Genomic DNA, 72,089 nt, shown 5'->3' with positions numbered 1-72,089 from the left:
TGCCAACCCAGAAATGAGAGCTAAATTCTAAGAGGAGAGATCCTCTAATTGGAACTCTGACTTTTCCAGCACTTCAACCTACCATTCTCTGGGTTTCCAAAGAGTGAAGGAAGCCATGTTGGTCTCTTCCTCCTCAATCTGAATAAACCAAAAAAGATAATCAGGGACCAACTAGAAAAAATAGAGAGCTAATGTTTGGGATGAAGCCAACCTGGAATTATAAAAACCATATATATCTACAATCCCTTGTCCCAAAATCCAAACAGCTCCAAAAGCCAAGTTTTTGGCTTATTTGTTTCTTTTTGCATACTTGCAGCAAATCCACTTGGCAGCAAAGCCTGACAGCAAAAACTGGCATAGAACTATTTGTAGTTTTAATTTATCCCACTCCAGATACATACTAATGAATCTGATGCAGAAATACTATTGTTTGACTATGAAGTGATGAATCAGATCTCAATAGGGTGTTGCATAATATACATTGTATTGTGTATCTCATTATCTTTATAAAAGCTGAAAAATTCTTAATACCCAAACACTTCTTGTTTCTAAGATTTCAGGTAAGGATAGTGAACCTGTAATTTTTCACTTATTTTTACTTAATCTTTGCAAAAACCCAGGACAGGCAGTACTATCTCCATTAACATATGAGTAAACTGAGGCTTACAGAAATTAAATTACCTAAGCCCACACAGGAAATTAGTATCAAAAATGGAATTAGAACCCAGGCATAGTACACATCCATCATTTTCCCTGCTGGCCTTCCATGCCCCTGTCTTTTTGTAACAGCACCTCCGTTTTGCTTTAGAAAACTACCCTCATCTCCCCTACTGCTTGCAGACTTGGTGGGCCTCACTTTCCCCTAGGCAAGGGAAGGGCACATGCTCTAAGCTAAGTCAACCAGACTTTCACTCTCCCTTGAAACTGGGTCCAGAGAGGAGTTATTCAAGGACCAAAAAGAGTTAGAGCTGAATGGTGCCAGCAGTGGTTCCTGAAGAAGTTCTAAGTGTTGATTGCTGCCTGGACTTTCTGAGGCCTGACTCTATAGCTTGCACTTAGAGTCTAGGACTTAGCCCATATCCTTCCAATAAACTCCTTTCTTGTATACATTGGACAGAGGTGGTTTCTTTTGCTTTCAGACAAAGAATCCTGATGAGATACCATATTATACACACAGCATGTATGCATTAGACTAAATAGACAGACAGATAGATAGATAGATATTAAATATATATACATACATAGTGCTTAAAAACCGAAAAAACTTTATATTTCAGAGTTTCTGTGAACATTAAAGATAAATAATGCAAAGTACCTAGCACCCAGTAGTTCATATTCCCAAGGGATACTCTTCTACCTCCCTGTCTTCCTCTCTATATACCATCTTCCCACCATACTTCCATACATCATTTTTTTTCTTTTTTTTCCAATTGCACTTTTACATACAAGTTGACCTTCCACTTAGCTTACTCTCATATCTATATGTATTTATGCATGAGCACTTCTTAGCCCTAGGAATAATATTAAGGCTTAAAGACGAATCCATGGCTGGCCATGGATTTGAACAACTAAGCTGACATGTACATTGGCTTTTGGGAACTATGTTCTTGGGATCTCCAAAGTTTTTGCTCACACCTAAGGTTGAGCTTACACTCTCCGCCTACAAAAACCAGTCAAAACATAAACAGCGCTTGGAGTATTTGTAATGTTTTTGAAAACATTTTCAGAGTATATAGAATCATAAATACATAAAGTAGAAAAGTAATTGTAGAGAATTTGGAAAATATAAAACAGTTCAGTAAAGAAAATTATCATAATCTCACTCCAGAGATAACTACTCTTAACATTTTGGTATATTTCTTTTTTTTTTTTTTTTTTTTTTGAGACCGAGTCTTGCTCTGTTGCCCAGGCTGAAGTGCAGTGGTGCAATCTTGGCTCACTGCAACCTCCGCCTCCCAGGTTCAAGCCATTCTCCTGCCCCAGCCTCCCAGGTAGCTAGGACTACAGGCATGCTCCACCACGCCCAGCTAATTTTTTTGTATTTTTAGTAACGATGGGGTTTCACCATGCTGGCAAGGCTGGTCTTGAACTTCTGACCTCAAGTGATCTGCCTGCCTCGGCCTCTCAAAGTGCTGGGATTACAGACGTGAGCCGCCGGTTTATTTCTTTATTCTTTATTGTCTCTATCATATTTCATCATATGGATATATGAAATAATATTGATAATAACTAATATATAAAGTACTTATTATATATTAGTTATATAATATATTAAGTACTAACATATAAAGTATCTATTAATTAAGAGATTATATGCAAAGCATTTTGGAAGCATTATATTATTTAATCTTTATAACAACCTTATCAGGTGATGTATTAGCTATCTGTCGGTGCACAGAAGATTACTCCAAAATTTAGTGGCTTAAAAAAATAAACATTTATGATTTTGCATAGTTTCTTCAGATCAGGGATTTAAGAGTGGCTTAGCTGAACTGTTCTCATTCAGGGTTTCTCATGAGGTTGCAGTTAAGATGCTGGCCCATTATCCAGCATGTTTTATCTGAAGGCTTGACTGAGGCTGGAGGATCCACTTCCAAGACAGCTCACTCTTACAGCAGGAAGCCTCAGTTCCTTACCACATGGACTTTTCCATAGGGCTACTTGGGTGCCCTCCCAACACTGCAGCTGGATTTCCCCAGAATGAATAATTTAAAAGAGCAAAATGGAAGCCACAATGTCTAACTCAGAAGTCAGATTCCATCATTTTCATAATATTCTACTGGTTACACAGGTCAACTTCTCCAATATGAGAGAGAGCTACACAAGGACATGAACACCAGGAAGTGCATATCCATGGGGGTCATCTATGAAGGCTAGCTACCACAACTGGGTGATACAGTTTGTTTACATTTCGCAGATAAAACTTTGAGCAGTTGGCCCAAAGTTGTACAGTTGGTGAATTGCAGAAGAGGATTTGAAGCCAGGCTGATCAACTCCAGAGCTCATACTTTTAACTATGACATAATACCACCTCCTCAATTTACCTGACCATCCTACTAATGTTGGATATTTCAGTATTACTATAAATAACACCACAGTGAATACTTTCTACATAAATCTATCTCCATGCCCCATTACTGCCTTAGGAAAAATGTCTAGAGACAGAATTCCTAGATCAAAAGATAAAACTTTCTTTTTAAATTTTTTGTAGAGATGGGGTCTATGTTGCTCAGGCTGGTCTTGAACTCCTAGCCTCAAGTAATCCTCCCACCTCAGCCTTCCAATCTTTGGGATTACAGGTGTGAGCCACCGCACCTAGGATCAAAAAACAGGAAGTTTTTTAATGCTCTTGACACATCCTGCAAAAAATAATAATAATTTCCAGAAAGGAAACACCAGCTCACAACCTCAGTGAAAGTTCATGTGGATACCTGTTTCACTGCATCTTTGAAATGACTGAATACCAGGCTGGGCGCAGTGGCTCACGCCTGTAATCCCAGCACTTTGGGAGGCCGGGGTGGGCGGATCACGAGGTCAGCAGATCGAGACCATCCTGGCTAATATGGTGAAACCCCGTCTCTCCTAAAAATACAAAAAATTAGCCAGGCGTGGTGGCAGCTGCCTGTAGTCCCAGCTACTCGGGAGGCTGAGGCAGGAGAATGGCGTGAACCCGGGAGGCGGAACTTGCAGTGAGCCGAGATTGTGCCACCGCACTCCAGCCTGGGTAACAGAGCAAGACTCCGTCTCAAAAAAAAAAGACTGAATACTATCATTGTTTAAATCTCTGTTGATTTTATAGGCTAAAAATACTTGTTTTGATGTGTATTTCTTGGAACATTGCTTTATTTGCTTATTATTATTATTTATTTGCATCATTTAGAGTTGTTGATTATAAGCAATAGAATCTAGTTGATTAATTTTAATTGAAAAGGAAAGTATTTAAAGAATACCAGGTAGCTCTTGGAATTAAAGGGAAGGTTGGAAAACCTGAGGCCAGGGCTATAGGCAACAGGAGGGATGAATGATGGTCTTGCAAGCCACTATCACTGGGATAAATCGATTTAACCTTCTATCCATCATTGTGTCAAAGAGCCCTAGCTTGGGTCACATGACTAACCTTGGTTGGGCAGGACAGGGCAAGGTGCCTTGATTCAACCAAGACAGCACTTAGTAGAGGAGAAGTAAATAAATTGCTATTAGCAAAAGAAAAGAGTACTGGATCCTAGAAAGCTAAAGAACAATAAATGTCTACTACAAGGTTTAATTTTGATGGCTCCCAAACCCATGTTCTTTTCATCAAGTTAAAAGTTCTCTATTCCTGTTAGTTGGTCAAGTAAAAGACTTTTACTTTGGGCCAGGTGCAGTAGCTCACACTGGTAATTCCAGCACTTTGGGAGGCCAAGACAGGCAGATCACCAGAGGAAAGGAGTTCGAGACCAGCCTGGCCAACCTGGTGAAACCCCCGTCTATACTGAAAATACAAAAATTAGTTGGACGTGGTGGCACACACCTGTAGACCCAGCTACTTGAGAGGCTGAAGCAGGAGAATTGCTTGAACCCAACAGACGGAGGTTGCAGTGAGCCGAGATCACGCCACCACACTCCAGCCTGGGCGACAGAGTGAGACTCTGTCTCAGAAAAAGAAAAAAAAAAAAAAAAGACTTTTACTTTGTTTTTACCTAAGAATTTCAGCATCATTAGAGTCTTCGCCATGGATAAGCTGAGGAAAAGTCTTCTTCATTTGGGTGAAAAGTCTGGAAATGCAGAAACGTGGAGATAAGACCCCTTCAACTTTGCCAAGTAAAATAACCAAGAACAAATGGATCAAGGAGAGCCCTTTATTAGGGGTTGGCAAACTTTTTCTATAAAGAGCCAGATAGTAAATATTTTAGGCTATTCAGGGAGACAGTCTCTGCCTCAACTACTCAACTTTGCTGCTGTAGCACAAAAGTAGCCACAGACAATAAGGAAACAGATAGGCATGGCCATGTTCCAGGAAAACTTAACTTACAAAATCAGGTGGCCGGCAGGATTTGACTTGGAGGTCAGAGTTTGCTGACCCCTGCTTTCAACCAAACAATAGCAAAACATAATACTTCTGTTTATGGCTATTTCAATCCTGGCTCCAAAATGATAAAATTTTTCCTGTGATTTTGAAGAATTTGCCCTCAGTTCCCAACATTTAGGACAGTGTTCACTTGATTTAGCGCCTGCGTTTTAACCATAAATGATGTCAGGTGATTTTGGCTTGGAGAAAATGTAATGACAACGATGAACTATTTATTTTGATAGGAACTCAATATCCACATCAACGTCAAATTTACTATCCAATTAGATGGAGAAAAGTAAATGTGCTTATTCCTTCAAGAACAGTCAGCATGCATTTGCTTAGCACCTATTATGTGCCAGGGACTGAGGCTTGATACACAAAATACACAGGCCCAGGCCTCAAAGAGTCTAAGCCTGGTGGAGAAACTTAGAATCTAGAAAAACATTCATAGTTGAGTGCTATTCTAGTGGGTGATAGGTGGGTGTTACAGAGAACCAGAATAGGTTTGAATGGCAGTAACTCTCAAAATGGAACAGGCTGCCTCACGGAAAGGTCAGAAGAGCTCCAGCAAAGGATGGAAAACCAATGCCCAAAGGTAGTTCCTAATTAGAGTAAGAGCTCAGACTAGATGATCTGTAAGATTCTGTAATCATCAGACATCTCTTGGAGTGCCTTCAGGATTTATAAAAACTCCCCCTTCAATACGAGTGCCCTCCTCAATATGCCAGCAGGAGCCCCCAGTGGCTAAATCTGTACCATGTTTCTATTCAGATGGACCGACCGGACATGGACTGATGGATCCAGGGGTCAACAGCTGACCCAACCAGAGTACAGCAGAAAGTCTTCAAAGATGGCCACCATCAATTCCTTTGCTCCTTCTATGCATATGTTACTTCTCATGTCAAAAGGTAAAGACTATTTTGCCTATGCTTGATATTAGTTGATCTTTTTCTGGACCCAATGGAATATGGCAGAAGTGATGATGTCTGACTTCTGACTTCAGGAGAAGTCTGGCAGCTTCCGTCTTAGTCTCTCAGAACATTAACTCTTGGAACCCAGCTGCTGTACTGTGAGGAAGCCCAAGCATCCCCAAAGAGAGGCACTGAAGTCTCTCCACTGATGAGCCAGTTGAGACCCCAGCTGACCACCAGCACCAACCTGCTGGTCATGTGACTATGCTATCCAGGAAGTGAATCCTTCAGCTCTAGTTCAGCAGCTCCAGTTCAGAAGCCCCAGCTGATGCTGCATGGAGCAGAGATGAGCTACCCAGCCAAGTCCTGCCCACATTTCTGGCCCATCAGTCATGAAATCAAATACAATTTTTTTAAGCCACCAAGTTCTGGGGTAATTTGTTATTCAGCAAGAGATAACAGGAAAATGAAGCCAATCAGACTTTCTCTCTTAAGAATTTGAAATCCGGGGTTAAGTGCAGAGGCTCAGGCCTGTAATCCCAGGACTTTGGGAAACTGAGGCAGGAAGATTGCTTGAGGCTAGGAGTTCAAGACCAGCCTGAGCAACATGGCAAAACCCCATCTCCATAAAAAATATTTTAAAATTAGCCAGGTATGGTGGCCCACACCTGTAGTCCTAGCTACATGGGAGGCTGAGATCAGAGAATCCCTTGGGCCTGGGAGGTCAAGGCTGCAGTAAACCATGATCACACCACCTACACTCTAGCCTAGGTGACATAGAGAGACTCTGTCTCAGAAAAAAAAAAAAAAAAGAAGAAGAATTTGAAATCTTGGTTAGAGACAAATATTGGACATTTTGGGATCTGAGTCTCATTAAAAGCAACCTTTGTTGTGTATTAGAATCACATAAACTATATAAAATGTAAATAAATGTCTAGATCACCTCCCTACCCGCCCAAATCTCTGATTCAGTAGGATTGAGGTGGAACTCAGGAATATTTTATGCAAGGATTTTAAACACGCATTCCATATGATTCTGATACCATGTAATAAAACTATAATGCAGATGCTCAACTTAAAGAACAAACACACATGCACATTTAGACTTTCCCTCACCCTGTTCACTTGAGGCCGTGACAATCCAGCCTTGGCTATTTGTAGCCTCAAATCTGGTTGAACCTCAGGGTTAAGAAAAGCCCCTGTCAATAAGAAAGCTCAGCAGAAGAGATGGTGGTGCCTGGATCTTCATTAACCATATAGTTAAATCTAAACTGAACTGGAAGACTTAATCATCTTCCTAATTTTAGAATCCTAAAATATCTAGCAGTGCATGATTAAAGGTCTCTGTTTCAAATACAATGTGAAATGTGTTATAAGCCTTGTTATATTTTTCCTCCAAAAGGAAAATCTCATCTGACACCTTGGGGATTTTTCTGGATTATATCACAGACAACAGAATTATTTCAGTAAGACAGGCCCCATGACTCTGCCATTATCTGCAGACAGAATTTCAAAGGGCAGGTCAGCATGCGTGAACTCTAGCTATGGCCAGTCGCCTTGAGGGAAGAGTTTCTTTGAGGCCCTCAGATAGGAAACCTGATTTCCAGGCACTGGACTCCCACCATCCTGCTTTAGATAGATGTGAATCCTGTCTAGGTCTGTGTGTTCTTTCATGCTTAAAGGTTTATTTGGGAACAAGACAAAGAAAAAAAAAGTTTCTGGGAGTTTATTGGTGGACTATTCACCTCTTCCCACAGCCAGTGCAAATAGGCAAATACTATTTAAGTGGCCATTTGCTAGGTCTTCCAGTGACAGGCCTGTAGTTTTCAAATGCAGAGTCAACGCTAGCAAACTTTAAAGGTGCTGAATTGAAATTGACTCCAACCTTCTCCCAACTCTAATTTTAGTTCCACTTCTCTCCTCCTTTTAGTCTCTAGCATCATGTTGCCCTTCTTTCCCTTTATTGTTCCCGAAACTAAGGCTCCCCATCTACAGGGGGCTTATTCAGGAAGAAACTTAGGCTCTGGAGTGTTTGCTCCTCTTTCTTCAACCTTTCTTTCACCAACCCGCCCCTTGCATCAAAACATACCGTGCTTCTTCCTATTCCCTCTGACCCTTTCCAAGCCTCACCAACCTCATAACTCATTCTTTCCATAGAGTTAATAGGTGGTAATTTTATTATTATCCTTCAGGCTCTATTTTTATAATTTAATGGGGACCTCATAGAAGTAATCTCTCAGGGTAACTAGTGGAAGCTTCATTCACCTGGCAGTGACATGGAAGGGTTAAAGCAATACATGTGCTCTCTTTCTACCAAGCAGGCTTAGAGACCCAGAGCAGCTGCAGGTACTACCAACCTTGGTTACCTGAGAACGCAGATACTGAGGAAAGAATAATTAATTCTTAATGTAGGTGTAATTAATATGTCTGGAGTTTGGAATAAAAGTAGCTTTTCTGTAACTCAGTGTATATTTATTCTTTAAATCTGGAAAATAGAACCACCCCAAAAATTAAACCGAAAAAAATGGAAACCTGAAACTCATCCTCCCAAGACATTACTGGCACATTTGGAACAGTGGTTTACATTCAAGGAACATCATAGCCTTTGGCCCTGGCTTGTGGTGGAGGAGAAGGAAGCACTAAATCAGTCCCTGTGACTAAAGCCACTTTCCAAATCACCTACCTTCACAGCTGAGACTGGAAGAATTCTGGACTGGAAATCAGAAGACCCAACTTTTAACCCAGGTCCTACTGCTAACTGTGGGGTCTTGACCGTAACAGGAAAAGGAAGAGAACAAACCTTGAAAAATTCTCTTCACCCTAAAATATCTAGGATTCCAAGACTAAAGGCCTCTTTAGTCTTGTGCTTAAGATACAAACACATTCCCTGAATGCAGTGACTCATTAGTCAACTATTACCCATTATCCCTTGGGTCAAAGCTTAACCCGCACACCTTCCCACAGATCCTAAAGGATGCCACAAAAGACCAGTCATTTAAACAGGGTGATGAAGAAGGAAGGATTTCGAAGATGAGGTCTCTCTCAAGAGAGGCAAGGAATCTGGCCGAAGACCACTCTGGCCCATGGGGAGCATCAGGCTCCGAACCCCGAGTTTGGAGCCACCAAAAGGAAAGTGGGGAATGAATGAGGCATTAAAAAAACTCATTTTTCCCACCTTATGCTTTTTCCTTGGCTGGGCCTAAATACAAATTGCAAAAAGTCTATCCTAACGAGAGCTTTTAAGACCTTTGTGGATGCTTATTAAATGGCAAATAAATAGAGTAATAATGATCCTAAGGACTTCTAATTTCATCACTGCCCTGACACTTGTCAAAATAGCCATTCCCTTTACTGTTCCAGAAATGAGACTCACTTTGTGAAGCCAAAAGGGATCAAGGGGGAGAGAAATGAAGAAAATAACTAACCAGTGCCTTTATTCAGCATGCACTCTGCACTCAGCACTCAGCACTGTGCTGATGCAGGACATAGGTTCTCTTGTTGTGGTCTCATTTGCAAAGATAGTAGTACCATTCCCATTCTACAGATGGGAAACACTGAGGCTCAGAAAAGCTTCTCTTGCCCAACATCACCCAGCCAGTGATGGGCACAGCCAGGATTTAAATCCACATCAGTGTAACACAAAACCCGTACTCCTTCCACAATGATCACCAAAAGTGAGTTTTAGCCAATGAGTTTTAGCTTTCCACTTCAGTGATAAGCAAAGTAATAGTGATGATGAGCATTTGATGAGTGCTTATTATTTGCCAATCACTCTGCTAAATGTCATCATTTATCACGACATTTAATCCTCACTCTAACCCTACAAAACAGCTAATACTGTCCTCTTTTCACTGCTGAGGAACCTGAGATTAAGCAATTTACCCAGGCACACATGGTTTGATAGCAAAGACTCAGCCAGACAATCTGACACCAAACACCATAATCGTAACTGCTGCACACAGCAAACTTATTTTAGTTCAATCCCCCATAAATAAAAACTTGTTATTGCTCAGAGTATTAAGAGGGATGAGGATAAAGGAGATTTTAACGATGATACAGGCTGCTGACAGACCCAGAAATCGCTCTATGACAGCAGCTTGGAGTGACTAAGAGGTGGATGTTTTCAGAGTGTCAGGCCTGCCCTCAAAGCCATTCAGGCTCAAAACAAAACTTTCTCTGAGTCCTGATGTTTTTAAAAAACACAAGTCCATTTCAATCGTACAGGGACACCGTACCCCATCCTGCAAAAACAACACCCTGGCCCTCTCCCCTCAGGGCCTGGAAAATGTTTCTGGCGTCTTTGCAGAAATGGGAAACTGGAGCAGGGAGGAGGTAAGGAAGAAAGAAAAGAAGGGGAAAAGCCCAGTGTCTATGTATGTGAAACGCAGCAGAGGGCTGAGCTAATGAAAGAACATATTTCCAAAATTGGAACCAAAATGTATTTCACAAACTCTCTTGGCCTTGCAGAGGATTAGCTGCTAACGGACATGACCGCGGGTACCACTCTCTGTTTACAAGCTTCCTGTCTGCCCTGCATGTAGACGTGACTTTCTGTGTCCTCCATGAAGGGCTGATTATCCAGTTACCTGGGCTGCGTAAACCCAAACAATTCCCAGAATCTCTTGGATAAGACTCCAGGAGCAAAGTCCAGAGGGGCACTGGCTGTGGATGTATTTTCACCATCAGCTCACAAATGTGTGTCTTCAAGTGTGTCCCCACCACAAACAACAGGCCTGAACACTTCCAAAATGCCAGTGTCGTGAAAGACAAACAAAGGCTGAGGAGCTGTTCCAGATTAAAGGAGATTAAAGGGACATGAGGAACAAATACAGTGCATGATCCTTGATTGCATTTGGAAGAGGGGAGTGGAAGTTTCTGTAAAGGATATGATTGGGGCAACTGGCAAAATTCAAACATGGAGTGTCTGTTAGATCACAGTGTTATGCCAAAGTTAAATCTGAACATGATGCTTGTACTGATTCAGTATACAAATGGACAATGGCCAGACCATATGTAAAAATAGAACTTTGACCCACAACCTGCAGCAGCCTGTCCAGGAAACCAACCCCTTATCTACAATAACCAGCCCAGAAAACCAGCCTGCTGTAATTCAGACTTGCAGGAAGCCAGGTTTCTATCTCTAGTGACAATCCAGGAAGCTAAACAATAACTTCTGTAACAATCTACTCAAAATGGCCAGGACTCAGTTAGGAATGGACAACTTCCCTGATTTTTGTTCCCACTTCCAATTTAGGACCAACCAGAGAAATCCAGAAAGATACCCCCCTAACCAATCATAGAGGACACCCTGCTTCTAGTTCGCTGCCTTCAGCTTCCCCAGGCCAACCCTTTTTTCCACCTGAAACCTTCCTGTTTTCCTCTTTATGAGCATTCCCACTCCTCTGCCTGCTTTTGAGTCTCTGCCAAAAGACACATGATGGTGCTGACTCCCATGCCATAGCAAGCTCTGAATAAATAGCCTTTGCTTTTCTCATTTGATTGGTCTTCATTGATTTCCACAGCACCGTGGTTATATGAGACAAAGCACTTGTTCATAGGAAACACACACTGAAGTGTTTAGGGGTAAAGAGTGCACCTCTAATCCTCAAATGGTTCAGAAATGTATATACACACACACATTCAGAGAGGGAGGGAGCAAGGAAGCAAATGTGGTAGCCAGCTAACAAACAATTAGTGAACCTGTGTGAATGGTATGGGAGTTCTTTATACCAGCAGTCCCCAGGGACCAGTTTCATGGAAGACAATTTTTCCAAGGACCAGGGGCAGGGGATAGTTTCAGGATGATTCAAGCCCATTACATTTATTGTGCACTTTATTTCTATTATTATTACATTGTAATATAGAATGAAGTAATTGTACAATTCACCATAATGTAGAATCAGTGGGAGCCCTGCGCTTGTTTTCCTGCAATTACATGGTCCTATCTAGGGGTGATGGGAGACAGCGACAGATCATCAGGCATTAGGTTCTCATAAGAAGCATGTAACCTAGATCCCTAAGTTCACAATAGGGTGTGAGCTCCTATGAGAATCTAATGCCACCACTGATCTAACAGGAGGCAGAGCTCAGGAGGTAATGCGAGTCACAGGGAGCGGCTGTACAGAAGCAGCTTCACTCATTCGCCTGCCCCCCACCTCCTGCTGTGCCGCCCAGTTCCCAACAGGTCACAAACTGGTAGCAGTCCATGGCCCCGGGGTTGGGGACTGCTGCTTTATATTATTCTTGCAATTCTTTTGTTAAGTTTGAAATTATTTTAATATAAAAAGTTTTTTTTAAGTGTCCCCAGCTGATGGCTCACATCCTGACCAAACATTTCACACCTGCTCGCCTAAGATGCTAGACAATGGATTTGAGTCTTGTCCATGCTGCTTTATTTGTTTCCTTTTGCAGAACCATGAATGCAGAAGCCCAGACTCTCTCAGCTTATCCCCTGAAAAATGATCATGTCCTCCCCACCCCAGCACTCTCCTAACCCTTGTTGGCAGTTCTCTTGTTTGGATCACTGACAAGCACAGAGACAGCATGGAGAATCAGGGTGATCTTGAAGTCCCTTCTCCTTTCTTTCTGGGCCAAGAAGAACAAAGAATCGGGGGGCTGCTGTCATTATCAGCTCTCACGTGTACCCTGCGCCACGTGATGCCAATGGCTCATGAACTGGGATTGCAAGGATGTTTGGAGATTGGCCACCTTCTTAAGGCTAAGCTGAGTTCTTAGAACTGGCTGGACTTAACCATTACATTCCAAAGCTGTTGTACATGACGATTCCCCAACCTGGGCTTCTGATTCCTCTTTCTTCCTAGCAACATGTTGAGGTGCCCTCTTAATTTTTAAGCCTCTCTTATTGCTTAACATAGAGTTTCTTAACTGTGGCTGCACATTGGAATCATCTAGAAGCTTTAAAACAATACTGTGTGCCTTGCCCCAGCCACTCTTATTCAACCATTCCAAGGTACAGACTGGGACTGGATTTTGTTTTTTGTTTTTTGTTTTGCTTTTTTTTTTGGTTTTGGTTTTGGTTTTGGTTTGAAGCTCCTCAGAAGATTCTTATGTGGAATTAGATTCTAATGTGTGCAACCAAGATTGAGAACTACTGCCCTAACATGTTGTTTGCAGGAAATGCACTCTACAATGTTTAGAGATAGAACGCCAGGATGTCTGCATGTAACCCTCAAATGGTTCAGAAAAAATATATACATATTTGGAGACGGGGAGGGAGGAAGTGATAAAGCGTATATCTATGAAGCTCTTCCCTTCCAGATTTTCCATCTTTCTGATAACTTTAGAGAGATTCCTGATCATTTCCTCCAGGTTTGACCTCCCTGAAGCCCCCACTTAGGGGCAATTTCCCTGAAGTGGTTAGGATTCACTCAGCCTTTACAAAAGGGATTTATTTGAAAGTCTTTCTCAACAACAAATTAAGGAAAGATGAGCCAAGTGAAAGCTTGCTCTGGTCTATCACAATCAAAGGTAATCATCGCAACAAGCAAACTCACCCTGTCTATATTTACAAGGTAAAAACCCCAGAAGCACTACAGCACACGTCCCCTTGTGACCCTATAAGTCGTTACAAAGCAAAAAACAACACATCATTCAGATGCAGTTATAAGATACTGAAAATACATGAGGCAAAGAGATGATGAAATTGCACCAGATTTACAGCAACAGGTGGCGGCTTCTCCTCTTAGGCATATACGTGGTCATCTGGCCTCTCAGTCACACGAAAGAGAGAACAAGGAGACCCAGCACCAGGAAGTCTGTTGAAAGATCTGTGGCCAGGATTCAAAACAGGGGGGCCATGAGACACTGGAAAAGCATGCATCTGCCCAGTTTTCAGTCCAAGTATTCATTAGAATCACATGGGGGCTTCTGAAAATGTCTATCTCCAATCTCCAGCCTCATTCAATTAAACCAGTATCTTTAGGTAGGGCCCAGGCACTGGTATGTTTTAAAGGTCCCCAGATGGCCTGAACGTGCTTCCCGCTTGACTTTGAATATCACCTCCACATGGAATTCTCTTATCTCGCCAGCCAGGCAGTACTCTTTTCCTCATGCCTTCTGATCCAAGTTCTGTAGCCACATCACTTTTCTTCCCCTACCCCCATCCCCTTCACTCTGCCTTCTTCTTGTCTCACCCTTTCCCTGTTACACACACATACACACACACTCATACACACATACTCACACAACCACACACACAGGCCAACAGAGCAAAAATCCCAGCAAGCCCATTTGAGTCATTACAGTTTCATGCATACGAGCCATTTTCTCAATTGAACTATGAGTTTCAGGGAGCAGGTATCTCCCCTTATCCTGCGGGGCCCCGGCAGCATCTAGCAAAGTCTCTAGCTCAGGTAGGCAGATGGCTTGAGCCCGAGAAGCCAAGGCTGCAATGAGCCATGATCATACTACTGCACTCCAGCCTGAATGACAGAGAGAGATCCTGTCTCAAAAAAAAAAAAAAAAAAAAAAAGCAAAGCACCAATTGGCTAAAGGGTTGGTTGATCTATGCAGCCAAAACTATCCAAAACTAGACTCACTCAGCCCAAAAATTGGTATCCTAGGATAGAGTCAGACAGCCACTGAATATTAAGTACCATGGACTGGATTTGAATTCTGGCTCCAACACTTATGAGTTATGAGAGTTTAAGTAAATGACTCAAGGCATTTTCTCTAAGCCTCAGTTTCTATACTAACCAAATGCGAATAATATTGATATCCAACTTATAAGGCTGTTAGATAATATTAATACATGCAAAGCACTTTGCAACTTCAAAGTGTCTGACAGATAATAAACATTCAATACATGGCAGCAATTTTCAGCAGCCACATCTGTGGACCGAAGTCCACAGAAATGACTCCCAAAGTCCGACTCAATCATGTGTAACATCTTTTCTAAACAGTGACAGTGGTTCACAAAAACAGTCTCCAGATGGTACACGGCCCACTGCACTGTGGTTTGCTGCCAATATTCCAGTGTCCTGTCTGGGTGACCCTGCAGCTCAATTCTGACTATTCTCACTTTCAAGAAGCCACCCATGAAGTGTCAACCCATGACTCATCTGTTTCATTCTTCCCTTACATCAAGACATGGAGCAGGTAGGAAGACTACTGAGTTCAATTCTAGAAATCAGACCAAGTCTCCAGATTCTTAGGGATGCCTATCAGTCACAAAGAAGGTCTTATGCATGAATGAATCGCCTGTAGGACTTGCCACAAAGGCAGGGTGTGGGTTCAACTCCCAGAGACTCTATTTCCATGGATCTGGACTCGATCCTTGATTCCTCCTAACAAACGGACCAGGTGATTCTGAGGCAGGCAGTGGTGGTGCCATTCCTAAATAAACACTGATTTTTTTTTTTTTTTTTTTTGAGACTGAGTCTTGCTCTGTCGCCCAGGCTGGAATGCAGTGGTGCAATCCCAGCTCACTGCAACCTCCACCTCCCAGGTTCAAGCGATTCTCCTGCCTCAACCTCCTGAGTAGCTAGGATCACAGGCATGTACCACCACGCCCAGCTAATTTTTTGTATTTTTAGTAGAGACACAGTTTCACCATGTTGGCCAGGCTGGTCTCGAACTCCTGACTTCAAGTGATCCGCCCACATCAGCCTCCCAAAGTGCTGGGATTACAGGCATGAGCCACCACATGTGGCCAGAAATGTTGATCTTGCAGGGATGACAAACACAGAGAACTCTAAGAAGCAGCATGAGGTATGAAAAGAATGTGGCAGCTGGCATCAGGCATATTAGCTTCAGTTTGGGTTCGTTACTACATCTCAGTTAGCATAAGTTTCATCATTTGTAAAATAAGAGCAATGAAACACATCTCATGAGATTATGATGAGGATTAAATGCAAAAAAAAATCTGTAAAGCACTCAATACAGTGCATAGCCCATTGACCCTCAGTACAAGTTTGTTCATTATGGACTGAAGGACACACCACAAAAACGACATGGCTTTCTTGCCTGGGACACCAAGAGACAGTGGTGTCCTTGACCAAGATGGCAGAAATCACTGGAATGAATAGGCTGGGAGCAGATGTAGGGGTTCCAACCTTCACTGACTTGCTACAGACCACACAGCCCTTCTTCTACCAAGAAAGAGAAGCCCAAGGTCACTTCTTTGTCTAAATGGGTGTTTTCCCTCCCAGGCCCAGGGACTTCCTTTCTTTCATGCTGCTGCCCCATGGCTAGCCTTCCAGGCTTTCCTTCTTCTGAGAATGACTTTGTGTCCCAACACTTTGTTGCCCCCAAAGACAAGCCTACAGGCCCCACTAAGCAAATGACAATAACATAGAGAACACAGAATGCCACAGAGTTCTTAGGCTCCTGACACTGGCTCCTCCCTGGGAAGGTCTCTGGAAGCCTCTTCAAGATCTTCAGTTCTGCTTTCATTCCTGAGGGTGATACTCACAGAACCACCCCACTTCTCAAGATCGTTCCTTAGATGAGACACAGCATCATCTTCCTCTATGGAAGCCCCTCTTCTCAGCCCAAGAGTCCTGGGGTCAGATCACTGTTGTCTACTAATATCTCTCAGGTGCCAAGCTGTCTTATATTTGAGGAGCCCAGGCCAAAGCCAAACTCATCTCTTTGGGCCCTGGGCTCTGGGGACTTTCCTTCACATGAGAGGGTGATGAGCAGTGAATCAACAATATTTACCAAGTATCCAGATGTAAGAGTCACTCATATTTTCCCAGCCGTACTTGCCATGGGGGTACAACAGGGTCCCAAGGACAGCACCAACACAGAATTTGAGAGGCAACTTGTGACCCCTGTTGGGGCTCAGAACATAATATCCCAAAATATGGTGCCTTGTAACCCTCAAAGCACTGAGTACTTTGAACTAAAGGAGATTGGAAGGGCCTCAGCAGAAAGGTCTTTCTGACCGTCTTTAGTTATCTTGTCTCCCGCCCCCTCTTTCTCCTGCAAAGTGAGTCATTTAGAAACCGGAATTCCCCTCCCCCAAGGCAGGTCATAGAAACTAGAACCCCTTTCCCACAAAGCAAGCTGTAAAACTGCTAAGGTCACTCCCTTCTCCCTTGAAGATCCTCAATCCAGAGGGGTCCAGACCCATACCCAAGAGGAAAGAATACCCTACAGAGACTCCACGAAGAATCTGGGCAGGCCTTGTGTGCTTCCCCGCTCAGTCCATTACCATTAGATCACACCCCTCCATCCAACCATACTTCCACATGGCTGTCCATTCATCATCAATCTAACCATAAACACAGGCAATTTCCCTGGGTCCCTGGGTCTTCATTTCTGAAGGTTCCCACATCACCTAAAACTTTGATTAAGTAATTCATTATGCTTTTCTCTTGTTAACCTGTCTTTTGTTATAGGGGCGTCGGCTGTGACCCTTATGATGGGTGAGGAAAGGTATCCCACCTTTTGCCCCTACAGCCCCTAACACAACCACCTCTACCTAGCTCTTTCCCAGGAAGTCCCCAAAAAGATGCTCACTCATGCTAAAGAAAGTCACGTTCTGGGCTTTTGTTTGGAGTTTGTCTCCTGCCACAGCCATGTCCCCAGAGCTCTGGCTCCATCCAGAAACAAGGTGGTCTGGCCCTGCCTCAGGCCACGGTATCCTGGCCCATTTTGTCTCAAAGGCACAACGTCCCTTCACCCACACCTCAGCCCATGCTCCACTGAGTGCGCTTCACAGAGCACTCTAGCCTTTTTGCTCTGTCCTTCATAGAGCTTGATTCCAGCTCTGTCGTGTAACCACCAGAGAGGACATGTGCTCCCTAAAGACACTCCCTGCTGGGCTCAAAACCTCCTTCCTTATGAGAGGTGAAGCCAGTTGGGCTTCTGGGTTGGGTAGGGACTTGGAGAACTTTTCTGTCTAGCTAAAGGATTGTAAATGCACCAATCAGTGCTCTGTGTCTAGCTAAAGGTTTGTAAACACACCAATCAGCACTCTGTAGAAACGGACCAATCAGCACTCTGTAAAATAGACCAATCAGCTCTCTGTAAAATGGACCCATCAGCAGGATGTGGGTGGGGCCAAATAAGGGAATAAAAGCAGGCTACCCTAGCCAGCAGCGGCAACTTGCTGGGGTCCCCTTCCAGGATGTGGAAGGTTTGTTTTCTCACTCTTTGCAATAGATCTTGCTGCTGCTGGCTCTTTGGGTCCGCACTATCTTTATGAGCTGTAACACGCACTGGGAAGGTCTGCAGCTTCACTCCTGAAGCCAGCAAGACCAGGAGCCCACCAGGAGGAACAAACAATGCGCCACCTTTAAGAGCTGTAACACTCACTGCGAAGGTCTGCGGCTTCACTCCTGAAGTCAGCAAGACTATGAACCCACCGGAAGGAAGAAACTCCGGGCACATCTGAATATCTGAAGGAACAAACTACGGACACACCGTCTTTAAGAACTGTAACACTCACCACGAGGGTCCGCAGCTTCATTCTTGAAGTCAGCGAGACAAAGAACTCCCTGGAAGGAACCAATTCTGGGCACACTTCCACCACCAACCCTGCCCTTCACACCAACTATTTAGGCATCTTCATTTCCACACACTCTCACCCTCGTAAGGGACTTGTCAGTCCCTCCTGCTCACACTCCCCAGAAGTCTGGCCTCATTGTCCTCTAGACAAGCCCAGATATGTCTACAAACAGCAGAAAACATTGCTCTTAAGCCTTCAAGCCAGGACCACCACTACCCATAGTTCCCTGAGGAATACTAGGGAAGTTTGGGTCCAAGAAGGATGTAGTCCTCAAGTGGTTGAATACCTAAAACCTGAAGGAGTACCACAGAAATGTAAGATGATAACATTAGGGGAAACTGAAACTGAATGAGGGATGTATGGGAACTTCTGTACTATCTTTGCAACTTTGCTGTAAATCTAAAATTATTCCAAAATGTGGAGTTTATTTTGGAAGCGAAGAGAAAAAGAAGGGAAGGAAGGAAAGAGGAAGGAAGGAGAAGGGAGGGAAGGGGAGGGAGAGGGAAGGGGAGAGGAGGTAAGGAAAGAATGAAAAAGACATTATCTTTCTGTAGGGGTTCAGATGAGAAAAGACAATATCTAATCAGGCATATCGGTGATTGCTACAAAAAATGTTTCATAATGAACTCTAACATCTTTAAAAACAAAAAAAGGGAAGCAGGTCCTTCTTCCCGGCGTGTACATTGCACCCTACTTCCCTACACACACACACACACACCTACCACCAGCACCACCCACCATCAAGGAATGAATTGCAGGCCCTTGGTTCTATTCTTTCAAGAGGGTTCAATCTTGCCATTGCCATTTGGAGTAACCAGGTATTTCTGGCCCTTCCCTATGTGGTAAGAAAGCACTTCCTGGAATAGGAACACTTTTACACTCGTGGTGAAAGTGTAAATTAGTTAGTGGAAGACAGTGTGGCGATTCCTCAAGGATCTAGAACCAGAAATACCATTTGACCCAGCAAATCCCATTACTGGGTATACACTCAAAGGGTTATAAATCATTCTACTATAAAGACACCTGCACACATATGTTTATTGCAGCACTATTCACAATAGCAAAGACTTGGAACCAACCCAAATGCCCATCAATAATAGACTGGATAAAGAAAATGTGGCACATATACACCATGGACTACTATGCAGCCATAAAAAAGGATGAGTTCATGTCTTTGCAGGGATATGGATGAAGCTGGAAGCCATCATTCTTAGCAAACTAACACAGGAACAGAAAACCAAACACTACATGTTCTCATTCGTAAGTGGGAGTTGAACAATGAGAACATATGGACACAGGGAGGGGAACATCACACACCAGGGCCTGTTGGGGAGTGGGAGGCTAGGAGAGGGATAGCATTAGAAGAAATATCTAATGTAGATGATAGGTTGATGGGTGCAGCAAACCACCATGGTATGTGTATACCTATGTAAGAAACCTGCACATTCTGCACATGTATCCCAGAACTTAAGGTATAATCTAAAAAAAAAAAAAAGAAAGCAAGCTCTTCCTAGCCCCTTTGTGGGAGGTAGAGTCATGTGACCAGTTCCAGCCAACCAGGTGCAGCCAGAAGTGATGTGTTCCAGTGAAGTATTTGATTATGAGATGAGTCTCTCCAGAGTTCACTTTCCTTCTGTCTCTGATTACCCACATCCTGAATTTGTGAGGAGACATGGAGGCTAGCCTCCAGGTGACTCGCAATAGGTGTGTGATATGAGTGAAAAATCAACCTTTGTTCCTATAAGCCACTAAGATATTGGGACTGCTTGTTACCACAGCATAACTTAGCCTATCTTCACTGATACACCCTCTTTTCTTGACAGATATTCTAGTCTTTCTCCCAACTGCTATATTAGTGAGCCAGTCATAGCATTCTGCCACCTGCTTTTCATTCTTCCTATATACTCTTTGAATGCCTCTGAATAATGTCTTCGTGCCTTTATCTGTTTCTTCAGCCTGAAATGTCCTTCCTCACCAAATGTTAAAATTAGTTTCATCCTTAAAGCCCTGCTCAAAAAAACCCTGAAGCCTTCTCTAAGTCCTATGTTGGAATGAACAGCTCCTGCTGCTCCATGATTCTTAATTTGAGTCATTAGTATATATCTTATCGTACCTCAGTAGAAAGGTGTGTCTTTCTGCTCCGTGGACTGTAAGCTCCTCCAGGACAAGACTAGAGCTGGTTCATCTCTGTATTTGCCACACATGCACCCTGAACACAGCTGGCATGTTCCATCATTATCATCCCCAGCCTTAAAATACACTGATTGAATCTGAAAAAAATCGAACTACTCACTTATTAATTTATCTTAGGCCTATGAACATTTATTGAGGGCTTATTAAGGGGCAGGCACTACATTGGGTGCTGGGGATTTATAGATGTGAATGGCATGACTCCTGCCTCCAAATCCCTCAATCTAGTGGAAGAAAAAGAGATACAAGCAGATAATTATAATGTGCATTTATATTCAGTATAACTTGTTTCATTGACTTAGGGTCAAATGCACTCATTTGATTTTATTTTTCCAATTAATAACTCATACCAGTATTGGCAGAAGGGCTGGTATACTCGTCTTTAGGGCCTCCATGCTTCCTTTCAGACATAACCCTGTTGGCTTAGTCCAGTGGGGTGGGAGTGGGAGCAGGGCCTTGCTATACAGGAGCAGAGAAGAGCAGAGTCATCCCCTGACACTCCCACTTCTTCTGATGTTGCTGTGGACTATGAGGCCTGCAGAGCCAAAAAGTTGGTGCTCGTCTGCTGCTGCAGCCAGCGCCCACAGGTCCCGATCCCACCCACCCTGTGGAGCTGCCATCTGAGTGGGTGTCCCTTTCTGGTTTCCACTCCTCCACTAAGTCATGTTTCTCCAAAGCCTAAGCTCTGGGCCCAGGTTTCTTGGTCTGGAGAAACTTCCAGCATCAACCACATTCAGAGCTGGTCTAGCCTCCTCCTCCAACTGTCCGACCCTTGTGTGGAGCCCAAGGCCCAGCCTAGCCTCCCGTTTCCTTGAAACAATTTTATCTCATGGAACCTGTTGCCTGTTTCCAGCCATGAGCGTCAGTCAGAACCATCCTGGTCCACCCTGAAAGAACTTCCTATCTTCCACTCTTAAGATTGCAGAAGCTGGGGGATCAGCCCCTTCCCTCCCTGAGGACCCTGCTCATTATTCAAGTAGGGTGAGGACTGGGCCCTTGCCAGCAAGGCCCTGCCCCTATTCCCACCACTTCACCTAGAGCTTTGTGTGCCGAGGATAAAGAAGGTTGTTGCTAAAGTTTCCTGTGGCACTCTGATCTCTGGATCACTGGTGTCCACTTGCCTTTCATTCACATAAGTAAAAGGATGACTCAAGTGACCCCTCAGGACAAAAAGGCCAGTGGTTCATTATGATACTATAATAGGACAAGCACCCAGTGCTGTGGAGCCCAGAAGAACATCTGATCCAGACTGGGGAATGGGAGCAGGAAGTCAAGGAAGGCTGCTTGTATCATTTACCTGTGCTATGATTCCCCAGCTTATGCCCATCTTACATGTCTGTGCCTTAGGCCAGGGAGCTGGTCTGAATGAACTCAGGTCGTCAGGTGTTTGTCAGTTTCAAAACAGGTGGAGTCTCCATGGAACTGGAGCAAACCACAGAGCTGGGGAGGAGGTGAGGACTCACGATGAAGTAGAGGTGGGAATGACGAGATAGAAGTTTGAGGAGTCAGCACTCGAGCCCTAGTGCCAGCAATTAGTGATCTGTGGCCAACTGTTTTCAAACACTGAACAGACACCGAAGTTCAGGAGCCTGTGGGCTGGGCTGAGCAAGGCAGACCCACGGGCACAGGGCAGGTTTGCAGCTCAGCAAGGGCTCCCATTGAGGAATGAGCAAGTGCACAGAGGCATGGAAGCGAAGGCCCACCTCTTCCTGAGCGGGTTCAGAAAGGCTCTGTGGAGCAGACAACGTTAGAGGTGAGTCTACAGGGCCTCGGTTAGTCTAGAAGATGACTGGACAAATTTAGAAAAGCCTTCTGCTTTAGGGAGACAGAGGAAAAATACACCTGCTCTGAGCCAGACACATAGTCAATACTTGGTGAGAGGAACACAGGCTGGGTTTCAGGCTCCACTCTCTGCCCTGGACAGGTGCCTTGGCAGAGCATGCAAAATGCAAACACAGTTAAAGTGACCCTGCCCCACAATCCCATTCCTGGGTATACACCGAAAGGAAAAGAAATTGTTTTACCAAAAAGACACATGTACTTGTATGTTCATAGCAGCACTATTCACAATAGCAAAGACATGGAATCCACCTAGGTGCCCATCAACTAGATGAAGAAAGTGTGGTACCTGTGCACTATGAAATACTATGCACCCATAAAGAAAAGCAAAATCACGTACTTTGCAGCAATATGGATGCAGCTGGAGGCCATTATCTTAAGTGAATTAACACAGGAACAGAAAACCTAACACTGACAGGCCAGGCACGGTGGCTCACACCTGTAATCTGAGCACTTTGGGAGGCCAAGGTGGGTGGATCACTTGAGCCTGGGAGTTCAAAACCAGCCCAGGCAACATAGCGACACCCGGTCTCTACAAAAAATACAAAAATTGCCCAGATGTGGTGTCACGGGCCTGTAGTTCCAGCTACTTGGGAGGCTGAGAAGGGAAGATTGCTTGAGCACAGGAGTTTGAGACTGCAGTGAACTGTGATTGTGCCACTGCACTCCAGCCTGGGTGTCAGAGTGTGAGACCCTGAATCAAAAAAAAAAAAAAAAAAAAAAAAAAGAACTTGTTCAGTGTTGGGAGGGTGTATGTGTCCAGGAGTTTATCTATTTCTTCTAGATTTTCTAGTTTACTTGCATAGAGGTGTTTACAGTATTCTCTGATGGTTGTTTGTATTTTTGTGGGTTCAGTGGTGATATCTCCTTTATCATTTTTCATTGTGTCTATTTCATTCTTCTCTCTTCTCTCTTCTTTATTAGTCTAGCTAACGGTCTATTTATTCATTTTTTCAAAAAAACAGCTCTTGGATTCATTGATTTTTTGAAGGGTTTTTGTGTCTCTATCTCCTTCAGTTCTGCTCTGATCTTGGTTATTTCTTGTCTTCTGCTAGCTTTGGGGTTTGTTTACTCTTGGTTCTCTAGTTCTTTTAGTTGTGATGTTAGGATGTCGATTTGAGATCTTTCTAAGCTTTTTGATGTGGGCATTTAGAAAAGGAAAGAAAACCAAATACCATATGTTCTCACTTATAAGTGGGAGCTAAACCTTGGGTACTCATGAACATAAAGATGGGAACGATAGACAATAAGGACTGCTAGAGCTGGGAGGGAAGGTGGGGGACAAGGGTTCAAAAACTCCTATTACTATGCTTAGTACCTGGGTGATGGGATCATTCATACCCCAAACCTCAGTGTCACACAACATAGCCATGTCACAAACCTGCACATGGACCCCTGAATCTAAAGTAAACATTGAAATTATAAAAAATAATAATAAAAATAAAGTGACCCTAGCTTCAAAGAAGGAGTGAGAGAGTGCCCTGAACAGAATGGAAAAGGCAATCCAGGCAGACGAACAACGTGGGCAAAGTCCAAAGGCTAAGGCAGAACTTGATCCTGAGACGCTTTTAGACTTCCTGCCTCTGTGGGAAGTGGTCCCAGAGTGCAGGTGAACCAGGGTTTACAGGGATGAATTGTAAAACAATTGCCACCATTAGAGAGCAATAAAAAGGCACCACTATTAAAGATCAGTTCTCAATCTATGGAGGATAGGGATGAGAGTTGAAATGACGAGGTGGCTGTCAGTGGCAGAGAAATTATTCAGCAAGCTTCAAATATGTGGAAAACACCTGGGACTGATCCATCCCTTCATTTAAAAAAAAAAAAAGAAAAAAGAAAAAATCCTCTCTCTACTAAACTAGGATTCAGAGACTGAATCTCCAAAAATAACTATTCTTAGCTCTTCGTTTTCCTTTGTGAGTTTGGAAGAGAACAAACACATTTTACTTGGCTTATTTTGACCTTCTCTGCAGTAGACATACCTTCCCCACCAGCCCCCGCACCAGGGATGAGTCACTAGGAAAAACATTTTAATCAGACCACCACCATCCACAGACAATACAAGGAGATAAAACACCTGTGAGCGTGGACCATTAAAGCCAGTTCTTTATGAAATAAACAAGGCCATTTGCTTACTCTAGGTCTCCCAGAATTAGCCAAGTGAAAAGGTGGAGGAGGCCACCCCACCACAACCAATGGTGTGATTGGAGAGAGGCAAAAGGTTAACTCTACCTCAAAACAGTCAAAAGCCCCTGCCGAAGCTTTGCAAGTGCTACAAAAATCACTCTCAGAAAATGGCAGTCTTCTGAAGGTGCTATTGAATCTTCTCAAGAGGACCTGTCTACACAGCAGCCATGCCTCCCTTCCCTTGCAATAGTACCGTGATTCCCAAGTACCCTCCCCCAGGTGCTGCAGGGGAGGCAGGCGCAAACCCCAGCTCTGGAAGGTGAGTCAGGATTGGTCCAAGCACGTCATGAAGGACCCGTTCCCCTTGCCAGCTTTGGTTTAGCCATGGGCACATGCCACAATTCCAGCCAATGAGCTATAAGGGGAAGTCTGTGGGAGACAGGGATTGGCTTAGTGAAAAGATCTCTTAGCTGTTACAAAGAAACACAAGGAAGGGACAGCCTGTGTTTCTGCCTGGGACCACGGGTGTGTATGGATTTGTTTTCTGAAATTCAATGTCAGTTAGACTAAGTGACACACAGAAAGGGTGGTGAAGCCAAAAGATACCAAAAACCTGGGTGCATGATGAATCATGAAGCCATAGAACTAACCAACAAAGAAATGGCCCTTTTTAGGACTCTCATTATATGAGTTAATAAGTATTCTTATTTTTTTAGAGATTTTTAATTGAGAGCATTATGCAGTTCTTGCATTGCTGTAAAGAAATACCTGAGACTGGGTAATTTATAAAGAAAAGAGGTTTAATTGGCTCATGGTTCTGCAGGCTGCACAGGAAACATACCAGCTTCTGCTTCTGGGAAGGCCTCAGGAAACTTAACAATTATGGCAGAAGGTGAAGGGGGGAGCAGGTATAAGATAAAGAAAGACAGCAAGACTGAATCTTGTGTTTTTAGCCTGAATGATGTTGCCATTACCAAGATGGGAAACACTGGCTGGAACAGTTTTGGGGAGTGGGAGGGTAGCAAGAGTTCCATTTTGGATAAAGTAGGGGCTTTTAGACTTCCTAGTGAGGCTAATCATCAGGCAGCTGGGTTTGTGAGTTTGGAGTTTAGAGTAGGTGAGGCTAGAGATACAAATTTGATAGTCACTCAGCAAATAGGAGGTGTCTAAAGTCAGGGGACCAGAAGAGAGGATCGAGAGAATGTGTACAGATAGGAAAGAAGATGGAGCTGGGGCTCTGCAACATGTTATAATGGGAAGAGGAGGCCGGTGCAGAAAATAGACAAAAGAATCCTCCAGAATCCAGGTGAAGGACATATTTTGAAGCAGGAAGGATCAATTGGGTCGAAAGCTGTCAATAGGTCATGACAAAGACTCAGAATTGACCACTGGATTTGGCAACATGGAGGCAGCTGTTGACCTTGAAGAAAGCATTCCAAGATCAAAAATACTCTTAAAACATTGGAGCCGTTTTGAGACAGAAAGAGTGGAAGACAGTTTGCATTACAGGCAAAGTTGTGCATTCACATAACCCACAATCCAGCCATTCTATTTCTAATATCTACCTCAGGGGAACCCTAGCACACAAGCACCACAAAATATATCCAAGAGTGTTCAGAATGACACTATTCAAAATGGCCCCAAACTGAAAACAACCCAAATGTCCACCAATCCTAGAATAGTAGATCACATATGTAAATTTGAGTATTGTGATACAATAAATACAATGTAATACAACACAGCCAAGAAAATGAATAAACCTTCAGAGACAGCAACATGGATAAATACTAAAAATAAAATGCTGAGGTTTTAAAAGAAACGAGTCACAAAAGAACACATATATTATTATTCAACTCATATGAAATTCGAAAACAGGCAAAACCAAACTACAGTTGATCCTTAAACAACAAAGATTTGAACCACTCAGGTCCACTGGTACACAGATTTTCTTCCTCCTCTGCCACCCCTGAGACAGCAAGACCAACCCTTCCTCTTCCTTCTCCTCCTCAGCCTACTCAACATGAAGATGATGAGGACAAAGATCTTCATGATGATCCACTTCCATTCAGTGAATCATACATATTTTTATCTCTTCCTTATGATTTTCTTAATAACGTTTTCTTTTTTCTAGCTTGCTTTACTGTAAGAATATACAATTGCAATATATATGACATAGAAAATATGTGTTAATCAACTGTTTTTGTTATCGGTAAGGCTTCCAGTCAATAGTAGGCTATTAGTGGTTAAGTTTTGGGGAAGTCAAAAGTTATATGTGGATTTTCAACTGCACAGGGGGTCAAGGCCCCAGCTCCCGTGTTGTTCAAGGATGAATTATATATTGTTTAAGGATGCATACATAAGTGATAAAACTCAGAAAAAAGGCAAAAAAATATATTTTTTAACTTTTATTTTAGATTTGGGGGTACATGTGAAGGTTTGTTACATAGGGAAACTTGTGTCTTGGGAGTTTGTTGTACAGATTATTTCATCACGGAGATAACCCAATAGTTATCTTTCCTGCTCTTCTCCCTCCTCCCACCCTCCACCCACAAGTAGACCCCAGTGTCTGTTGTTTCCTTCTTTGTGTTCATAAGTTCTCATCATTGAGCTTCCATTTATAAGTCAGAATATGTGGTATATGGTTTTCTGTTCCTCATTAGTTTGCTAAGGATAATAGCCTCCAGCTCCATCCATGTTCCTGGAAGAGACATGATCCCATTCTTTTTTATGACTGCATAGTACTCCATGGTATGTATGCACCACATTTTTTAAATCCAATCTGTCATTGATGGGCATTTAGGTTGATTTTATTTGCTATTGTGAATAGTGCTACAATGAACATTTGCATGCATGTGTCTTCATGATAGAATAATTTCTATTCCTCTGGGCATATACCCAGTATTGGCATTGCTGAGTCAAGTGGTAGTTTTGCTTTTAGCTCTTTGAGGAATCACCATACTGCTTTCCACAATGGTTGAACTAATTTACACTCCCACCAACAGTACATATTTAAATTAAGGTTAGTCAAAATCATTATTTTCTCCATCTGTGTCCAGGTACTCGATGTAGATAAAGAACAGGAGGAGAGTTGGAATTTTGTCAGTTGAATATAATGGAGAGAGAGAGTGCAAGGGTGTGGCTGACCTAGCAGGGCATGGACTCTAAGCTGGTCAAGAAGAGAAGTACAGACAGTAGCAAACCTCGTATTCACTACTGATAACACCGTCTTCAACTGCCAATGTAATTATTACTGCCATTTGTGTTTTAAAGATATCACAAGGGAATTTGTTCCAACAGGACTTGGTATTTTATCTGCTTTTAAAAATTTTTAATGTCTATAAAGATATAAAAGTCTTTGGGAAAACTGGGCTTTTAAAATTTGCCCTGATAGGCTCCTGGTTTTATCAGAAAACTGATAAGACACAGGAAAGCCTGGGAACCACTATCTCATGCAATCTTCCCCCAAGGGTACATTTCATAGGAACAACATGCTCTGCTGATTATCATCATAGGGCAAGGCAAAAGACAGATCTGACCTCTAAGCCCATCTCTATCCCCAGCTGAGTTTGGCCAGGTTTCTTAGCCTCTTTCAACTTCAGTCTTTTCATCCACACAGTAGGGATAACAATAATATCTTCCTCCTAAAATTGTCATAAGGATTAAGTGAGAAAATTCGTATAAAGTGCTTAGCAAGGTGCCAAGCACATCATAAATATTCAATAAAAAATAATTATAGTGAGTTAGAGTAAGTACTCAAAAAACGTTAGCTGGTTTTGTTTGTTGGTGGTGGTTCTGTTGCTTTTGAGTGATTTAACCCCTAATAGGGAGTTAAATGTTTGAGTACCTCCAGGATAAGGAAGTCTCAATCTTACTGATATTCTATTCTATAGTTGGCCAACCTTAATTTGATTTGAGACATCCTGGAAGCACTTATGTTCTTAGCACTGTTTTAAACACCTTATATGTATATTTCACTTAATTTGCACAACAGGATTCAAAACCAGATCTTTCTGCTGCTAGAATCTATACTTTTTCCCCAGCGAGACACTCTTCTTCCTGACAAATTCCATCATTTTTTTCTAGTTCTGCTCTCAGGAAGGACTTAGAGGAAGTCAGCTCCTCTCCTACATGGTGGTTTCCTCCAAATTGAATGGCAAACTCTCCAGAGGTGCTGATCACACTGGGAGGTTGTCTCCTCACCTGGTTGGGGCTATTGGGAAAGTCAGAGGCTGGCAAAGTCAGAATGGCCTCAGGGTTCGCTGGCTCCTCTACTCACAGCCAGAAACCTCTTCCCAGAGAGATCTTTAATCTAAAGTTATTTCCATAATGTCCAGGGAAGCAACTTCTCTGCCCAGTAAAACAAGGATCTGCTGATCCCATAGTCCCAGGATAGAATCCTAATACATGACTTTCTGCCTCAAATGGATGTGCTGTCCTTTCGTCATTCAACCAGAAAGCTGTTAGTTTTTGCCAAGTACACAGGCACCCAGGGGAGTGCCAAGGAAATACGAGGTCTGGTGCCTAAGAACATAAGGACACCCTATAAGGACACTCTAAGAGCCTATGTGGCCTCAGATAAATCACTTCACCATCCTAACCCTCAGCTTTCTCTATGTGAAATGGGGATAGGAATAATTCCCAATGCAAGGATTGCTGTGAGGATTGAATGAGGTGATGCTAGTGATTATTATGGAAGATACTCACATAGATTCCCTTCTTCCTTGTCATCAGAACCCCAGTTTTGTTCAGGAAAGTACCTGCTCCCAGACTATGACCCAGACTATGAATTAAAATATATCTGATATGGTTAAGACCATCATCTTCCTCTCCACCAAGATGCTCACTTTTCCAGCCTCCCTGATGCCTAGGGATCCCAATTTGATCTTGTTCTGACTAATGAGAGGTAAAGAGAAGTCATCTGGAAGTCTTCTGGGAAACTTTTTGGTTTCCTGTAAAAGGAAAAATCATGAAGTCATACATAGAAGTGCTTTCACCTCATCCCACCCCACCTACAAATACCCACACTCTTTCTTCTTTGAATTCAGATGCAATGCCTGGAGCTGGGGTAACCACCTTGTGACCAAGAAGCAGTAAGTTTGAAGGCAACAGTCAAAAGCTAAGTAGAGAGAGGCAGAAATGAAGAATGACCCTGGATACTTGATGAGACATTAGAGCTGATAAAACTACCTTAAAATACCTACCTCATAGTTCTCAAGTGAGATTATAAATGCTTGAGTACTTAAGCCACTAGTATCAGTTTTTCTGAATAATTGACTTGATGCTATCATCTATTGTTACCATTCACTCCAAGCTCCCATCACTGATCCTTCTATGACTTCGAGGGGTGAACCATGTCTCTGAGTACCAAAGGGGCTTTTGAGGGACATTACTTTAACCAAGGCATACACAGTAAAGTCAAGCCCCTCTATTATTTTCCATAAAGTCCTCCTATACAAAGAACCCCAGCAGAGTCTGCAAATGAGGGGCCTTTTGTCCTACGTGGTTTACACAATGTTTCTCAAGGAGTCTTCCAGTATGACACCATATATCCAGGCTCATGGGTCAACTCCATTCTCCATATGTCTCATATGTTGTGCTGACACCATTCTAGGTGTATCCTGGGCATTCTGCTCTGTTTCAATGGGAAAACTTCTCCTGACTCTGAGAATCAGGTTTCACAATTGCCCATTGTATTAGTCCATTTTCACACTGCTGATAAAGACATACCCAAAACTGGGTAATTTATAAAGAAAAAGAAGTTGAATGGACTCAGAGTTCCATGTGGTTAGGGATGCCTCACAATCATGGCAGAAGGCAAAAGGCACATCTTATATGACAGCAGGCAAGACAGAATGACAACCAAATGAAAAGGGTTTCTCCTTATAAAACCAGCAGATCTTGTGAGACTTACTCACTATCATGAGAACAGTGAGAGGGAAACTGCCCCCATGATTCAATTATCTTCCACTGGGTCCCTCCCACAACACGTGCGAATTGTGGGAGCTACAATTCAAGATGAGTTTTGGGTGGGGACACCGCCAAACCATATCACACACGAAGACAGAGGAGGGATCTGAACATGGGAGCAAATGCATAGAAAATGCTCAGCACAGTGGCTGGTACCTGGCAGTTTCTCAATAAAAGACAGCTATTATTCTCATAATGATCAGGACCATTCTCATTATAGAACACAATTGCTGTCACTTCTAAATTCAGCTATTCCGCAAAGGGATCAACAGGCCCTGCACTTCCAAGTCCACCCACCGTCTGTGACTTGGATATTAGGATTATTTCTCACATGGCATGCTTCCAGAGCAGGAGGGGCCTGGCAGGTTGTGGTAGGTGAGCAGGTGCCTGAATAGGCTACACAAAGAAGGAGGCAGCACTTAGCCTGACCATTCAGAAGATGAGTCAAGGCCATGGTAAAGAAATCATACACTGTCTTCCAAACCTAAGTTGAATGTCAAGATGAATTTTATATCATTCGTCATCCAACAAGTATTCACTAAGGCACAAGGCAGGTGCTCAAAACTGTACTGAAAAGAAAAACCCTAAAAAACAAGACAGAGAGTGGGATGTATACTGCAGAGAGTATTTGTGGCTTGATTGAAAGAATTATGCCAGGAAAACATCCTCAGGTTTTAGCTGCTCACTTTCCTGGAATTCTAACTGAGTTACCAAGCTAGAAGATCCTGGAAGACACACACCAAGCTTGCCAACAAAGCGCTCCTCTAAAATACACCCTGCAGCTCTGTAAACAAGCCAACCCCATACATCCAAATGACCATGTGCTGAGACCATGTTTACGTGGTGCTTTCTGCCCATGGGGAGCCACCCTCGTAAGTGGTAGAGTGGGTGCACAGAGCAAAGGATGGCAACCAGGAGACCTTTGTCTCCACCAGCCCCCACCCCCCACTGAATTGCTGCCTGTCTCCCTGTGGATCACTGAGCCCCCCAGACCCCCATTTCCCCACCTGTCAAGTGAAGGGGCTGGATTCCATGGCCCCTGTGATGATTAACTTTATGTATCCACTTGGCTGGGATGCAATGCCAGAAAAGTGGTCAAACAGTGTGCTGTATGTTTCTGTGAAGGTGTTTTGTGTATGAGATTTACATTAAAATCCGTGGGCTTCGAGGAAAGCAGATGACCCTCCATCATGCAGGCAGGCCTCACCCAATCAGTGGAAGGCCTGAATAGAACAGACTGGCCTCCCTACACAAGAAGGCATCCTGCCAGCCGACAGCCTTTGGTTAGACTCAGACTGCAATTCTTCCCTGAGCCTCCATCCTGCCGGCCCACTCCAGATTTTAGACTCCCCAAGCCGCTACAATCATGTGAGCCAATTTCTTTTATATATATAGATATAGATATATAATACTTTTTTCTTTTATATATATTTTTATATATATATTTATTATACTTTGAGTTCTAGGGTACATGTGCACAGCGTGCACGCTTGTTACATATGTATACATGTGCCACGTTGGTGTGCTGCACCCATTAACTCGTTATTTAACATTAGGTATATCTCCTAATGCTATCCCTCCCCGCTACCCCTACCCCACAACAGGCCCCAGTGTGTGATGTTCCCCTTCCTGTGTCCAAGTGTTCTCATTGTTCAGTTCTCACCTATGAGTGAGAACATGCAGTATTTGGTTTTTTGTCCTTGCGATAGTTTGCTGAGAATGATGGTTTCCAGCTTCATCCATGTCCCTACAAAGGACATGAACTCATCATTTTTTATGGCTGCATAGTATTCCATGGTGTATATGTGCCACATTTTCTTAATCTAGTCTATCATTGTTGGATATTTGGGTTGGTTCCAAGTCTTTGCTATTGTGAGTAGTGCCACAATAAACATACGTGTGCATGTGTCTTTATAGCAGCATGATTTATAGTCCTTTGGGTATATACCCAGTAACAGGATGGCTGGGTCAAATGGTATTTGTAGCTCTAGATCCCTGAGGAATCGCCACACTGTCTTCCACAATGGTTGAACTAGTTTACAGTCCCACCAACAGTGTAAAAGTGTTCCTATTTCTCCACATCCTCTCCAGCACCTGTTGTTTCCTGACTTTTTAATGATTGCCATTCTAACTGGTGTGAGATGATATCTCATTGTGGTTTTGATCTGCATTTCTCTGATGGTCAGTGATGATGAGCATGTTTTCATGTGTCTGTTGAGCCAATTTCTTAAAATGTGTGTGTGTGTGTGTGTGTGTTTGTGTGTGTGTGTGTACCCCCACACATTCTGTTGCTTCTGTTTCTCAGGAGAACCCTGACTAAGGCAACCCCCAAACTCCTTTCCCATTCTAAGTTGCTGGAAGACTGATGGCAGAAGGGAACGTTAGGCTCATCTCTCAGCCTGAAGCTCCCCAGGGCAGAGATGTTAAAGTGATCGAGACAATGGCCTCTTTTAGGAGGACTTGTGCAATGGGCCTCCTCGGCACAGCAATAAATACCAGTAGTTCCAGAACTGGTACACCAAGTACTGTGGGGTGTGGGGTGAGATAAATGGATATGAACACAGCCAAGAGGGAATCCAAAATAGGAGGTTATGAAGACAGCCTCACATTCCAGAGGTTTTGCCGTCCTCTGTTGGGAGCTCCCCATCCACTTGTCACTTGACAGCACCGTTATCCCAGAGGCAAGAAGCAAGTTTGTTTTTTACTGGTGACAGATGAGGTCTTGTTACAGAACTGCAGAGCAGCAAGACACAATTTGGTAAAGATCTGGGAAAGAGGTAGAGCAGAGAACATCCTGATATTCAAATCCATTCGAAGATCACAGCCACTTGGAAGAGCCTACTCCACGCCAGCTGTTCCTGGATGCCCTGAGACCTTTGCATGCCTGTCCTTCAACCACACTCCCAGCAGATCCCAGCCACAGCTTGCAGAACTAGAGAGGGCACAGGCGGGAGATGATGACTCATTCTCAGCCTTCTTTGCCAGCTTTTCTTCCTCCTTGAGTCCTGTGTGCCCCCAGGTTCCATCAAAGGCCCTCTGCTCTTCTCTTTCCTCCTACACGCTTCCAGGTTGTCCCGCCCAGAACCAAGCCTTTAATTCTCTCGCCCCTGTGGATGAACCCCAAATCTAGATGTCCATCTCTGGCTGCTCTCCTGTGCTCCTGACCTGAGCTCCCCTAGAACATAAGCTTCATTGAGGACAAGGATGGGTGTCTCTTTTCTTTGATGTGTCTCCAGCTTCTGGAATATATTTGTTGATGAATAAATATCTATTGAATCAATTAATGAATGTGCATTCAGCCATGTTGAAACATCTCCACTTAGGCTCTCTTGGACTAAGTGTACATAAAACCAAACCCTTATTCTTTCCCCCCGCCAAACCCAGGTCTCCCACTGTGTCCCTCACTTTGTGGATTCTCTGCACTATCCATTTCCTAGCTCAATTCTGAAATCTGGGTGTCCCCTCTGTCTCATTTGCTCGCCATCACCTCCCACTTCCAGTGAATCTCCAGATTCTATCCTCTTATGCCTCTTACCTGCTCAGTCTTCTCTTTCCCCACCTGGAGTGAGGAATGAGCCACCTGTCCCTCTTATGGTATCATAGTCATCTGTTTACTTTTCTGCTTCTCCAATTAAACAAGGAGTCATGTAATCACAAAGACCTGAGGTACTGACATTTACCTGTGTGTATGGGGAGGAAGGAGTCCCAGAATCTGAATCCACCTCCTTATTTTGGGAAAATCCCTCCCCTGTGGTCATAAGCATGTGACCTGGCCTCACCCTCAGAAGCTTCTGCCCAGGACTTAGAAACTGGAGGGAGGAAAGCCAAGAGGCAAGTTCCTCCAGAGCTTATTCATGCTCCGGCCATCAGGGTGGCTGTACCAGCAGGGTGGTGCCAGCTCTGAGTCCTCACCAGCAGGCTACTCTCCGGCGGGCCCTGAGGTTGTGCTCTTGGTGGACCAGCTCCCTTTGTTCCTACCTCTTGCCCAAGCCCAGTTCTCCAGCTTCCCACCAACTGTAAGAAGCGACCGCTATCCTTATGTCATGGCTCTTTTATGAGTAAGTTTAGTTAGGGTCAGTTTCTGGGCCTTGGAACCAAGAACTTTGACCGACGTACCTGGTCTCATCTCTCTCTTAACCTCAGCATCTAGCAGGGTGCTTGTTATCTAATAGGTAATTAGTGTGTGAATAAATAAATACATGAAAAGAGGAAGGAAAAAAAGAAAAGGAGGAAAAGAAGAAGGAGAAAAAAAATCATTGTTATTCTTTTTTCCCCTTTGACTGTTCCCCAGGTAAAGTTGGAAGGAGGGAGAGAGGGGCTGAGAAATGATAGACCACTGAATGTGATGAGCCTTGGGTCGTTTTTAGCATTAGGACCCTCCTCCTTCTTCACTGGCTGCATCTTAGAGTCCTGGAAGAATGTGAGAAAATGTGTCATTCCCCAGCTTTGAGAAATCACCAGTACTTAGTACCCTCCAGGCAATAAGCTGACAACCGTGCTTTGCTTTCTAGAATGACGTGACTCCAACATGATGCCCGGTCTGACCTGGCAGAGCAAGGAACAAAAAGGAATAGGGTCTGAGTGATTATGGAAGGAAAGATGAAACAGGGAGCTGGGAATTTGGAAAAGCACACAAAGCAAGCTTATGAAATTCCCATGCTTTATAAAAACCAGCTGATAACAGAAATTGGTATAAGTTTTCTGAAAATCACTCTGGCATTCCCTTTAACCCAATAATTCCACTTCAAAGCATCTATCTTAAGGAAGCAATCAGAAATATGGACCATGATTTATGTATAAAATAGTCATGTCAATGTTATTTATAACCAGAAAAAAAAATTGGAAGCAACTTAAATGTCTCACAGTAAGAAAATGGCTGAGTAAAACATGTCTCATCAATACAATGGAATATTAGACAGCAGTTAAAAATAGTGTTTGCAAAAGAACTATGAGGAAATGTGGTGACATAATGTTGTTATGCAGAAAAGACAAGAGACATCCAAAACCATGTATATAGGAAAATGTCTGTGTTTGAACACAGCCTAGAAAGAGACAAAGTTTTCACAGGGTCTGTCTCTTCCTGGAGGAGGAAAAAAAAAAAATCATGGAATGGTTTTCTCTTCAGTAACTTTTCTATAGTTTTCTACAATGAGTAAATATTACTTTGTTGATCAAGAAAAAGAAAATATAAGATTACAATGCAAGAGTAAAAATTACAACCAAATATGGAATTGCTCTTTACTCAATAAATAATGTAACCTTTTTATTAACCTCAGTTTCTTCTTGCAACAATATAATAAATGTTAGAACAAATCTCATATAAGTAATTTAAATACACTGTCACTAAGCAGTTATCCAGCCAAGTTCAACTAATCCTCAGTTCTGCTCCAGCTGGTTTTGAGTTGTACATCAAAGAGACTGTTGGTGTTAACTGCCTCGATAAGAAGATGAAGAGGATTTATAATAATAATGGTTCATTATGTGCCAAGCACTGTACTAAGCTATTTCCTTTAATATTCACAAGAACCCACAGATACTGAGTTACAGGGAGGCTGAATAACCTGCCCAAGATCACACAGCTAATAACGGTAGAACTGGCCTTGAACCCAGGACGTCTGCCTCCAAGACACCTGCACACTCCCACTGCTATATGTGCTGTTCCATCTCATACCTTCAGCTGGGTCTTGAAAGGAATGATGGCTCTTACTAACCCACAAAAACACCACTCTTGAGTTTCTACTCTCACCATCTTGAGATTCTGTTTTGTGACTCACAAAATTAATGGCTCTAAAACCTCATGCCTTCATGTCTCCCAGCCACAGTGCTTTTTATTTTTTCACCTTAAGTATCTGTCTCACTGTCTGTGATCCTTGATCATTATTTTTAGCTTTTTGAAAGGAACTTTTTAAAGTGCCAAATGCCCTTCCCTTAGAATGTTTTTTAATTTTAAAAAGTCTACCAAGAAGCAGGACGGAATCATTACTAGGAGCTGGGTAAATGGTCAAGTAAACTATATTATTTTAATGCAGGGAAATTATTTTTATCAAGCCAAGAGCAGGAATGCCTAGTGGTGGAATTTCGTTTGTTGGCAACAGTCTGACAAAAAAAATATTTTGGATTAAATTGTGTTCTGGGGAAAAGCAAAACAAATCAAAACCAAAAAAATAGTCCTCTTGTCACTTTTCCAGGGTTGGAAAATGGGAACCCACTGAAATTTCTATCTAATGACTTGGCCTACCAGGAATTTGGCCAGTCTGCTATCAAAAGATTGTTGTCCTGAGTCTTGTCATGGTGAAGGTGATGACCATCAAGAAGTGGCTCTGAGACCTTCTAGTCAAAGATCTTTCCACTGTAGGTGAAGAGAAACACCCCTTTCACCAACATTTATTGAGCAGCTACAAGAGAAGACACAGTGCTAAGACTTGAGGTGCAGGAATGAGTAACTCCGAAGGCTTCAAATTAAGATTAGGGACAAAAATGGAAATGACTAACTATATTACAACACAAATGCAGTAAGTGGCAAAATTCAAGTAAAGGACAATTTACTCAAGACTATGCAGAAAGAAACACAAATTTACAGGTGTGATCTCTTCCACTGGGGTGGAGGGTGGTGGTGTCTGTGTTCTGAAAGGCACAGAATTTGAAATTACTTCCATTTTCCAAAAGTGTGGGACCCAAAATACTCTTCCCCACTCATCATCCTGCTCCAGCCAGCCAGGGTAGGTCAAATCAGAGCCCAGGAGTTCAAACACAAAGAGAAATCCTTTGCCTGCCTCTGCTTCAGTGGAGCTGGGTTTACCTTAGGGGCCAGAGGACTAGAGGACATTTTTAGTCTCCTAGAGCCTAGATACCTGGAAGTCTGGGCTGACAAGTAATTTGAGTCTCCTAGAACCTAGATCCTCACTGAATGCCTCACTGCTTTTGCTCCAGCTAACTCCAGCAGCATCAACAAGAGAATGACGTGCTAGGCCTTAGCTGTCCTATTCTTTCTCATGAAATGAGGGCTTTTGAAAACAAGAGGAATACAAATGGCCTTATGGATATAAAAAGTCATGGAAACCCCCCTAGTAACCAGTAAAACATCGATCTGGTGCTTCCATTTTTTACTCATCAGATACGCAAAATTTTTAGACTGGGAAAATCTGGTGTTGTTGAGGATCTGAGAAAATGGACACTCATTCCCTGCTGGTTGGAGGATAAACTGACATTGTTGCTTGGTAGGGCAATTGGAAGCCTCTATTAAAAATTTAAATGCTAATTCTTTAACCCACAACTTTGCCTTACAGACACATTTATACATATGCATAAGGATATATGGACTAAGATGCTCGCACAGACGTTCACAATAGTAGAAAATTATGAATAACCTAAATGTCCATCAATAAATTATTAAATCAACTATAATGTATCCATACTAGTGAATATCATGGGCAGCAGTTTTTAAAAATGAGGCAGATCTCTTTGTCTTGTCATGGACATCTGATCATTGAAGAATGCAAGTATGATAAAAATACAGAATATGGTCTTATTTATGTTTCTCTTTATATGTGTTTGTGTGAATGCAAATATGCAAGAGGGATTGCCTATCCTTTGTTATCTAAAATTCTACAATGTGTATTTATGTTTTACTTACTGAATTTTTTTAAAGTGAGAGAAAGTTAAAACATTTTAAAATACGACAATAGAAAGTTGAAAGAATTTTCAATTCGAGGGAGTCACACTAGCTGTCATGAGCTATAATCAGGGAATTTGGCAGAGTCCAGATGCTGCTCATCAGCCTGACAGGCCAAGACTTGATTGCATCAGTCTCCAAGAGCGGTTTGGTCTCTCCCCAGTAAATGCAAACTAAACTCGAAAGAGACTGATGGACATACTGGGATATCCATTTGTCATTTACAGCAGGGTTTCTCGACCTCAGTGCTACTGACATTTTGGGCTGGAGAATTCATTGTTGGAGTGGGGAAGGGGCACCCGGTGCATTGTAAGATGTTTAGCAGCATCCCTGGCCTCTACCCACCAGATGCCAGTGTCACATCCCTCCTCCAGTTTGACAAACAAAAAGTCTCCAGACATTGCCGAATGGCAAGGACATTGCCAACATGGCCCCCAATTAAGAACCACTGATTTACAGTGAGCAATACGACCGCCAAGAAGACCAAATGCTGTCACTGCTGGAAAACTACGTGGATGACCAAATCACAACAGAAGGTTGCCAAGAGAACAGGAAGTCAGAACAAAGGCAGTCTTTATTAAAAATATGATTTAAATATTTGATGGTCTTGGGCTGTGATAGCCTAAAGCACCCCCCTCATTCCAGAGAAATCCCTGCCTTTGGACAAAACCTTGGTTAGGCATAACCAGCTTTCTCCTCTCTGGCCCACACTAATTCTTCCCCTTCTGTTTGTCACTTTTTTCCAAAGACACCAATGTTGTTGATTGTCTCAATGCTTCTCAAACATACCAATGGCCTCAAATGGCAAAGGATCATCCATGTGACCTCCGAGGGGGCAGAGCCCCAAATGCCCCATCACAAGCATATCATCTCCTTAAAGTTGTGTTTCACATTAAAAATCCACCTGATTTTGCTTTCTGCTCTGTATTATACCTATATATTTATCTTAACAAAAAACAAATAAATTTCCCAAGTTTTACGTCATAAACTTTGGGAAGGCACATAAGTTTATCCTGTGGCTTCATGCACTCCCAGGCACATTCCCAGATATAAAGAATAGACAAGTTCCCACTCTTCTTTCATCTCATCTGAGGAGATTATTTCCATGAGATTGAAAAAGGTTGAAAGAAATTTGGGGGGACCAGGTGCGGTGGCTCACACCTGTAATCCCAGCACTTTAGTAGGCCGAGGCAGGCGGATCACTTGAGGCCAGGAGTTAAGAGACCAGTCTGGCCATCGTGGTGAAACTCCATCTCTACTAAAAACACAAAAATTAGCCAGGCATGGTGGTCTGCACCTGTAATCCCAGCTACTCAGGAGGCTCAGGCAGGAGAATCGCTTGAACCCGGGAGGCAGAGGTTGCAGTGAGCCGAGGTCGCACCACTGGCAACAGAGACAAACTGTGTCTCAAAAATAAAAAAAAGTTACTTGGGGAACCATCTATCTCTGTGATGCCTCCTGCGTGTATCTGATCTCATCGAGTGTATTATACACACTCCCAGGACAAAGAAGAGCCCTTTTACCATCCCTTGTACTGAATGTCTTGCTGCTTTTGCTCCAGCTAACTCCAGCAGCATCAACAAGGGAATGACGTGCTAGACCTTAGCTGTCTCCTCGGCAGAATTCCAGTGAAGACAACTGAGCCGCTTGTTTTGGTTTCAGGCAATATAGCCTCCTGAGATTATTTTTTAAAGAAATTTCTCTTAGCAGGAAAGACATAAGGACAGAAAAAAGCGTGGGAGCCTCTATTTCTGAATCAGACTTCCTTGGGATTTTATCTTCTCTTATTTAAGGGATTTCATGTTTCAATGTGGGAGAAAATTTTAAATATAGAAGTATATTTCAGTAATGACTCACTTAAAGCATTTATCAAGACTGACTTTTGCAGGGGACAAAGGACTTATGGATGTGTAAGATAAAGAAAAAAAAACATGGGGTTTGGAGGAGATCAAGACATTTTGATTGACCTGTATTTGTCTTTTAAAGTTACAGCATAGGATCCTGCAGTGCTGGGATTAGCTTAGTATTTTCTGAGACACAAATACTGTGAGGGTGAAGTCGGGTCTTCATGTACCTCTTTTCAGTATCTTTTGGAAGCCTATATTTTTTCCTCATTCCCAGCTCCCCTCTTTCAATCCCTTCATTAGTTAAATGCCAAAGCTACAAAATCTGAGAAAGGACAGAACTAGACACATCCCTTTGCCTCCGATTCTTCCCCAAACTGGGATGGAATTTTGTGTTTTGCTCTTGCTTTCCTTATCCAATTCTATACGTGATTCTGTTGTACTTTCATCCATAGAGAGTTTCTTAGTAGAACAAGACTTCTTATGTTTACACTTCTCTTTAAAAATGACCAAGAAAATGGGCTCTGGAATTTTACTTCTTCTTCCCTCCAGAGTCTTTTTCAAGGAATCAAATCTCAATCCTGGTATTCATCCTCAGTGCCATGATATAGAAGACCCAAAGTGATGATAAATTTGAAGCCCTCTTGAAAGTCAGGCTTGTGGAGAGAGAAATAGGGTGTTGGTTCCTGTAGTTTCCAGGCCCATGAGAAAAAAGCACTCAGGCTCACCAGGGACTGTTTACACAGACGGGAGGCAGGGAGAAGTAAGAGGCACAGTTCCCAGAAATCATGTTCCACGTTAAGAAAAGCAAGGCCCAGCACCAGTTAGGTGGCATTGCCAGAGCAGAAAAATAATCCAGCCTACTTCAGCCTAGTAAGAGAAATCAAGCAAGCAAAGGTCGCACCACCACGAGGCGAGAATAGTATCAGCGTTCAAGGCCAGCGTAGTATCAGCGTTCGAGGTGTTTATTTTGGAGACGTGAAACTTGGGTTTGAACCCCAGCTCTGCCATTATATTAACTGCAAGTTACTTAGCCTCTCCCTGCTTCAGTTTTCTCATATCTGACATGGTGATAACAGCATTACTTTATTCAACACATGTTTATGAACACCTAGCATATGCCAGACACTCTTCTGGGTGCTAGAGGCAGTGGCGAGAAAAACAGAAAACGTCCCTGCTCTTGGGGAGTTTACATTCTGGAGAGAGTGACAAACAAAAAAATAAGTAGGATCATTTCCTTAACAGATGCTATTTAGAGATAGAAAGTGATGGGCGGCGGGGGCGGGGGCGGGGGCGGCGGTGAAACGTTAGAAGAAATAATTGAGCTGATGCATGAACGGTGGGAACAAACCAGCCACATGAAGACGAGGAGAAGCACGTTCCAGGCAGAACCTGCTTCAGACGGTATTTCATAAGGATTTCATGAGATAAAGTGTGGAAAATATGAGTACAGGACCAGACACCGCAAATGTAAATTACTCAACAGATGCAGGCAACCATGATGACTCAGAGAGGGTGGAAGAGGTCCCTGAGTCAGGTCATGGGTAAGTTGAGAGAGGGAATGTCAAGGGTATCAGGGAGGGAGTTAAGGCTGGAGAGTTCATTGTATGCCCTCAATCATAGGGGCCAATGGAACAAAGGAGCCATGGAGGACTGTGGAGGTGACTGTGGAAGCTGGAGAGCTCAGGCCCCACTAGAAGGGGCAGCCAGCTTGCCCAGTTAGCTCAATTAGCTGGGTCCTAGTGACTTGAATTTTCCGCCCTGGCCCGCCCATAACCTCCCCATCAGCTCATTCTACCCATGTACCCCCTCCTAATGCCCGTGCCGCTGCCTCTGCCAGGACTCTTAGGCAGCATGTGGGCAAACAAGTCAAAGAGCATCTGTCTAATCTCTACGTGTTATGAATAAAGAAACTGGGGCCCAGGCAGATTATGGGATTCTTGAAAGGAACCCAACTACTCAGGCAGCCTCCACTGAAGACTACACCTCTTCTAGTTGAAAAGGTTGTCTTCTTCCACCTCGGCTCCTTCTACACTGTGCTGTAGCTTAAGAGGTGGCATGAACAAAACAGTATGACAGAGAGGGGACACCTGCCTAGCAATCCACCCTGGCCATCCATGGAGCCACAGCTGTCACACTGGGAACATTCCTAGGCCCAGAGAAAGCCTGCTCCAGTGTACCTAGGCTTTCAGAAGTGTCAGAAGTATTTTTTGGCAGGGTGTGGGGATGGACAGGAGGCCATGGAATTATCACCGTCGGGGCACTGGGGGGGCAGGCCATCTACATACAGGGCAGGACGTTGGGGTACAGCTCTAGAAAGCAACTCTGGTCAAATCAACAATTCAATAATCCAAAGAGTGTTGATAGTACAGCCTCAAACACAGAGCTACAGCAGAACCCGAGAAGTATGACACCCTCTTCTACCTGCAAATTGTTTTCACATTCCTTGTCCCAGCTGGTTTACAGAGGAGACAACCAAGCCTGAAGAGGTTAACAGAGACATTGTGACTCCTTCGTGCCCTGCTCTCATAGAAGTCAAAGCCCATGATATTCAGGGATGCCTTCCACTCGTGGGAAACAGGTTCCCGTCCACAAACCAATGAGAGAATAGCACAATATGCACAACACAATCACCAAGTCCCGACGGTCAATGCTCCAGACTTTTGAACAACTTGTAGTTTCTGGACAACACACCACGCCCTTTTCGTCTGTAAATACCATTCCCTCTGCCTGAAATCCTATTCCCCACACTTCTCCCTACCATGACCTTCATCCACTTGGCAAATCCTATTCATTTTGTCCCAACTTAAGTATCACCTCCTCCAGGAAGCCTTCTCTGGCATCCATGGGTTGGTACCACATTCATGTGCCTCCTTGGCACCAATGCCCCTCTTAGAGCATACACCAACCACATTGTCCTGTAATGGCAGGATTGTGTTCTGTCTCCCCCACTAGACTCTGTTCCATGATGGCAGAGGCTAGGTCTTATTCACTGTTATATCGTCTGACCTCAACAGGCACTTGATAAGTTGTCATTTACAAAATCATGAACAGGACCAGATCCCTGCCCTCTCGGAGCTTCAGAGCTCACCCCGTGGAAGGGAGTTCACTGCCCAGGATAATTATTCTATAGCTGACTCTGCCCTTAAGAGTTTCAGGCCTCTTATGGTTCTCTCTCTCTCTCTCATTTCTACCCTCCCCCACTGTTGACAGTTTCATGTTAGTCGGATGAGGTCTGAATAACGCCAGCCCATTCCAGAGCCAGCCAGCTTCTTTCTGCAGAATGGCACCAGTCCATTTGATTTTCTCCCCTCTGCTGGCATGAGAAGCTTAGAGGCAGCCAGGAAATCGGTCTTGGGAATATTTGGCCTTTCCAGGCCCTTGGGATTAGAGCCTAAAAATCAGATCCAGGGAGCCAAGCTACCAACCTATCCCCCTGTTGACTAGCGGGGGCTCCTTGCTTTCACTCAGCTCCCTGGGCCCACCTGTCTCTTCTCTCTTATTCTCCCCGCTCTTTATCACCACTCATAGGGCAATTTCTAATTTTGACAGTGGTTCTATATAGGCTACAGTGAAAATATTTTGGGGAATTTGCCCATTTACTATGACTCCTTAGCTGTACCCCTTACTCACAAGGGCTCTTGGCATCTATATTTTTGCCTCGTATCCTGTCTCTCCACAGTACTAATTGGACCAAAGCTGGATACCTGAACCAATCTGAGACCATCATATTCTCTTACCTAGGAACTGGTGCAACAAGGGTCTGGTTTGGCCCGAGTTGGTCTCTTAAATGAAAGTGATGTAAACTAAGGAGCTGTGTGGTGGCTTCTCTCACCTACGAAGTAGTCTGGGAAGCATAGAAGGCTGGTCTACAGAAAGCGAAAAAAGAACCAGAAACATATGTATAAGATGTCAGAGTCAGTTGTTTCATTCCTGGTTGCAGCTTCGTTCTAAGGCCCAGCCTCATCCCTTCCCACAGGTACCTCCTCAGTATTCAGCAATTATCCACCAAGCACCTAATATGTGCCAAGCATGAGTTTTTAAAGCACTTGGTCTAAGTGGTGTGAAAAAATAGATACAATCCACGTCTGCATGGAGCATACAACCTAATTAACCAAATACTCACAAAACTAAATACATAATCACAAAGAGGTTTAACTGCTATGAAAGAAAAGTACAGGGTGACTTAAAAATACATCTAACAGAAAGACCTGATCTAGTCTGGAGAATTAAGAAAGGCTTTCCTGGGGGAGTGACATCTGGATGGATTTAGGAAACAGAGAAGCATCCATGGGCTGATAAGATGATTCCTAAACCAAACCAGTGCAGCAGAGGCAGGATTTCAGGGGCAGAGGTGACCACAAAATGCAAAATGAGTCATCCACCGGGAGAATACTGGGCCTTCCACAAACTGAGGAATGGGAATCCAAGTCAATCTTATCTAGACCTTAAGAAGCAAGATGATACCTGGGCCTCATCTGATTTAATTGGTTGGGATGTAGCTTGAGCACTGGGAGTTTCTGAACTCCTCAGGTGACTTAACTGTGCAGCCACGGTGGAGAATCACTGACTACTGAACTGCAGTGAGAGCCTAGCTTGTGGCAGAAACCCTGACTTCACAGCAATACTGATCCTTGTAGTCACGCAACTTCCCCAGCATCATGGAGCGACAAATTCCCGTGATTGAATCTTACACAGTCTGTATCATAACTGATAAGGCCCCTGCCATATAGCATGCTGGGACCTTAGGCCAAGAAAAAAAAAAGAGAGAAAGTGACCCTGAAACAGCCTGAGGTATGATCTAGGCTCATCAACTAGGAAAGAGCTCAGATTCCAAGTAAAACAAACAGTGGTAAGGCCAAGGAAGAGAAAGAGAAAGACTGCTGGGCTGGCATAGAGCTTAAAGAACTGAGAACAATTCTCCTAGCCACCTACTCTCAATGCTTGCCACAGAATGCCAAGAATTTGGGGGACAGAAAGTCATGCAATTGTACTTTTGGGGTCTTGCAGGACAGTGAAAGATGTAGTGTTAGTGGCCACAGCAACAGTGTGCTGATAAATGTCTAACAACCCACTCTCTAGGGAGGGGAAAGCCCTGGTTTGCAGCTTTTGCCAATTACAGGGGTGTAAATATTCCCATCATGGCAGATTTCAAGTTACTAACATGACATCACTGAAAGCAGAGCTGGGAAGAAGAGATGCACATGATTGGCTCTCGTGAGCTCATGTGAATCATCTCCAGCACATCACTGGCCCCAGCAGGTAACCTGAATGAGTTTTGCAGGCTGGGGTCATCCAGGAATTCTGAGTATCTGGCATTCACATTTAATTTTTGACATATATAATAAATAGCACTTTCTGTTAATTAACATTCTAAACGTGAGAGGGGAAATGATTATTTGTACTCTATTCTCCCTACCTTCCAAGGAGGGTGAATCCCGGAGAAGATATGTCTGGATTTCTGGAGAAGCTACCAAAAGGGGTGGGAGAATATTTGGGGAGGGAGGAGTGATGAGGTTGCTAATGTTGACAGAGGAACTTCGGGGAAAGAACAGAAATGCCTTAAAAGGGATTTTTTGGGTAAGTTTTGGTGTGTGACACAGTGTTAAATCTGCTGCTCCAGATTTCCTTAAGAAATCTTCAGTAAAGTCTGCATTTCTCATGAAAACTTTTGGCATTCAATTTGATTTAAGGAGGAATACAGTAAAGTGCTGAATTTGGTCCCATAGTGGGTATACAGCAAGAGAAGCGGCTGCCCAAAGGGATAGAGTCGTATTCAGATTAGATGGATAAGAGCAATAATAACCTGACAATAACAACCATCCTTGCTGAGCACTAACCACATGCCCAGCACAGCTCCACACATTTAATGAATATTCATCCATTTAATCAGGAAATAAATCAGTTCAAATCAGAACCCAGGCAAACTGGTCAGAGCCCAAGCTTGATTGGTTACTACATCATATGACCTCTTCATGTAGTGTATGGAATATGGAACACAATGTGTAATTTTAGGTAAATAGCATCTACTTCAATATGGAACACTTTGGATTTCTGTGGTTAGGATGTTTGACCTAGAATTCAGACATTCCCAGGAGACTGCAACCTGATAGTACCTCTGGCAAGCATTGCCTTTGAAATGAATGAAAACCTTAGACAGATGATGAGGAGGGTTTCAGGCATCAGTCAGGGAGGTGGGTATTTTCTTTCTGAAGCATCTGAAGCGACTATAGAAATCCATTATGCACCCCTGCATACAACTTAATTAAACAGATATTATTAAGCGCCAATTGGGGTCTACAATAAGGAAGAGAGTTTCTCTTGCATCTCACTCATCCAGGAGGAGAGGGTGGGGAGTGGAGTAAAAAAGCAAGCATGGTGGCTCATACCTGTAATCTCAGCACTTTGGGAGGCGAAAGTGGGCAGATCACCTGAGGTCAGGAGTTCAAGACCAGCCTGGCCAACATGGTGAAACCCCATCTCTACTAAAAATACAAAAATTAGCAGGATATGGTGGCACACGCCTATAATTCCAGCTACTCAGGAGGCTGAGGCAGGAGTATCACTTGAACCCAGGAGGCAGAAGTTGCAGTGAGAGATTGTGCCACTGCACTCCAGCCTGGGCAACAAAGACAGACTCCATCTCAAAAAGAAAAAAAAAAACAAAAACGCAGTTTACCCTTAACTCTGTGCCAGGGGACAGACATGAGGGTGCATGAGAAAGCAAATGAGTAAGTGCTGCTCAGGACCTCAGGACGTGGCACAGAAATCATGAGAATTTTCCTGGGCTGATAAAGAGTGGGCTCAGCTCTGAAGGATTCCAACAGGTACAGCTGGAGAGTGAAAGCAGTCCAGAGAGAGGAAAAGCCCAAGGAAAGAACAGGGCAGGGGCAGGACTGAAGGCATAGGGAGGGAACATGAGGCGGAGCCCAGAGGCTATTTATCTGGGAGCTCACAGTCTCCTCTGGATTGTCTTATAATGAAAGTAGATAAAATTATAATGACATTATTATGAGAACCTGACAAATCAACAGGACTATTTTATTTTGAAAAAATAAAGAGTACCTTAAAATTTAAATAAAAGTTACTATACTTCCACTAATGCTAGTTAATAACAATTAATTAATAATGAACCAGTTCATTGAGGCTTAAAATTGAAAAGGCAGACCAGAGTCACTCTGGGCAGATCTGGGATGCAGTCAGTTTTTAAGTACCTCCTCTCCTCTCTCCCACTCCCCTAGCTCAATGTTTCTATCCTCCCCCTTGGCTCAGTTCTTGGGTCCCTTATACCCTCAGCTACCCTGGATCTCCTTCCATGATGTCCTTTTTTTTTTTTTTTTAATTTTACTTTAAGCTCTGGGATACATGTGCAGAATATGCACGTTTGTTACATAAGTATACATGTGCCATGGTGATTTGCTGCACCTATCAACTCGTCATCTAGGTTTTAAGCCCCAAATGCATTAGGTATTTGTCCTAATGCTCTCCCTCCCCTTGGCCCTCATGCCCCCGACAGGCCCTGGTGTGTGATGTTTCCCCTCCCTGTGTCCGTGTGTTCTCATTGTTCAACTCCCTCTTATGAGTGAGAACATGCAGTGTTTGGTTTTCTGTTCCTGTGTTAGTTTGCTGAGAATGATGGCTTCCAGATTCATCCATGTCCCTGCAAAGGAGATGAACTCATCCTTTTTTATGGCTGCATAGTATTCCATGGTGTATATGTGCCATATTTTCTTTATCCAGTCTATCATTGACAGGCATTTGGGTTGATTCCAAGTCTTTGCTATTGTAAATAGTGCTGCAATAAACATATGTGTGCATGTGTCTTTATAGTAGAATGATTTATAATCCTGGGCATATATCCAGTAATGGGATTGCTGGGTCAAATGGTATTTCTGGTTCTAGGTCCTTGAGGAACTGCCGCTCTGTCTTCCACAATGGTTGAACTAATTTAAACTCCCACCAATAGTGTAAAAATGTTCCTATTTCTCCAGAGCCTCACCAGCATCTGCTGTTTCCTGACGTTTTAATAATCGCCATTCTAACTGGCATTGAGATGGTATCTCATTGTGGTTTTGATTTGCATTTCTCTAATGACCAGTGATGATGAGCTTGTTTTCATATGTTTGTTGGCTGCATAAATGTTTTCTTTTGAGAAGTGTTTGTTCATATCCTTTGCCCACTTTTTGATGGGGTTGTTTTTTTCTTGTAAATTTGTTTAAGTTCTTTGTAGATTCTGGATATTAGACCTTTGTCAGGTGGGTAGCTTACAAAAGTTTTCTCCCATTCTGTAGGTTGCCTGTTCACTCTGATGATAGTTTCTATTGCTATGCAGAAGCTCTTTAGTTTGATTAGATCCCATTTGTCAATTTTTGCTTTAGTTGCCATTGTTTTTGCTGTTTTAGTCATGAAGTCTTTGCCTATGCCTATGTACTGAATGGTATTGCCTAGGTTTTCTTCTAGAGTTTTTATGGTTTGGGGTTTTACATTTAAGTCTTTAATCCATCTTGAGCTAATTTTTGTATAAGGTGTAAGGAAGGGGTCCTTACACCACCGGCAGTTTCTGCCGGTGATCTACATGTTCAGAGAAACTTTTCTAGTAATGAACTATAGAAACGATCCCTGAAAGTATAGTCTTCATGATCAGTACTGTCTTGATTCTGTCTTTTCTTTTTTTTTTTTTTGAGATAGATTCTCACTTTGTCCCCCGGGCTGGAGTGCACTAGCATGATCTCGGCTCACTGCAACCTCTGCCTCTGGGGTTCAAGCGATTCTCGTGCCTCGGTTTCCTGAGTAACTGGGATGCTGGGATTACAGGCACATGCCACCATGCCTGGCTAATTTTTTTTATTTTTAGTAGAGACGGGGTTTTGTCATGTTGGCCAGGCTGGTCTTGAACTCCTAGCCTCAAGTGATGTGCCCACCTCAGCCTCCCAAAGTGCTGGGATTTCAGGCGTGAGCCACCACATCCGGCCTGCTACTGTCTTTTCTATCAAAAGTTATCACTTCTGTGTTTCAGGCCCAGGGAGTTCCAGATAACCTGAATTGAAGCTCAGGTGATAATGGCTAATTGTGACCTTCAATGGAAACATATTGGCTTCAAAACCAAAAGTTCAGGTAGTCTGAGAATTTCAGGCCAATAGGAGAGATTAGGGGAGGGTCGTCCAACTCCCCTCAGATCATATCCAATAGGAGACTCCTGATTCCATCTACAGGGCTGGCAATCATTGGGGGAAATTCTTTAGGAAACCATAGGCCAAATTGTACAAAGGAAAAGGTAGAATGTGGCTAGAAGGTACTCTATGCCCTCTTATGCCCTGGTCCCTGTTTTCCTTCTTCCCCTGAGGAAACGCAGAGATGTTTTTGGAATGTAATTCTAGATAACTCAGGCTATCGAGTTGCATTTCATCTGGCAATTCAGACAGGCCTGATGAGCCAGCATAAAGGGAGACTGGAGGTGGGGGAGGGACGGGACAAAGGAAGGTGGTGACAAGAGGAGCTTATGGAGGAAAAGACCTGCAAATCTGGACCCAGCAGTTTCAGCCTATGACTGAGTCCAATGGCCGTCTGAAGGCCAAGAACATCGCCAACCACCCTATGGGAATCCCCAGGCTTTCCTGATTGCTTTGGCCAAAATCCACGACTCTCATTTCTAGACATTTCACTGTTTACAGAATGCTTCCCAGAAAAAGTGCCTTGCAGTGGCCCTGGGACAAGGCCTTCTGCTGTTGATATACCAATTATACAGATGAATACACTGAGGTTGAGAACTCCAGCAATTTGCCAACATTGTTCTCTGAGTGAGAACTGGGACTTCACTCTAGGTCTGCTCATTTTAAAACCAGTCCTCTCCCACCTGCTCTTCCTTCTCCATTGCCATGGTCAAATGACGATCCAGAATTTTCTTTGATTTCTTTAGTTGATGTCCTCTCAGCATTTACTATGAACAAGCATCTGGTGCCAAACAATGTCGGGAAATAAAAAGATGGGGAGAAAAATGTCCCCTGCCCTCAAGTTATAAGGATGAGAGATTTTGAAATAGCAGGTCAGAGACTTCTGGCCTATGTGCTTTCAAAAGCAACCATAAACTCCACTCTCCTTCAGACCTTCACCCTACAGTCAGCCATTCATTCAACAAATATGTATTGAGTACCTGCTGTGTCAGGCCCTTTCATAGGTGCTGAGGTTACAATGGGGACACAGCAGTTAAGGTCCTTGCTTTCATGAAGCTTACATTCTAGAGAAGGGAGACAAGTTAGAAACCAGTAAAAAAAAAAAATAAACAAGTGTATGTTGAAACTAAAACCAACGCAAACAGAGCTTCTCTTGGGAAAAAAGAAGCTCAGATCATATGAATGTCAGGCCAAGCTTCACAAATCAGCCTGCAACCTTCTAAATTAATACCAAGAGTTGGTTCTCTACCAGATCATATAAAAACAAATCCCTTTATTATCAAACCACAAAAAAAATATGAAAGCTCAGTCAAGAGTCAGACTTGGAGGGACTTTTGCAAGACCTAAGGAAAGATGTTATTGCTGATAAACCACAGCCCCATCTTCAAGGCTTGGTGGATGCAGAGCCTGATAAAACAGCAGATTTCATTCACGTGGGAATGAGCTGGGAAGATGACATTATCATGATGACTTCAGGGTCAAATTAGAGCCTCTTGTAAATCAAAATTAAATTATGCTTTCAGTATTACAAGCAAGAAGTTCAGATTCCAGGACATCAGTATGTGTTTGTTCACATGTGGCTTTTATATTTCAAAGGATAATACCATCTGAAATCAGCCCAGCCCACCCCACAGTGTTCTCTCTTTGAACCTAGTGCATTTGACACCCACTGTGCCTGTTTGGCAATTAACCACACACTGCCCGTGAACTTGAATTGTTGTCTTGCATTGTTCTTTATCTCTTCCAGTGTTGAACTTATGCAATGATGATTCATCCACCAACTGGTTCACAGGGATTACATCTGACCTTTACACTTTTTTTAACCTTGAATGATGACAAGCCTTCATTTAATCCATAATTTGTTGAATGCCTACTATGTGCTGGCCACATCATTAGACACTGGGGATAGGTAGAAAAGGTCATGTGTAGCATTTTCTTGGAGATTAGAGGAAGGAAGAGACATTAGCCATCACTAAAATGAATCTATTGTGACAGACAGAGACAAATGTAATGAAGGAAAATAACTCAGTTCCATAAGAATGGCTCACATTCAGGAAACCAGATCTGGACTAGAGGGAATCAAAGGATTCCCTAAGGAAGTGAAACTGTCGTTGAGAAGGAAAGCAGAGAAGGAAGAATGTGCAGAGACCCTGGGCAGGAGGAAACGTGTGCCAATATGTGCACTCGGCACATATTGCCCTGCAAACTGGCATTGGGGCCAGAGCAGAGAAAGCAAGGTGGGGAGTGAGGCAAGAGACTTAGGTGAGTCCTTGCAGAACTTTCTTAGAAGCAATGGGAAGCCATTGAGGGATATGCAAGACAGAGCAACGTGATCAAATTTGCACACTGGAAAGGTCTCCTGACTGCAGCATGGAGCAGACTTCTCTAACCATTTGACTACACACCCTTACAAGTGATAAAGTTTTGAGTACACACCTTTGGTTTATGTAAATGTATGTATTATATATATATATACACACACACACACACATACTGTATAGTTTATGTACATTATAAAACATACAAATATAGAAATTTTTTTAAAGGGAGCTAACAAAAAATAGTTTTTGAAGTCTTGACAATGTGTTGATAATTGTTGAAGTTGAGTGATCGGCACATGGGGGTCATAATTATATCTTCTTTTTTTAATTAATTACTTTTTTTGAGACAGGATCTTGTTCTTTCACCCAGGCTGGAGTGCAGTGGTTTCACCTGGGCTGGACTATATAACTCATTGCATTGATCTCTTGGGCTCAAGTGATCCTCCCACCTCAGTCTCCTGAGCAGCTGGGACTACAGGCACATGCCATCACACCCAGCTAATTTTATTTACTATTTATTTATTTTTGTAGAGAAAGAGTCTTGCTATGTTTCCTAGGCTGGTCTTGTACGCTTGGCCCCAAGCAATCCTCCCACTTCGACCTCTTAAAGTGTTAGGATTACAGGTGTGAGCCACCATGCCCAGCCTCGTGATTATATTTTCTATTTAATGTGTGTTTGAATATTTCCCCAATGAAATGATTTTAAGTCTTGAAAATTATGACTGCATGTTATCATTACTTAATATCACCAAGGACAATATATACTTAGGGTAAGAGTTGTTACTAATGAACAATAGTAGATATTTGTCCACATTTCATCCCTTATTTTTGATTAGCTTATTGTTGCCCTTTCCTTGCCTGTAGTATCACAGTCACGCTTAACATTCTGAGAAATGTGTCATTTGGCCATTTTGTCGTCGAACATCATAGAGTATACTCATATACACCTAGATATTCTAGCCTACTGCGCACCTAGGCTATATGGTATAACCTGTTACTCCTAGGCTACAACCTGTACAGCAGGCTACTGTACTGACCACTGTAAGCAATTGCAACACAATGGTATTTGTGTATCTAAACACAGAAAAGGTAATATGTTGCTCTACTACATTACAACAGCAATGACTTCACTAGGTGACAGGAATTTTTGAGCTCCATTATAATTTTTTTTGTTTTTTGGCTTTTTTTTTTTTTCTGAGACAGAGTCTCACTCTGTTGCCCAGACTGGAGTGCAGTGGCACAATCTCAGCTCACTGCAACCCCTGCCTCCCGGGTTCAAGCAATTCTCTTACCTCAGCCTCCCGAGTAGATGGGACTACAGGCACATGCCACCACACCCTGCTAACTTTTATATTTTTAGTAGAGACAGGGTTTCACCATTTTGGCCAGGCTAGTCTCGAACTCCTGACCTCAGGTGATCTGCCCACCTCGGCCTCCCAAAGTGCTGGGATTACAGACATGAGCCAGTTTTATGGGACACTGTCACTGTCACGGTCATAAATGCGGTCCATCATTGACTAAAGCATTATTATACAGTGCAAAACTGTATCTTTAATCTTCAAAAAGCATGCAGGAATCCTTTTAGGTTGCTTGTGATATTTTTTGGAAGTTCGTTTAATTGGAACTACTTAATGTAATCCACGAACAGCATTCTCCTGGAGAAGATACAAACTGAAGTTCATTGCAACATAGCGAGAGCGAACAAAACCACGTGGGCTCCCTGAGAACACGGTCATGTTCTGGAGTCCCCGGAAACCTCTTGAACCAAACATGACTTTAGACTGGCTGACAGAAGAATTGGGCAAGGAGTCACAGTCAAGCCAGTCATTGAATGTCAGGAAAGCTTGCTTTCTTAATTTTAACATAAATAAAAATCAAAATACTAATGGCTTCTGCCTGCATGCCAATGGATCATATTGTGTGCAAATTCTTGGAGGTACTGCAATAAATACTGGATTGATACTGAGTGGCCCAGAGAGGACATGGAGGAGGCTGCTGCAATATCCAGTATAGCAATGATAGAGGCAGTGGGACTGATGGGAAGAGAAGTGGAGAGATTCCAGAGCTATTTAGAAGCACAGCACGACTCAATGCTGGATTCAAAATAGGGGGCAAAGAGGAGAAAGACAAAAGGGCACTCCTGCGTTTCTGTCTTGCACAGATAATTGTCTTATACCAAAAAAAATTATTTCAATGTTGAATTGTTAGCACATCGACATAAAAGTAAAACCAATTTGCGCTGTTTAAATGGACTATCTTGCTAATTGTGCTTATGGTGATATTTTCTCTGCATTAATTTTTTGTTTTGTTTTGTTTGTTTTTGAGATGGAGTCTCTCTCTGTCACCTAGGCTGGAGTGCACTGGTGTGATCTCGGCTCATTGCAACCTCCGCCTCCCGGGTTCAAGCAATTCTCCTACCTCAGCCTCCCAAGTAGCTGGGATTACACGTGCCCACCACCACACCGAGGTAATTTTTGTATTTTTAATAAAGAAGGGGTTTTACCATGTTGGCCAGGCTGGTCTCAAACTCCTGACCTTAGGTGATCCACTCACCTTGGCCTCCCAAAGTGCTGGGATTACAGCCGTGAGCCACCGCGCCCTCTGCTTTGGTTTTTAAGCCATTCTACTTTAGAGGAAGTGCAGTGGGTTTTCACTTAGCTAATCTTACCTGCGGGAAGCTTTTGATTTTGAACCTGAGCCCAGGTAGAGTCTCAGAAACAATAAAGCTTCACAGTATTCGACTTGCCTGTCCAAGCCCATATAGTGCAGCCCACACCCCAGGGCCTTTGATTCCTCCTTCCCACCACCAAGAAGCAGCTCCTTCAGGCCTGGATTCCCCGGCAGGAAGTCCTCCCTGTGAGAGCACATCACAACCCCAGTGGCGGGCAAGGGGAGCCCTGGGCCTGGGCCAAGAAGATAATCATCTTCTGTAGGTTTACTGTTGGGGCACCAGGAAGACCCAGCCCCAAGATCCAAATTCTGTCTCCCATCCCCCTGGCATTGTTACCTGACAGCCCTCCCCACTGCCCTTGGAAATGAATTACTTTGCATTAAATATCCTCTCCCAGGCATTACTCTCAGGAGTAATGTTTTACTCCTGAGAGGAATAAAACGTTATCACTGTCACCTTAATGTGAGTGGATTTAGCTACTTTTCTCAGACTCAGGAAAAGCCCAGTGTCTTAGTTCGTTTTCTGCTATTATAACAAAATGCCACAGACTGGGTAATTTCTAAAGAATAGAAGTTTATATGGCTCACAGTGCTGGAGGCTGGGAAGGCCCAGAAACGGTGCCAGCATCAGGCAAGGGTCATGCTATGGCAGAAGGCACCACATGGCAAGTAAGTGCATGAAACAAAGAGAAAAATGGGGCTGAATTCATCCTTTTTATCAGGGGCCCATTCCAGAGATAACTAACCCACTCCGATTATAATGGCATTAAATCCATTTATAAGGGCAAAGTCCCCATGGCCTAATCACCTCTTACTACTATTACAATGACAATTAGGTTTTCTATTTTTTTTTTTGGAGTACCTAAATATTTTATTTTTCCGTAAGTTATTGGGGTACAGGTGGTGTTTGGTTACATGAGTAAGTTCCTTAGTGGTGATTTGTGAGATTTTGGTGTATCCATCACCCAAGCAGTATACACTGCACCATATCTGTAGTCTTTTATCATTTGCTCCCCTCCCACTCTTCCTCCCAAGCCCCCAAAGTCCATTGTATCATTCTTATGCCTGGCAATTGAGTTTTCAACACAAACTTTTGGGGAACGCATTCAGGATCTCACAGAACACTGTATGTCCTGCAAACATGGAAACTAGCATGCAGGGAAACTCCTGCTACAAACACCACTAACGTGCTCTTCCTTGATCGCCAAGTTGCAAGGGGCAGAAAAACAGAGAGAGCCCCTTCCTTCCCAGAGCTCATTCCTCCAACTAGGGAGATTATGCAGTTGTAGAGGGGGGAAAAAGGGGGGAAGAATGACAATATCGGTAAGGATTTTAAAATTCTAATTTACTGAGCAATTTTGTGTGTCTGGCACTTGGAAACGCACTTTACAGGCAAAACCTCATGTACTCCTTACTCCAACTCCATGAAGTAGGTAACTCTTATTGCTTGCATTTGACATATGATTAAAGAAGAGAGAGGTTAAGTACTTGCTTAAAGTCACACAGTATGAGTGATGAAGCCAAGATTATATTTCAGATAGCAGGGTTTTTAAAAAACTGCCCCAAGAATCAAGAGCATGACCTTGGGTGGCCTCAGAGCCTCAGTTTTCTATTCTGTAAAATGAGAGGCAAGTTGATCTCAGGGCTCCTCCCGGCTCAGACATCCTACAAATACATTGAAACATAATCTTCTCATCCAGCCAGACACTCTCTCTTAAACAAAGTGTAATTAACAGCACTTTGTGCTGGCTCAGAGGCATAGACACTGTTTTCAGGAGGCAACCAGGTATTAGAATGGCTGTCTTTTTTTAATTCTTAAAAATGAAAAAGTTACTCTAGCACTAGTAAGATCAATACCTGGGCATTCAACGTGTTGGGTGGAAAAAGAACTATCAGCCTAATGAGTGGATGGGGAAATTTGAAGTCATGCTGTTGTGTTATGGTATTGTGTTGCTGTAACCAAGGCTTGGGGAGGCTTAGTGCCTCAGCTGTTCCATCAGCTGGGAACTATTCATGTTTCTCAATTCTCAGAGTTATTGTGCTTTAAGCAGAATAATTTTCCACAAAGACACTCAACAGGTGGCCTACAGTCCCTATTTGGTGCCCAGAGAGTCATAACAACCAGTCCTTGCTGCAGACAACTTTTCAGAAGAGGAAGTGCCTTTCTTTATAACCTGGAGGAGACTTCATCTGGGACCTGCCTCTTGTTGATTTATCTTAAGTCTACTTTTATCATTCCAGGGAAGCTCCATAAATAAGCTGCTCCTGGCTGTGGCTATGGGCTCATAAATCTCACTTCAACACTTAAGAACACCACCTTGGTTAAGTTACCTAACACTTCAGCCTCCTCACCTGGAAAACTGAGATTACGTCAGGCTGATGCAAAAGTAATTGCCGTTTTTGCCATTGTAATTTACAGGGTCACTGACAATATTAATTAAGGGATTTTTTATATGAGAATATGCCCAGCATAGGGTTTCTATACATTAAGTATTGCATAAGCATTTGTTAAATCTAAACAGTAAGTTGCAAATCTCACAGCCTGGAAACGGAAAGTTAAAGTTTTTATGTCACCCAGAGGAAAGTTATTTTGGAACTCTATGTAGCCTCCAAAAGTAACTGGAAATTTCATTCCATTTATTCAGCAAGTCTTTATTGAGTATCTACTGTGTACCAGTCACTGTTGAAGGCACTGAGGATACAGAGATGAACACAACAGGCAAGAAACTGCTCACATGGCACTTACTTAATGTAAGCTACTCGGAATTTTCAAAAGTTTAAATCCACTTGGAGACACAGTATCATTTAAAGCTATTAGGCCATTAAGAAAATCCTGTCTCAGGCCGGGCACGGTGGCTCACGCCTGCAATCTCTGCACTTTGGGAGGCCGAGGTGGGCAGATCACCTGAGGTCAGAAGTTTGAGACCACCCTGGCCAACATGGCAAAACTCTGTCTCTACTAAAAATACAAAAATTAGCCAGGCATGGGGGCGCACACCTGTAATCCCAGCTATCGGGAGGCTGAGGCAGGAGAATCGCTTGAACCCAGGAGGCAGAGGTTGCAGTGAGCCGAGATCGCACCACTGCACTCCAGCCTGAGTGACAGAGTGAGACTGCCTCTCAAACAAAAACAAAAAACAAAAAACTATCTCTGGCCTCTAAGCTTGGCTTCAGCAAAGGGCAGCCGCATGCTATTACAACACTTTTCTTGGTGGCCCTATCAGAGAGCAAATTCCTGGGCTGGAAGGATGGTACTCTCACTCAGTGTGACATTTCCTGTGTCCTCAGGTATCCTTTCTGGCCTCAGTGGACAGGCAGTGTGGCGTAACACAGCCTCTCTTTCCCAACATATGTTCCTCAAGGCATAACTACATGAGCAATGGAAACTTCCCACCTAAGTTCAAGCAACAATGAATTGAACCAAGTTAAACAGGTTTCTTTGCTGCAGCCCTTCTCTGAGACTTTAGTAAGCTAAGTTGCTTATGAACCTCCAAGAGAGGATTTGCAATGTGCAGGCTTCCCACATTGCTTTGACCACGGAATGTTCTTTATTCCAGAGCACGTGATTCTTTATTCCAGAGCAATGTGGAATGTGGTTCTTTATTCCAGCATGTTCTTCATTACAGAGCAAGAGACCCCGAAGGACTCTTTCAGGAGGAAGACTGGTCTTCAACAGCACACATTTGCAGGCTTGGATAGAAGTCAGGAGCCCCGAGTTCTGGTCCCAGTATGACACTGACTCACTGTATGACCTCAAGTAGGTCAACTTACCTCCCTAGGGCATAGTTTCCTCAGCTAGAAAATGTGTTTGTGCTGTTAAGGTGGGCTAGGAAGGTAATGAAGAGGAGGGAGGAGGCTGAACTACATCCCCCGGAAGGTCTGTTTTAGGAGGAAGACTTTATCATCAGGGAGGCCACCAACCCCCGTGGTGTACAAGCAGGCTCAAGACATTCTACTGGCCTGTGGGATTCAGTGAGCCCCTCACCACCAGGACCCTATGTTGGACTGGGCTGGATTCTCCATCCCAAGGATTGCTCCTGCTTTTCCCCTTCAAACCTACCAGAGCCTCTCCATCCTATGGCCTACTAGTTCTCCAAACCCCCCCCCCGTAGCCTGTGCCAGCAGCCAAGTAGAGCCTTTAAGAGGTTCCCAGACAAGCAAAACTGAGCACAGTCCCATCTGAACTGTTTCTAGAAGGCCAGGTGAAAATTGTACAAATAATATTCATATTTCTAGCAGGATCAACCATGTACAAATAATATATTGATCTCTCCCCCTTGAGAGAGCTCTCATTCTATGTATAGATACCTACGGAAATATAAATAGAAAGAGAGAGAAACCCTAGAGACGATACAGCCAATATAACAAAATATTAACAGTGGTTTTCTTTGGGTTATAGGACAAACCACTGCTAATATTTTATTATTTAAAATATTAAGCTATTTAAATGTTTCTACATTTCCTAAATGGCCTTTAATAAGCGTGTCTTATTTTTATGATGCAAAAACAAAACTAGCCCCTCCCCTCCCCCCTTTGTAAAAGTCATCTAGTGTAGGTCTGAGTGTGGAAGAAACCATCCAGCATTTTGTCAGGTTGCCCCAGCAAGAGTCCTCCGTGTTCCTGTCTCCCATTACCTTGGCTTACTTCCCTGATTCCTAATTTTCAATACCAACACCCAAGAAGTTTTTAATAGCTCCTCAACTGAGTTCCTGGCATTTCCCTGTGACCTCCTGCTATCGGCTTGTGCAAGCCCCAAGGCCTCAGAGTGGCCATATGTAGTTGTGTTGATTGTCCTCTGCACAACTGAAGGGGTTACAATTGGCATATGACAATGTGAATGGCACCTCCTGAGTTGTGCAGTGCACAGTCCACCCAACCATACATGGCAGCCCTGCCTGGTGCTCCAAGCCATTATCATGATTGTCTAAACATTTTATTACATGAGGTGCTACTCAGAAGATGAAAGTCACTGGGCTTGGGAGGTAGCACACTGATCTATCACAGCATGGGCTCCAGAATCAGACTGCCTGGTTTGTACACTGCCTCTGCCACTTAACAGATGAGTGATCTCAGATAATTATTTAATTTCTCTACTAGCACAGCTTCAGTTTTCTTACCTGTAAAGGGAGATAACGCTAGTGCTTACCTCCTACTGTTGCTCTGATGATAAAATAAAGTTAAAAAAAATAACTCAATTTTCTGTCCCATGGTAAGCATTCAGTATATGTTAGCTATTATAACTGATTCATTTCCTGTGAAGTCACACACAGAGACCTAAGACAAGGTCTTCCATGCTAATTACATCTTATATTTTTATTTAGCTTTCTCTGAGTGGGGTGTGGGGGCAGGCCAGCTAGGGTGGGAGTACGTTCCATAGGACCAGAGCTGGCTCACGGGTACTCACCAAAGCCGCGCAGAGTCCAGAGAGCCAGGCTGATTCAGGGATGGTGAGGGTTGCCTAAGAATAGACACCAGCAGCAACAACAAGAGGCAAGACAGAGACGAGGGCAGGGACGCCAAGACTGCAGCATCCAATAGGAAAGACACTGGGGGGGAGCCAAGGACGGAGTCAACAGCTCCTGAACCACCGCTGGGAGACCCTCGGGATGCTCCCAGCTTGTGTATGGAGACACTGGGTCTGTTGGGCTTCCTTAAATGTCACAGTTAAGGCCGTTTCTTTCTACAGTAGTTAGGGTTGGCTCCACCTGTGAGTTTTGAAAACACCTAAAATAACTGGCATGGCCGGTGCAGTGGCTCACACCTGTAATCCCAGCACTTTGGGAGGCCGAGGTGGGTGGATCACTTGAGGTCAGGAGTTCAAGACCAGCCTGGCCAATATGGTGAAACCCCATCTCTACTAAAAATACAAAAATTAGCCGGGTTTGGTGTCGCACAGCTGTAAGCCCAGCTACTCGGGAAGCTGAAGCAGGAAAATGGCTTGAACCTGGGAGGCGGAAGTTGCAGTGAGCTGAGATTGTGCCACTGCACTCCAGCCTGGGCAAGAGTGAAACTCCATCTCAAAAAAAAAAATAAAGTGGCTTGAACAAGATAGAAGTTTATTTCTTGCCCAAGTGAAGGTGTGGAGGTGGGAACCCCAAGGCTGGTCTTGTGGCTCTGCTCCTTCCAGCTCACGCCTCCATTCTCTTCAGGGTATGGCCTCATCCTTGTGATCCAATTAGCATCCTTGTCTAGGCAGCAGTGGGAAAGAGAGATGAAGGGAGGGAGGTGGTCTAACATTGCCAGAAGCCACCACACAGCTGTTCCTCCTATGCCCAGAACTTAGTCGTGGCCACACCTGGATGCAGGAAAGCTGAGCAGTGTCCTTTTTATTTGGGGCAGTATATTAGTTTCCTATTGCTGCGTAGCAAATCACCACAAACTTAGCAGCTTGAAACAACACAAATCTATTATCTTATAGTTCCAGAGGCCTGAAGTCTAAAGTGGGTCTCCCTGGGCTAAAATCAAGGTGTTTTTAGGGCTGATTTCTTCTGCAGGCCGTAGGGGAAAATCTATTGTCATGCCTCTTCCAGCTTCTAGTTGTCTGCCCTTCTTAAGTCTTGGTCCCCTTCCATCTTCAAAGCCAGCAATGGCTGGGTGAGTCTTTTTCCCGAGGTCCTCTCTCTGGTTCTGCCTCTTTTCTGCCTCCCTCATCCCTATTTAAGGGCCCTGTGATTACACTAGGCACACCTGCATAATCCAGGCTAATCTCATTAAGAACAGTTTATTAGCATCCTTAATTCAACCTGCAACCTCAATTCTCCCTCCCCACGCTTTCCATGAAACATAACAGATGCCTAGGTTCTGGGGATTAGGATGTGAACATTTTTGGGTGGGGTGGCAGGGGATTATTCTACCTACCACAGGCAACTGTGGCAAAAATTCTGTCACTGTAGAGAAAGCAAGGACATCCCAGATTCTCCAACCAAGCTATGGTTTCAGAGATGGTGCCAATCAGAATTCTGGATGAAGCAATTGTTTCAAGAAACGGGACTGTGGCCCAAGCCAGGTCGGTCATGTCATTCCTCGTAGTTGGGCTGGAATTTTGATATTCTTTTTTTCTAGGATCACCAGTTCTGAGAATAGTGAAAACAGAGACATACCAGTGGCCATCTTTGTCACCATTCAGAAAAGCCCCCTGGTGTTGAACCCAGTGCAGAAGTGAGCAAGGATCTAAAATGGAAAGAAAGAGACTGAGGCTCAGGATGTCCAGCCATGCCCACAGCCCAGGATCCACCCCTGGGCTTTTCAAACACATGGGCCAATACCTCTCCTCTGCTCTTGTGTTTTTCCTTAAACTAATTTGAGTTTCTTTCACTTGCAGCCAGGTGCCCTCACTAATACACTCAAGAAATATATGTTGGGACAAGTCACAACTTCCCAGAACCCTGGAGTGTCTCCTAAATTCCAGATATAAAATGCTATCATTCTAAATCAATGATTAGGACTGTGAGTCCCTTCCAGCTTTTATATGCCCTAATTAATATTCAAATGTCCTTGACGTCACTTGGCCTAGCTCAGCCCAAAGGCATACACAATTTCTCCAAGTCCATTATTCCACATAGGAAATGCCTCATGTAACCAGAGGCCCCACCTGACAAACTTGCCTTCTCTCTTCCTTATGCATCTGCTAGGAACACTAACAAATACTCATGGGTAACTGCAGGTCTCCATGGCTCTCGTAGGACATCCATATGGAAACCTGTGGCAGCAGGAAGAGGAGGACCCCAGAGGAAAGAAGAAACAGCTTGCTTTCTTTGAGTGGCAGCTGCAAAGGAATGGAGGTATTTCCTCTCTTCCTGAGCCTCATCCTAGTGCAGCATTTCATGGCCCGAGTCCCTCCCTAAAGTCCAGCTCTTGGCTGTGTTCCAAGTTGTTCCAAGTGAAAGTCACATCTTGAAAAGCAGCCTGAAGCAGGAATACTACCTTCCGGGAATTCAGCCATTAAGAAAGACAGTAAGGAGTAATAAACATTACCTACCAATCTACTATGCAGGGTAATGTCAAAATCAGAGCCCCCTAGCGCTGCCAGAAGGGGCTGTGGAACTGAAGAATTTTCCAAAGCACTGAGAAGCCATGTTACTAATGTAAGTATCCCATTCCAGAATCATTCCCCTGTGGGTAGGGTCCCTGGCTTATAAAAGCGGGTGTGCACGTCCTTCCACAGACTTAAAGGTGTCCTGGTACCCTTCACATTCTCCCAGGTGGATGGGGCCTTCTCTATCATGCAGGGCTAGAGAGCCCTGAAGTTTCATCTGGATTCTGGTGCCTTAAAGGACACCAACATCCTTTTAGGTCACTAATTAAATAAGAAATTAATCCTCATGATCTTAATATTTTTACTAAAATTAAGCGTGAAATCCTAGTAATAACCACCATTCATGCAGTGCCTCCCAAGTACCAGGCACTTGACGCCATTACCTTCTCTAAACATAATTACAACCTGCCAAGGAGGCCTTATTATCCCTGTTTTACAAAACCAGAGAGGGTAAGTTAGTTGCCCAGGGTCTCATTTACAACAAGAAGGTATGTGCTCAAAAATAACTCAATTCTATGGAATTAATTTAAATTAATTATAATCAATCAATTAATTTAAATTCATTAATAAATTAATAAATTTTATCTAGCAGGTAACTCAGAATGAATGCTTCATTGTAAACATATGATAAGGTACAGCAGCTCTGCATTTATTTACTTTATTATGACTTTATTCTGAGAAAACTCCCTTGATGACATGGAGTTGAAGACTACTGAGGTTGTGCAAAGACCCCAGATCTTGGAGAGCGGGTTTTGGATATAATTCTGGCTCTGCCACTAACTAGCTGTGCAATTTTGGACAAATCAGGTGCTATGGTTTGAATACTTGTGTCTCTTTCAAAATTTATATTGAAACTTAATTCCCAGTGCAACAGTCTCAAGAGGTGAGGCCTTTCAGAGTGATTAGGCCAAGAGGGCTCCACCTTTATGAATGATGAGTGCCTTTATAAAAGGACTTGAGGGAGCAAGTTTGTTCCTTCATCCCTTCCATCACTTGAGGATGCAACAACATGGTGCCATCTTGGAAGCAGAGAGTGAGCCCTTACCAGACATCAAATCTGATGGCACCTTGATCTTGGATGTACCAAACTCCAGAACTGTGAGAATTAAATTTCTGTTCTTTATAAAGTACCCAGTCTAAGGTATTTTGTTATAGCACCATGAAGAGAGTAAGCATCAAGTAAGCAAGCTGAGCTTCAATCTTACGTTAAAAATTGGAGCTACAAATACCCACCTCTCTGGGTTTTTGTAAGGATTTTAGATAATTTTTGTGAAGTACCTAGCAATGAGCGCACAGTGATACTCAATTGCATGTTATTATGAGAACCGAGATAATGATAATTGATTGACCTGGGACAAAGTAATGGGCTCCATGTATGGGCAGATGGTAAAGGCAGAGAACCCACTGAAAGAAAGCCTGGGAGAGATACAGTTAGGGGACTGGATGGCCAGCCCACAGCAGAGGTCACCAGACAGTAAGATTCAAGGGCAGGGAGGTACAGAGAGGATCAGAGGCTGTGGGGGGAGAGCTGAAAGTCATGGAAGAGGTGGTTCCATTACCAGCGTGCCAAGGACTCCATAGCCTGGAACTCAGGAGCTGGCTTCAGGTAAAACCCCCTCTAAGACCTCTCCTCCAGAAGTCACACTTGCTCAGATGCTGACCTAACACCAAGACTCTTGAGTTAACTTCCTATGCAAAGCGGCTGAGGCTCAAGCAAGTTCACCTGCTCACTTGCTCTTCCAACATAAGATCAACAGCCCCTCTGCCTCCCCTATCCCCTTCCCCCATCACCCTCCAGGAGGCTGAGTTAAAACATTCTCTAAAGCCACCTTTTCTTTGCAAAGAATGGTGGGGAGGCCCTTAAAAAGCAAATATTCAGCCTCATAAACATGTCATAAATCCATAACCAAGTTCTCCATGTTCTCTGTGTTTCTCTGCGATGCATCTAATATCTTTCTACCCATGACTTTGAACCCACATCTTCTAGGTTCAGGTTACTAAGAAGTGGCTGTTCACAGGAGATTTTATTACTATTTATTACTTTTGTGTGGATGCAGCAGTTGCTTCTTTTTTATTCATCTCCAAAAAAAATATATTCCCTGATGATCTCAGATAAAACCCATTAGATAGATTTTCTTTTCTTTCTTTTTTTTTTTTTTTTTGGATGAAGTTCCTTCTACTTCTGGTAGGTTATTGTCTGACCTGGATTTTCCAGAAGCTGGATTGCCTTAATCGTTTGAGGGTGGTGACCATTACGTGGGAAACTATTAATACATCTACTTCCTTCCCTCAGAATGAATGTGCTCAAGACAAGTGCCATCTGATGCCCACCAGGCCACTTGGAAATTCTGTCCATAAACATCCACAAATGACAAAATGCAGGGGAGCCAACTCTTGGTTAATCAGCATTCAACACACTCAAACTCTCAGTTATTCAAAGCTTTGTACTCGACTTCAGAGGAGAAGACTAAGAACATGGAAGAAGCTGAAATTAGATTTGCTCTAGAAACCAAAGTCTTCCAGTGGCTGTTTTTTGATAATGGTCAATACTTACTAGGAGCTTATGGGGTGCCAGACATACTGTTAAGTAGCTTTTTTTTTTTTGAGACAGAGTCTCCCTCTGTCACCAAGGCTGGAGTACACAGGCACAATCACAGCTCACTGCAACCTCTCGCTCAACCTCCTGCTCAAGTGCTCAACCCACCTCAGCCTTCCAAGTGGCTGGGACTACAGGCACATGCCACTACACCCAGCTAATTTTTGTATGTTTTATATATATGGGCTTTTGTTATGTTGCCCAGGCTGGTCTCAAACTCCTGGGCTCAATTCAAGCCATCTGCCTTGGCCTTCCAAAGTGCTGGGATTACAGGCATTAGCCACCATGCCTAGCCCATACACATGATATAATTAAATCCTCACAACCCTTGAAGAAAGTAGTGTTATTGTCCCCATTTTGCAAATAAGAAAACTGAGTCTTACACTGGTTGAATAACTTGCCTAGCATCACACAAGCCTGCCCTTGAACTCAGGACACTGACTTCTGAGTCCACAGGCTTAACTTATACTCGATTGTTCTAGGAAATCAATAAATCCATGTCCAATGCCTACAACTTCTGCAGAGACATTTAGAGCTGATTGAAAAAAGCCTATTCACCTGTCTTTTTATAGTCGAGGAGACAGATGCCCAAATAGAGAAAGGAATCCATCTGAACTCAGCCAGCAACCACCAGAACCAGGATTTGAAACAAGTTCTTACCCACAGGGCATTGCCTAGAGGCTCCATGTTTAGAAAGATGACAGTCTCCTGTCTCCCACAACAGCCTCCCCTACGGTTGCTAGGGCTCGTTAAAAATAGGACAGTGAGATCTTATCTTTTGGACACATTACCAATAAGAAAATTGGGAGGGGAGTAAGTTAATCACTTAATTACTCTTTTTAATTAACCAATTAAGTAGCAGGGCCTAACTGAAGTTTCCTTTGGATGTTAGATTCAACAAGCCAACATGATAGATAACAGCCATTGGTAGCTCACGCTTGTAATCTCAGCACTTTGGGATGTCAAGGCGGGTGAATCACCTGAGGTCAGGAGTTTGAGACTATCCTGGTGAACATGGTGAAACCCCTCCTCTACTAAAAATACAAAAAATTAGCCAGGCATGGTGGCACATGCCTGTAATCCCAGCTACTCAGGAGGCTGAGGCAGGAGAATCACTTGAACCCAGGAGGTGGGAGTTGAAGTGAGCCGAGATCACTCCACTGCACTCCAGCCTGGGCAACAGAGCGAGACTCCACCTCAAAAAACAAAACAAAACAAAAAACAGCCATGAAGTACACACAATGAGCCAAGTTCCATCCCAAGCAATTTACACGTTTTAACTTAGTTCTTCCTCACAGAGCTAATGAGGAGGGACGAATATTACCCCCACTTCACAGGTGATGAAACTGAGGCACAGAGAGATTAAGTACTTACTCGAGTTCTGTTAACTTTACCTAATATCCATATAATAATGCTTCCACACATATTTTCTTATTTAATGTCATAAGCTTGAGATTCATGGAGAAATATTTTATTATTTTTATCACCTCCATCTGTGGGAAACCAAAGTTTTTGCCTTGGTCCTGTCACTACTGAGCTAAGGAACCCTGAGCTTTTCCTCTCTAGGCCCCAGTGTCCTCCTCTGTAAAGTGAGAGGCTTGGAACTGGATTGTTTCTGAGGTCTCTCCAGTGTAAATACCCAAGATAATAAAGAGACAACCTTGTTCTCTGGAATGTCCTTCCCTTATGGTCTGACAAATGTGAGGTTTCTTGGCTTAAATACAGGTAGGTTGGCATCCCCTTCATGGTTGTAAATAAGTATGTGATTTAATTATCCATGTGCCCAAGGGCAGAGGAGAGTGGATGCATTTTTACATTGATCTTATCAAAGCCTGTTTAATCCAGGATGAGGCCTCTCATCTGGCGCAACATCTCTGTTTCCACGAGCACTAGATGTATGGTCTGGGCAGGCTTCTCTTGAGATGATGATGAAGATACAGGAGTTTACTCATGAAAAGTCCTGGGGGCACTAGCCAAGAAACAATCCACATGTTTCTCAATATATTTTCCTTTAGGACAGAGGGTAGGAGAATTTTTGCCATCAGACCACAACTCTCAAGGGCTAAGGCAGCAGGGAAACTCCCCACTCTCACATGCATGGCAAAATCAGAGGCTGAAGTCTTCGTGTTTGTTCTGAATATATTTGTTTCAATTTGGTTCTTGCTATTTAAGGCGATTAATTCTGCTTATATTTAAAAGGGCACTGTGTTCTGGCAGGATTTACTTTTAAAACAAAAGGTGAGGGATAGATAAGAAATTAATAGGCCCCTTGAGTACATGATGACCTGTCATAGCTTTGACACCTGACATTTGGATAGTGGGATAGTGACATGGGAAATAATATGGTAAGCCTTTCAATTAATCAAAAGGTTCAGAGAACTGGGCATTTTGTCAGAAACTGTCAAACAACTATAATGTGTTCAAACGTGGCTTTCCACCCATTACTAGAGTGAAGATTGTTTTTTTCTGCCCAATACAGAACCTTCCTGCTCTACAGAACTCCCCCACAGTGTGTCCTAGAGTAAGGCAAGCCCACTTCTACTATAGAAGCCCAAAAGACCAAATATTCACTTTCCTGGCTTCCCTTGCAGCTAAGTCACAGACAATTAAATGGACTTATGGACTTTCAATCAGAAGCTGATGATGCAAAGAAGAAGGGACAATGGAAAAGGCATTCTGGTGAGGCCAGCAGCAATAGCAAAATGTCTGATATCCAGGGACCATGATGGCAGCAGTGGTACGCTCGGTAGTGTCCTCTGTTCAGCGGGGATACCAGCAGCATCCTCACTAGACTCTTCTCAGGTACGATTTTGGGCATAGTCTGGGCTGCCATCTTGCTTTCCTTGTTCCAACTCATGTTCCAAGCCTGGGTCTTCCTGGTGATTATGTGAGCTCCCCGGTAGCCTGTCAATAAATTCCTTTTCTTAAATCACCCAGAGTTGGCTTCTGCTGTTTATAATTAGGAATTCTAATGGATGTACTTGTTTTTTGACTTGGATAAGTTATTTAATCTCCCTAACTCAGCTTCCCTGTCTGTAAAATGAGAATCATACTCCTCTGTCTTTACAATGGAATATCGTTCAGTCATAAAAAGAAATGAAGTACTGATACATGATACAATATGGATGAACCTTGAAAACATCATGCTAAGTGAAAAAAGACAGGCACAAAAGGCCACATATTTCCTGACTCCATTTCTATGAAGTGTCCAGAATAGGCAAATCCATAGAAACAGAAAAGGGATTAGTGGTTTCCAGTGGCTAGAGAGACAGAGAGAATAGGGACTTCTAAATGTTATAGAGTTTTCTTCTGGAATTTCCTTCTGGAAATAGTATGAGAGGCTCATCTGGGCTACTGGGGAGCTCACAAAATCACCAGGAAGACCCAGGCTTGGAACATGAGTTGGAATAAGGAAAGCAAGATGGTAGCGCAGACCATGCCCAGAATCATACCTGAGAAAAGCCTAGTGAGGACACTGCTGGCATCTCTGCTGAACAGAGGACATTACCAAGTGTATCACTGCTGCCATCATGGTCCCTGGATATCAGACATTATTGCTACTGCTGCTGGCCTCACCAAAATGCCTTTTCCATTGGCCCTAGTTCTCTGCATCATCAGCTTCTGATTGAAAGTCCATAGGTCTATTTAATTGGCTTCTAATTTCCTTCTGGAATTAGATAGTGGTGATGGTTGCCCAAACCTGTGAATATACTAAAAACTACTGAATTTTACACGTGTAAAGGGTAAATTTTAAAGTATGTGGATTATATCTCAAAAGAGGGCTTTCACATTTATTCAGTTCTTCATCACTGTTTCCCTTTATGCCCCACCTACTTTCTCCCCTAACACTGATAGTTGTCCTCAGCACTACTAAAAAAGCCTCTGGCAACCTTGCATGCATGCCCTCTGGCTTAGCAGGCCCATCAGACAGAGAACTTCCCTCTCTGGGGGTCTCCCTAGATCAATTCCACAGAAGACTCTGATTGGCCCTACTTCGGTCACATGCCCATCTATGGCCCAATCACTGTTCTAAGGGTAGGAACTGTAACTGGCTCAGCTTTGTTACCTGGCAACCCCTGTTGGTATTGTGGGAGGAGAGAGTACTGTGATGAGCAGCTCCACAAGAACCACATGGAAAAGGGAAAATTTTACCCCAAAGGAAAGGAGGTGTGGTTAGCAAAAAAAAGGGAGGATGAGATGGTGTACATGGCCCCCAACATCTATCCTGATTCACCATGATCACTACAGAAACCAAGCCTGTTCTAGGGGTGCCAGCAAGACTCTCCTTGAGGACATCAAAGCTGAGACTTAGAGAATAAGTAGAAATAGTGAAGTACCTGAGCAAGATTGCTATAGGTAGCAGGAATGCCTCACAGTAGGTAATATATGTTAAAATGCATCATCGACACTAAACCACTAAGTATGTTATTGTTATTATTTTGGGGCCCAGGAATCCTGACTCCCAGATAAGGTTCCTTTTTACTCTGGAGAGCTGGGACTTAGAAAATACCCTGCCTCAGGTTCCCCTGCAGAAGCTCAACCCTGAGAGCCATCCCTGTCAGTGGAGTAACTGCCTAATTCTTGAAGACTCTCCAGCTGTTTAGTATCACAAGCACAGTAAATACCATTTCATGCCTAGTGTTCCAGCCCTCTTCTCACATAAAAGTTATAATTAGATATTTTAATAGTCCTTGCTTTCATCTAGGTAAAACTGCTCTAAGGGATGATAACATCAGCTCAAGCACATTGCTTGGATCTTGGAATGCTCTGCAGAGTGGGCTTTTTTTCTTTTCTTTTTTTTTTTTTTAACTGCAAAAAGGGAGAGGGGAAGATTGCAAGACTGGCCTGATACAGATTCATAGCCTTTCTGGGGCCGGAAGAGAACATTAAAGTCAATCGCCTGCTCATCTTAAAGATCAGAAAATCAAGGAGAACTGACTGGAAGGCTTTAGTTGACTTAGTCAAATCCGCACAGATGCTCCTGTCCCTTGAACTGCCCATTTCTGAGTTAGTCAAGACCCATTTGGTTGCAAAGAACAGAAAACATAAGACAAAGAACAGAAAACAGAAAACAGGTGGGGTTGAATCCGGGGGCTCAAAGTGTTATCGGGACACGTTTTCACTCTCTCATTTGGGTTACCAACTGTCCTGGTCTGCCTAGAACTGAAAGGATTCCTACAATGGGGAACTTTTAGTTTTAAAATCAGAACAGTCTCAGGCAAACTGGGATGCATTGGTCACCCTAGTCTACATCTTCAGTTATGCTGTCCTCTGTTAACTCCATTCTCTGGCAGGTTCTCCTCTCACAGAGGCAAGATGGCAGCCAACAGCTACAGGGTTACACCCCACTCTCTCAGGATTTCCTGTGGAAAGGGGCCTTCCCAGGCTTACTGGCAGAAGTCCTGCAATTGGCTCTGATTGGCCTGATTTGGGTCACATGCCCTGAATGCCCCACTGTATCCAGGAGGATGATTGACCAGGCTTGTGCTCACCCTTCTAGACTTTCCAGAAAAAGATACACAAGCCAGCGTACTGGTCACCATTCCATCACTATAATTTTATGCCCATGTGTGATGCCTCTCCAGGATAGCAACCCAGAGAGAGAGAGACAGAGACCCTCCCTCTCTGGGGGTCTCCCTAGATCAATTCCCGTAAAGACTCTGATTGGCCCTACTTGGGTCACATGCCCTTCTATGGCCCACTCACTGTTCTGGGGGTAGGAACTGTAACTGGCTCAGCTTTGTTACCTGGCAACGCCTGTTGGTATTGTGGGAGGAGAGAGTACTGTGATGAGCAGCCCCATCCAACCACATGGAAAAGCGAAAATTTTCCCCCAAAGGAAAGGAGGGGCGGTTAGCAGAAAAAGGGAGGATGTATGAAACCATACACATATATGGTTACTCACCCTTTATTTAGGGATAATTTGATATTCCTAATCCAAAAATCCAAAGTCTGAAATGCTCCAAAATCCAAAGTTTTTTGAGTGCTGACATGACATTCAAAGGAAATGCTCATTGGATTTTGGATTTCAGATTTTCAAATTAGGGATGCTGAACCAGTGTATATATATAACCATATAAAAAGATATATAACCCAGGAACCCTATAGCAAGACGGCACTGATGACCCAGTGACAAATTGTTCCTAGAACCTAGATGTCAGATCCAGGTGACATAGCTTACAAAAGCACTTTTTGCAAGCACATAACACTGCAGTGATTTCAACAGGACTTCCTCAATCTGTACCAGCAGAATTCCATCACCATAAACCCAAATGTGTCTCCTGCAAGAAAAAGGGGTGACCTGAAGAAGCAGTTCCCCCGAAACATCTTCCAGCCTGAAACTCTCTGGGGCACTTTGCTAAGAGTGAAGCCTCTGTGCTTCCCACATCAGTAAGATTGTGACATCTGTAAGATTCAGGGTTGGCTTCTCAGAACTTTCAACCCAGCCCTCTGAGAACTGTTTCACCTGGACCCCATCCCCACCCTGTCTCCTGCAGGGGGTCAGCCCACCTGAGGCATGAGTGTGAAGTATCTGGAAGGGGTGGTCCACCAAGGAAAATGGGGGTGCTGCCACCAAAGAAAGGAGGAAATGGATGTCAGAGTGGTCAAAAACAATACACCTCCACTCCACCATACCACGGCTGTTTAACCTGTGCTTTTTCACATTATCCTCCAGACTATTGTAAAGGTGATGTGTGTAAACGTTGAAGAGCTGCTGCTTTAACATGCAGAGCAGACAAGGCAAGGGACCTGAACCAGGAATCTCCTCTTTATCCCTGACTGGTTGCACTGGGTATTTTCCATTTTCCTTTCCAGACCCAACACTTTGCCCTTCTCTGCCTTGGTCTGTGCCCCAGGAGGCTGACCCATATGGGCTGCATCAATGGGCTCCTTTGACCTCTAGCTTCTGGTCGGGCTTTGCCAGTGAAGGCCCTGGCAAAAGATCGACAGGCAGAAGGAGAGTGAGTTCAGAATATTGATATCCCTTTTGGCTGCATCCTTCTACCAAAGGCCACAGCTCCTATCTGGAGGCCCTCCCCTATATCATAGCCCTTCTCTCCAGGGCCCTGTAATTGCTCCCTCTGCCTCCCGCTTTAGGCCTAGAGATGGCGGTGTCCCTCCCCATGGCTATCCCCGGGGTGCCCCCCATTCTTTGTTCATTTCCCTTGCCCTGCCCATTCCACTGTAAACTGTCTTTTCACCAAACTATTCTCAATCCCCG

At 43.5% G+C, this 72,089-nt stretch overlaps 1 pseudogene; it reads right to left on the bottom strand.

Moving 5' to 3' along the window:
- Window positions 1–48,621: 48,621 nt before the first annotated feature.
- Window positions 48,622–48,710, bottom strand: LOC129043358 (small nucleolar RNA U3; annotated as a pseudogene).
- Between the last annotated feature and the right edge of the window lie 23,379 nt (window positions 48,711–72,089).

This window comes from Pongo pygmaeus, chromosome 7 (assembly GCF_028885625.2).
Source record: "Pongo pygmaeus isolate AG05252 chromosome 7, NHGRI_mPonPyg2-v2.0_pri, whole genome shotgun sequence".
Taxonomy (NCBI): domain Eukaryota; kingdom Metazoa; phylum Chordata; class Mammalia; order Primates; family Hominidae; genus Pongo; species Pongo pygmaeus.
The sequence above is the reverse complement of the archived record's forward strand: the minus strand, read 5'-3'. Positions and strand labels throughout refer to the sequence as shown.